The sequence below is a fragment of the Zingiber officinale genome, chromosome 7A (assembly GCF_018446385.1).
Source record: "Zingiber officinale cultivar Zhangliang chromosome 7A, Zo_v1.1, whole genome shotgun sequence".
In the NCBI taxonomy this organism is placed as follows: domain Eukaryota; kingdom Viridiplantae; phylum Streptophyta; class Magnoliopsida; order Zingiberales; family Zingiberaceae; genus Zingiber; species Zingiber officinale.
In genome coordinates, this window is record NC_055998.1 from 41,876,887 (window position 1) to 41,948,975 (window position 72,089).

Here is a 72,089-nt window from a genome sequence, read left to right on the forward strand (position 1 = left end):
TAGTCTTTTCTCACAACTAGTGAGCGTTTTAAGTGTGTAAAAGGCTTCTCCGCCTTCAGCAAAGGAGATCTTCTATTGCACATTTCTTACTGCCCTGGATTAACTACCCTCTTGGTTGTAACCAGGTTAAATTTCTATCTCCTTTTATTTCTGCTCTTAATTTTATTATAGTTGCTTTACTTTTGGGTTGAAAGATCCGAGGAGGGTAGTTTTAATTTTTCAGAAGCAATTCACCCCCCTCTTGCCGGCCTCCGCTGGACCTACAATTGGTATCAGAGCCAGATTGCATCAGAAGGACTAGCCGCCGACTGAAGCACAATGATCAAGACGATGGCCGGAGCAAATATTCATCCTCCAAAGTTCGAAGGAGATTTCTCCACATGGAAGCGAAAAATAGAGGTATTTTTTAAAACTGAATTTGATATACTTTTAATTATGAAATATGGATATACAGCGCTGAAAGATAAAGAAGAAAACAGGTGGAGCAAGAAGGAGCACGCCGATTTTGTCGCCAACGGAAAGGTTGAGTTCCACCTGCTCAGCATTCTGCCACCTCAGGAGGTAAATCGGATCGGTAGCTACGACTCCGCGAAAGATCTTTGGGAAAAATTCCTGGAGCTTCACGAAGGTACCTCCGAAGCGATGCTAGCAAGGCGCGACATCCTCCGGAACCAGTTGACGAACTTCCGGATGACCAAGGTGAGAAGGTAGCGCAACTCCAAGCAAGGATCAAAGAGCTGATCACACAACTAACCAATCTTGGAGAAGAGGTAACGAACCGGGACTCTATCTGGTACACGCTCAACGCCTTCCCCAGAACTCCAGAGTGTGCCTCCTTAGTAGATGCGTACTACATCTCTAAGGACTTAGAGGTAAGTACTTTAGAACAATTATTTTCTACTTTTGAACTTCACGAATCTCGAGTTTCAGAGCCCAATGGAGTAGAGAAGACCAGTCAGAACATTGCCTTAAAGGGAAAAATGAATAGTTCTGACTCCGAAGCCTCGGTCGACGAATTAGAAGCGGCACTACTGGTAAGACGCTTCAATAAATTTTTTAAATCTAACAAATTTAGATCGCAGAGGCATGAGAGAAAAAGAAGAACGACTCGTTGCTACAACTGCAACGAAGAAGTGCACATCAAGGATGACTGCCCAAAATTGAAAAGCAAGCAAAAGGAGAAGACAAAGACCAAGTACAAGAAACTAGAATCCTCCAAACACAAGAACCTAAAGGCCACTTGGTCAGATTCATCCTCCGAATCAGATGTCAAAGAATTCTCGGGGTTAGCTCTAATAGCTAACCATCAGCTGGAAGAAGAGTCAAGCTCATAGAAGAGTATCGATGAAGGGGGAGGAACATCAGAAGAGGAAAGCTGCAGTGAAGGGGGAGCCTCACCGAGTCAGGTAAGTCAGGTACGCAATCTAACCCTGACTCAGTCTTTTCGCTTTATTAAATCTCTTTCTAAAGATTTATTCGAATTAGAAAAAAGAAAATAAAGAATTGAAAATGTAATTAGTAAGAGCATGTCCACTTGAGATGTACGATAGTATAAAATCAGAAAATAATAAATTAAAATTAGAAATTGAAAAATTGAAATCTGATGCATGTTTAAATAAATTTCCAAAATAAAAAATTAGAACTTATGAAAAATTAAATTTGTACATTAGAAACCATCTGGGTCAACTTAGAAGAGTGCCCAAGAATTATATACCCCCTAAGTATCTGATTAATTCAGTAGGAAGGAACCCCTATTGGGTTCCGAAATATGTACTAAATTAATTTAATTAAAGCACTCAGAAGCAAAATTAAATGTTAAATTTCTTTATGAAGCTTTGTCTAAGAAAGTGGTTGTTGCTCCAATAACCAAGAAGGCCTAGTGCCTCGCCACGACCTGGAAGCTGAAATATTGAAATAAAATATTTAATTAACTTTCTGAAAAAGCATTAAACTAAAATTAAATAATGCTTTGAAAGTTTTTCCAAAAAATTAATTCTTGACTTAGAAATTATTTCTGAAAAATTCTAAAAATTAATTTAACTTAGAATTTTTCAAAAAATTCTAAAAATACAGTTAACTTAGGATTTTTTTTCTTTCAACTTAAAAATCTGATAAATATTTTTTAGTGTTATACTCTTACCCCTTTTTTGCTGTGATCAAAGAGGGAGAGATTAGTACAAGTTGATTTATATAAGTTTAGGGGGAGTTAGGAAAATTAAAATTTTTTAAATATTTTTCTACACTGTGTTGCAATTTTATTTATTGCAAATTATGCTTAACATGTTAGTTTAGTAATTTTCTATAAAATTACTTTTTGTGTCTATTTTTAACCTAACTTGAACTTGGGGTTGATGCACATCAAAAAGGGGGAGATTGTTGGACCCTGCGGTAGTTTTGATGTGATCAACCAAGTTGGTTAGGTCCTGCTTAGTGTTTGATCCTTGTGTTTGAGTGTGCAGGAGCTTAGGAGCGCAGGAAGTCGAGCTGAAAACGCAACTAGCGAGAAGGACGGCACGGGAAGGGAGCCGAAGGGGTCGGTGCGTCCGTAGGACGAGAGAGCTGCGGAAGAGTACACCGGTGGGCGAGAAGAACGTGCGCGACATTCGAGGGATGTTAAACTGGGGAGGAAAGCTGCTCGAGGAAGGACGGAAATTGGGTTCGGGTGAGCCCTATTTCGGTTGGCGAAATCACCCAAAAGAACAGAGCATCGAAAGCCGAAGCAAAAGATGCAAAAAGTTGGAAATGCAGCTTAAGGCGCCTCAGCCATTGCTGGAGGCGCCTCCACCTTGGAGGTGCCTCAAACAGCACTGGAGGCGCCTCCATATTGGAGGCGCCTCCAGTCTTGTTGGAGGCGCCACCAACTGGTCAAATTGACCGTTTTAAGCTGCGGATAAAGTTTTATCCGCTCACCCCTTAGAGGCACCTTGGACCTCTGTTGGAGGCGCCCTGGACCTCCGAGATAGAATTTTCAAGGGTTATAAAAGGACCCCTGGAGATAGGAATTCAGAATAACTCAAGCAATCAATTCTGTAGTCTTTTCTAACAACTAGTGAGCATTTTAAGTGTGTAAAAGGCTTCTCCGCCTTCAGCAAAGGAGATCTTCTATTGCGCTTTTCTTACTGTCCTGGATTTACAACCCTCTTGGTTGTAACCAGGTTAAATTTCTATCTCCTTTTATTTCTGCTCTTAATTTTATTATAGTTGCTTTACTTTTGAGTTGAAAGATCCGAGGAGGGTAGTTTTAATTTCTATCTCCTTTTTCAGAAGCAATTCGATTAGAGGATGACATGGTTTATGCCTCAATTTAATCAATATAGATATCAAGAATAGAAGGACATTATCATATATTGTGAAGAGTCACAATTTGTAATCACAAGGTGATATTGGATCTCAACATTCTTGTAACTTGGGTAGTAATGATGTGTTCCTAGATACCACTCATTACTTATGCTTCTAAATGGGTTTAGGAGCATTGCCAATGTTACAAGAACCAATAGGGTCACACATAATGTCACGCCCCAGAGGAGTCCCTGTCCGAAGAAATTTCGGCAGCACCTCCCCTGTACGGGTGACAATCTGAAGCATTTTTACAAAGCCCTCAGGGCCACAATTACCTCGGCCAACACGGCCAGAACAATAACAGTAAAAAAATATAACACAAAGTCATCCACGTAGTTTATATCATCAACTCACTCGGCTGGAACAAAAATCCAAAACACAGCAGAAAAATGATAGAAAACCAAAATACATGACATGCTAGCCGGCTATGCTTACACCACACCACAAAACACCACTCCGGAAACAAAACTGAAACACAAGCTAGATACACAAATACCAAAGTACAAATGAACAACAGCGAAGACAGATCTTCTGAGGTGACATGGGGACCAGCAGGCAGGATACTCCAAGCGACATCATAAACAACCTGGTACCTGAAAACGATAGTGTCCATGGGGGTGAGTTCAACAACTCTACGAATACCAATAGACATGCCTAGTAAGATATATCTAACAGCAATAAACATGGAATATAGCTTCCTGATCATATATAGGAAATATGAAAAACTGAAATGTAAATAAGGAAGCTGTACTCACTAGGAACTCCTATCCAGACAAAAGGGTCGTTAAACCAGATACACACTGTGCCTCCTGTATGCATGTCACACAAATGCATCCACCAAAATGTAGCATATAAGTGCAGCAAACATAAGCAAATAAATGCAATAAATGCATATGGTGCCAATGACATGGTCACCCCTGATGCCAGTCAGTCATCTCACACACAAATGGTAAGACTGAGTGGGTAGGGCTGTGACAACCGTGCACTCTAACGTCACTGCTCCTGATGAGTGACCGAATGGACGGGATGCTGTCGGAGTACACACATACTCCTACCCCAAATCATAAATGGGGGAGCGCAATGCTCTCATCTCCCGGTACACCATGACGGGGAGGGATCCCTGACGTGCTACCACGCTGCTTCACACTACCCATGAGCGGACCAACGGAGCACCGAACAAAGCAAAACTGACGTGCTACCACGCTGCGTCACGCTACCCATAAGCGGACTAACGGAGCACCGAACAGTGATGAAACTGGCAATATGCTCTACAATAATGGAGTAGCCTATCATGCAGCATGCAATCATGCGAATGGTGCATGACACTAAGCATGACAATATCCTGAACCAAATCCACATATATATATATAAATGTATATCTTAATACAAGTAAGTCAAATCCATAGATCTAGGGTATACAGGTCCCCTATGGTATAACAACCTAGGTCCAGAACATATCCACCTCCATAAAATATGTACCAGCAATATACATGGACCAAAGAAAAAAGTCTAGGTACACAGATCAGATATGATAGAAAAACATAGGTATTAGATAATCTAGATACACATGCCAGAAAATAAAATCCAGAACCTAGTTCTAACCTCAGTAAGGTATAGTATGTCACTTACTCTAGGAACTAAGGTACTCATGACAATAATCATGAAACGTAAACATGGATATATAACAAACACCCAACAGAACATGCTATGGGTAAAAAACAGTGACATACCAAAGACAAACATGATTATTGCTTGTAGCTATAAAATACTATGGATATCCAATTGACAATATCATAAAAGATAAGTCAAGAGGTACCCGCCTCCAATATAGATCGAGCTAATCAACCTCTATGTCGAATTGTTCGTCCCGAATCCGAATCCTGTAATAAATCGTATGGTTTGGCTAAGTTTTACTATAAAGAAAATAGCTAAACCAAAATCCCTCCCCCCGTTTTTTTTTTACAATGAACCCTAATTATTCCAAATCTCCGTTTTAAGTGATACGACAGCAGGGATAAATTCTTCCTCTATTCAAATCCAAATAATTATTCCTTCCATATTGGCATACTACAATTATCCAACAAACATGAACCAACAATTATATACCAATCATACTAAATCATGTAAATCCAAATCCCTACACCATACCTCAATCTCACAGCCTATATTAATGGTGGAACCAGGGGAGCTGGATGGGAGTGGTTGCAATGTTAGAGTTGTTCGCTGCTGGAAGGTGGCTGTCGGCTGCAATCTAGGGTAAACAGCTAGACAAGAACACCACAGCAAACCTCCCTCTGAATTCCTCTCCAATCTTGACCTAACTCATCAGCAAAGAAAAGAATCAAGAAGTGAAGATCACAGATCAAATCAGGGAATAGGGACTACTAGTCAAAACTAACCTAATTCAAGAAACTAAATCCTCACACCACAAACAGAAAAAAAAATGGAATCGAGATCCTGACTTACCCCTGGATCCTGATCAGTGAGGTGGAAGAAAAGAAATTTGGCACCCAGAAACTAGGGCATGAGGATCTGCCGGGTCGACGGTGATAGTGGTCGGTGGCAAGGGGAAATCGGGATGTCAGCACTAGGGCAGAGAACCTGGTAAGGAGAAGAAGAGGGCGATGTGCGGCTGATCAAATCTAGGGCTCGTCTTGGAGGTTGCTTCCGGCCGAGAGGGGCGACGGCGCGTCCCGATCTCAGTGGTGGAGACAGGGAAAAAGAAAGGAAGAGGGGGAGAGGAGATGCTCAGCCGCCGGCTCTCTGTTTCCTGGAGTCGTCGGCGTCGGAAGAGAAGAGGGAGGCAGCGAAGGTTTGCGGCGCTAGTTAGGGCACGACAAGGGGAAATTCGGCGGAGAAGGGAAACTCGGGCTTCTGTGTCGCGGGGAAAAAAGTCGGGCTAAGAAAGAAAATAAAGAGAAAAAGAAAAAGGAAAAGTAATAAAACTTTTCCTCGCTTAAATGGGGTAGCCTAAACAGGCTTTCCCGGGGCCCCGTTTTTATCCACGTAACCTGAGCCATACGATCTCCGAAAAATTCCCGAAAAATCTCTAAAAATTTCGGAAAATTCCCTTATCATTATTCGCTATTTTTCGATATTTTACATTCTCCCCCACTAATAAAAATTTGGTCCCCAAATTTCGTTATCTACCATCAGCAAATACTAACAACACGTAAAGAGTATAAATGTTGAACGGTAAATTAAATCACATATCTCATATGAAAAGATGAGGGTATCGAGCTCAGATCGTATCCTCGAGCTCCCAAGTAGCCTCCTCGTTCGAATGATGTTGTCATTTGACTTTAACCAGCCGGTTAGTCTTGTTCCGCAGCTGACGCTCTTTTCAGTCCAGAACCGTACCGGAACCTCCTCATGAGTGACGTCAAGTTGAACGGGAACTGAGATATCTGTCAGTACATGTGTCGGGTCGGGTATGTATCTTCTCAACATAGATACATGGAATACATCGTGAACACCTGCCAAAGCTGGTGGCAACGCCAAACGATAAGCTACCGTTCCAATTCTCTCCAAGATCTGGAAAGATCCAATGTATCGTGAAGCTAACTTACCTCTGAGGTCAAATCTCTTCACCCCTTTCGTGGGTGAAACTAGGGGTCTGCGTCTTCGATCAACATAACACTTCTGGCGATCCTGCGCCTCTAACATTCTCCGTCTAATAGTATGGACCAACTTTGCCTCCTGCTGAGCTCTATGAGGTCCCAACAACTGGGTCTCCCCAACCTCATCCCAGAGGGTGGGTGTCCGACAAGACCTACCATACAATGCTTCAAACGATGCCATCAGGATAGCTGAAAGAAAGCTGTTGTTGTAGGCGAACTCTACCAATGGCAGATGGTCCTCCCAACTGCCTCTGAAATCCAATACACACGATCTCAGCAAATCCTCTAGAGTCTGAATGGTCCACTCTGACTGTCCATCTGTCTGCGGATGGAAACTGTACTAAATCAGAGCTGAGTGCCCAAGGCCTGTCGCAGACTCTGCCAGAAACGAGACGTGAACCAAGGGTCTCTATCCGAAATAATACTCAATGGGCCACCACGCTTCCGCTGCGCAACTCTGATGATTTCTCGGCAATACTGCTCTGCCAATCGATCTAGGAAAAAAATCTTCCGGTTCATTAAGAAATACGCGGATTTGGTTAATCGATCAACGATTACCCAAATCGCGTCATGGCCTCGTCGTGTCCTAGGCAAATCCACTTTAAAGTCCATGGTAATGTGTTCCCATCTCCACTCAGGAATAGGAATCTGCTGAAATAATCTGGCAGGTATCTGTTGCTCAGCCTTCGCCTGCTGTTAAATAAGACATCTAGCTACAAAATCCGCGATGTCTTCCTTCATGTCGTTCCACCAATAGAAACACCTCAAATCTTGGTACATACAGGTACCGCCTGGGTGGACAGCAAATCATGAGCGATGAGCCTCCGGAAGTAACTCCTATAAGACCGGATGAGACTGAAGTACACATAATCTGCCTCGGAAGTGTATAACACCCTCCTCGTCTCGTGTAAACTCGGTCTGCTGCCCGGAAGCCATCTGGCTGCAAATAAACTGCAAATACTGATCAGCAGCCTAGGGCTCTCGGATCCTCGTCCTGATTGACGACTGAGCAACCATGGTAACCAGAGTACCCTGCTTTGTTTGTCCTTATCCCTCAAGGCCAAACTCGGAGAAACCTTGAATCAAGTCTGTGACCACAACTCGGTGGCAAGCTAAAGTCTCTCTGGACTTCCTGCTAAGTGCATCAGCAACCACATTATCTCTCCCTGGGTGATAGCTAATGGTACAATCAAAATCTTTCAGGAACTCCATCCATCTCCTCTGTCGGAGATTAGGTTCCTTCTAAGTAAAACAGATATTTGAGACTCTTATGGTTAGTGAGAATCTCAAATGTAACGCCATATAAATAATGTCACCAAATCTTCATGGCAAAAAATAATGACGACTAGCTCCAGATCATGTACAGGGTAGTTCTTCTCATGCTCCTTCAACCGACGAGAAGCATAGGAGACTACTCTATCGTGCTGCATCAAAACAGCGCTCAAACCCTGAATAGATGCGTCGGTGTAGAGGACATATCCGTCCTCTCCTGAAGGTAAAACCAAAACTGAAGCCGACACTAATCTCTGCTTCAGCTCCTGGAAGCTGGTCTCATAGTCCTTGGACCAGTGAGCTTCACGCCTTTCCTGGTCAGGCGTGTCAGTGACATAGCTATCCGAGAGAAACCCTCAACGTATCTCCGGAAATATCGAGCCAAACAAAGGAAGTTGCGAGTCTCCTCTATAGACTTCGTCTACTCCCAATGGTAACAATCTCTATCTCCTGTGGAACCACGGTATACTCCTACTGGTGACCGTGTGTCTCATACATCTCACAGAAGACAACCAAAATACGCACTACTGATCTTCATATATAGATGTTCTCATCGAAACATCTCTAGAACTATGCAAAATGATGTGCGTGACTCACCGCGGATCCGAAATAGATCACAACATCGTCAACAAAGACAATGGGCACCGATCCAAACATCCTGGGAAATACTAAAATCATCAAGTCTCTGAAAACATCTAAGGCTTCCCAAGCCCTAATGGTAAAATCAAGACACAAAATGTCCGTATCACAGACATTCCTAACCATAAGATCTCTGATAATAAGTCAGAAATCTAATCACCAACAACATAAATCACCAAGGAATAGATCCTCTAGTGTGATAGCAACGCTCCATCACACGAAATACCACATATGTGGGAGCAACGCTCTACCACAAGAAATCCTCAATATGTAGGAGCAACGCTCCACCACAAATAATCCAAAATATGTATATGCAATAAATATGAGAGCAATGCTCCGCTACAAGCAATCGACAATATGTGGGAGCTATGCTCCACCACAAACAACCCAAAATATATGGGAGCAACGCTCCACCATAAACCAACAATAATATGTGGGAGCTACGCTCCACCATAAACGATCCATCAGTACTCAGGACACCTAACTATCTAGCTAGAGACTGCATAAGGTCACTCTATCACAGATCACTGTGGGCAGCCAAGGGTATAACACCCTAATAAGCAAATCAAATCCATCGTCAACTGTATCATCATCCTAGTGGGTCGGCCACCCACTAATAGGAGAATTAATTTGACAGGGTAATACAACCAATAACATAATGTAGACACTCCCATTCTACATTCAGCATAGGTAGAATCATCATGATGCTACAAATCATACACCTGACACATGTGCACACACAACATATGTATAATCGACATAATCCTCCAACAAGTACACAACAAACATACTCACAACATAGGTATAAACCATCGTGATACCTCCAACAATGCATACCAAACCGTGTGCAAAAATCAATGTAGCTATAATCGACAATACACCTCCAATAATACTCACAACACATACCAAATGAGTATAATCACTAAATACTGTTGGATCGAGACGCGCTAGAGGGGGGAGGGGGGTGAATAGCGCTCGTGGCTATTTCATTTTTCAAATCAGAAAACTATCGGAGTTTAAAATACGCAGCGGAATAAAGAACAAACACATAGAGAGACACGAGAGATTTTACTTCGTTCGGAGCCTAAGGTGACTCCTACTCGAAGGCTCGCGATCCTTGATCACTTTCCGTGGGCAACAACTATAAGCTCGTTAAAAGATTACAATTATGAGTACAAAAGGCTATAAGTATTATACCGACAACAAGAAATGCTAAATCTGAAGCTTCGGGTCGTCGGGCACTTGTAGCAGCACTTCAGAGCATCTTTTGGAGCAGCACGTTGATGGGAGATCACTTGGTATTCGTTGTTCTGAAGTGTTGGTTGAAACCCCCTTATAAAGAGTGTTCAAGGCGCCTTGAAGGTTGTTCAAGGCGCCTCCATGCTGTCGAGTCCTCCGCGTGGATCAAGCTTGAACTGGTCGAAGTTCATCTGCTTAAGGTGCCTTAAACCTCACTCAAGGAGCCTTCCAAGGCGCCTTCTGCCTTCTTCAAGGCGCCTCCAAAGGTGCTTCGTAGCCAGCTCAGCTTGTGCACCCGAGGCGCCTCCAAGCTCCATGGAGGCGCCTCGGACACTGTTCATCCGAGGCTTTAGTTTGCTCCTTTGCACCTGCAAGATACGTTAGTCCCAAACACTATCCTGCAATACAAAGTTAGCACAATAAATATGATAAATGAAGTATAGACAGTCTCCTGATTGTCCGAGTCTGACTTCGGGTTTCCAACCGGAAATCCTAGGTCGACCCGACGCCTACTGTTCCCTCTACGGGGAACGCGTCCTCACCTACTCCACTCAGGAGATTTACCTGTTGCCAGTGCGATCCTCCAGATCGACTGGACTTTTGCTCAGCACTCGATACTTCCGGACTTTCTGCTGGACATCCGCTTCCCGGCTAGTCCAGACTTTCACCTGGTTCGCGACACCAGGACTTTCCACCTAGGGTTACCACCCCCTAGGACTTTTGCCTGAAGTCATCGACCTGCCAAGACTTTCCGCATAGGGTTACCACCCCCTATGACCTAGGGTTACCACCCCTAGGGTTTTTCCCTTTGCCTAACCGCAGCTAGGGCTTTCCTGACATCCTCAAGTAGACTTGTTAGAAAAGAAAACACCTTAACTTTGAATCCTTTGCCATTATCAAAACACAAGTTCGATCGTCGGATGCTTCCCGCACCAACAATCTCCCCCCTTTTTGATTATGGCAACTCAAATTGAAAGTTAAGTAAACAAATGAATAGAAAAACATTTTAACACAGGCAAATCTGCTAAGTATAGATGAACAAAAATTGACCAGAGCAAATTCGCTAAAGTGACCTATATGCTCCCCCTTAACTTTTGCTCCCCCTTAGCTATTAATTTGAATTTTACAATTTGCTTCTTACAAAATGACCAAATTTTATAAAGTGACCTATATGCTCCCCCTTAACTTTTGCTCCTCTTTAACTATTAATTTGAATTTTACAGTTTGCTACTCTCCCCCTTTGCCATATATCAAAAATGGGCAATAATAGACATTTGATTGACTAGATTTTAAATGTGCAACATTATAAAACTGTTGGGGAGTGTATGTCTTTGAGTTAAGGTTTGAAAAATTGTACAGGATTTTACTAAGGTCAACAGGTTAGCTAAGTTCAACAGGGTTAATGTCAAGTTTTAGGATAAGGTTATTCATTCAAGCTCAGTTGGTCCTTAAGTCCAAGCAAGAGTCATGTTCACTAGATTGATTTACTAGGTATCAGAGCCCTAAAGAGCAAAATATTCTTAACTAGAAAATTGAGTAACCTTTGCCAACTGTCTAACCTTTAGTTACTTGCTGATTGTCTACAGGACAACAACTTTCACTTGGTTAGTCAAGTTAAGTTACTTTGGTCCAGATAGATTTGATCGCCAAAGGGTAGGGTCCTACTCGGGTAACACAAGAACGTACACTCAGACTCCTTAAGCTCTAGGCTGGTGCGAAGTAGGGAGGGTGTCAGCTGAAGATCAGTACCACCAACTCTGGTGGAATAAGTTCTATCATCATCCTTTTCAAGGTTGTGATAGAACTGGGCACGCAGATTTTGGTTGACTGTAGTGGTACAGTCAACCAATTTATCTAGATGATAGTGATTTATCATCTCGATAGTGGGTTGACAGAATTGGGACAAAAATTCTCGACCAATATACCTAGGTTTAATTGACTCAAAAGTATACCTAGAGAAATCTATCCTATGCTGTTCCGAGGGGAATCTCGGGTCCGTGGAAGGGGCCCTAGCTTGTGTGGTATCCACAATACGACGCTTCCTATTTTTGACATTATACAAGAAAAATTGCAAAGCTAGCAAAGAATGTAGAAAATAAACGATTGAAGAGGGTTTAGATTATACCTAGGAGGCATAGTTAGGAGTGAAGGGGAAGGAGACGGGTAGAAGGCGCCTTGGTTGAGAGGAATCGCAAAAATCGGCTTGCTGCAAAAACACGAACAGAAACAAAAAGAAATGCTTCTGTTCGTGACAAGAAGAAGGGTTTAAGGCGCCTTAAGGTCTCTTTAGGGCGCCTTTGGAGGCGCCTTAAGGGATCCTTAAGGCTCCTTAAGTGGGCGGCGGGAAATTTCCCGTCGCTGCTTGAGGGTGCCTCCTCTTAGATGGAGGCGCCTTCAGATGCTACCTCTTAGATGCAGGCGCCTTCAGATGCTACGTGTCCAATGTTTTTTTTTTTTTTTTTAAATCAACATATTTCTTACATGATATAGATTAGTTTTGATAAGGATAATTAAAAATTAAATAGTCTTAAAGTTGGAAAGAAATTTTAAATATGGTTTTAGAGTTAAATAATTTTGAAATAGTTTTTTTGAAATTTAAGTTTTAAAATAATTTTGAATTTTAAGTTTTAAAATAATTTTGAAATTTAAGTTTTTAAAATAATTTTGAGATTTAAGTTTTTAAAATAATTTTGAAATTTAAGTTTTTAAAATAATTTTGAAATTTAAGTTTTTAAAATAATTTTGAAATTTAAGTTTTTTAAAATAATTTTTGAAATTTAAATTTTTGAATAATTTTGAAATTCAAGTTTTTAAAATAATTTTGAAATTTAACTTTTTAAAATAATTTTGAAATTTAAGTTTTTGAAATAATTTTGAAATTTAAGTTTTAAAATAATTTTGAAATTTAAGTTTTAAAATAATTTTGAAATTTAAGTTTTAAAATAATTTTTAAATTTAAGTTTTAAAATAATTTTTAAATTTGAGTTTTTAAAATAATTTTGAAATTTGAGTTTTAAAATAATTTTTAAATTTGAGTTTTAAAATAATTTTGAAATTTGAGTTTTAAAATAATTTTTACATTTTAGTTTTTAAAATAATTTTTAAATTTGAGTTTTAAAATAATTTTGAAATTCGAGTTTTAAAATAATTTTGAAATTCGAGTTTTAAAATAATTTTTAAATTTGAGTTTTTAAAATAATTTTTAAATTTGAGTTTTTTTTAAATAATTTTGAAATTTGAGTTTTTTTTTTAAAATAATTTTGAAATAAAGGTAATTAATTTAATTTTAATTTCTTAGTTATCTCACCTGATCTAGATTGTCAATCAGGGAATCCTATAGTTGTTGTGAGATGAATTATTGTTGAATTTAAGAGTTTGGTTTAACTTTGTGTTAGATTCAGGTTTAGTTTTGGGTTCAACAAGTAAGCATTCTTTGGATAAACTTCTGGGCTATGGTGAGTCACACGGAGCTCATTAAAGTAACCATGCCTTCGAGGTTTTCCAAATAGTCCTACCCATTGAACTTAATACTAATCCTTGGTCTAACTAGTTAGGATCCATTTAAGGGTAGCTTTGGTCAGTTCGACTTGGCCAAATGTACCAGGTCGAAGCCATATCTTCCTAGACATGCGATGCCCAAGTTTCCCTAACATACTATCATCCAAAAACTTCACCGGTACTGTGGTTAAAGTTAAACTCAGCCCTTTTTAAACTATCCTTAATTAACCTACCGGGTAATCTACTCTTGTTTTACCCATTTCGGGTAAATTAGGTTCAGTTACCCTGTCGGGTAGTTCAGTTGGAGGTGCCAGCTAGTTTGGATCCACCATCTATTTTTGAATTTTGGATTTGGAATTTTAATTTCGAATTTAATTTTGATTTTGAATTTTGATTTTGAATTTGAATTTTTAATTTTTAATTTAATTTCAAAATTTTTAATTTTTTTTTTAATTTTGATTTTGAATTTTTAATTTAATTTCGAATTTTTTAATTTGAATTTAAAATTTAAAATTTAATTTTGAATTTTTTAATTTTGATTTTGAATTTAAAATTTAATTTTGAATTTTTTAATTTTGATTTTGAATTTAAAATTTAATTTCAAATTTTTTAATTTTGATTTTGAATTTAATTTCAAAATTTTAATATCGTTTTCCTTTTATCTTTCCCAGGATCATAGCCTCGATCTGGTCCATCGAGGTAGTGTATTTGATCCTTCGGAACCCAGTATTGGCCAAGTCCAACTTGATTGATTAATTTAGACTTGGGGACCGATGCTTGGACTAATTTACTACCTTGTTTGTTTATTAAGGATAAATAAGATCTATATTTCTTTTTACTTTTATATCCCAGTCCAGTTCTGTTGTAGACGGCTCTTTGTGTTCCAAGAATTAGGTCCAAATTCTTGGATCCCAGAGAAAACCGTTCTAACATATTTTTTAAGTCTTTTACCTGATTTTTCAAGCTAGAGTTTTCTTTCTCAAGTTTTTGAACTTGAGTTGAATTTCCAGTTTGAACTTGATCAGGTAAGGAATTAGTGTTTGACACTTCTTTAAGGACAACTACCTCCTTTAGAAGTGATTTAATCCTAAGGTTTGATTTAGCTAGTTTGCGAAGTAAGTAATTAACTAAATTGTTAAGCCTTCGAATACTTACATTGGATTCTGGCTCTTCTGAAATGGATGCAGATCCGTGGCTTTGCTCGGACTCGGCTTTTGACTCGCTCTCGATGATCTGGTCCCGGGCCATCAGTGCGAGTAGACTTGTTTGATCAATTTCATCGTCATCGTCCACTGAAGAAGATTTGTCCCAAGTTGCTTTCAGGGCCTTCTTTCTTCTTTGCTTTTTGGCCTCCTTTTGGTTGGGACAGTTGGCTTTGATATGCCCCTTCTGGTTGCACCCGTAACAAGTGACTTCGAATTTTACCTTTGAGTTCGGTTGGGCCTCCCTGGACTGAACTGCCTTCTTCAGATCTTTCTTGTTGAAGCCCTTCTTCTTCTTGTAGAGCTTCTTCACAAGGTTCACGAGTTCGCTGGTCAATTCATCCTCTGAATCTTCTGAGTCGGATTCGTCTTCTGATTCCAATTCAATTTTTCGCAGTACTCTTGATTCCCGTGTTCGACTCGTACCTGCAACCAAAGCAATACCCTTCTCGGATGGCTGTGCATTAGTTTGTTCATGAAGTTCAAATTCAGAAAATAACTCGTCTAACTTTAAAGAAGATAAGTCTTTAGAGACCTTGTAGGCATCTACCATTGATGCCCACAATGTACTCCTTGGAAACGAATTTAATGCGTACCTTATGACATCCCTGTTTTTGACTTTCTGTCCAATTGCATGAAGAGAGTTAAGAATGTCCTGGATGCGTGCGTGCAGCTGGCTCGCCGTCTCACCTTCCTGCATTTTTAAATTATATAATTTATTAAATAATAAATCACGCTTACTTACCTTGGTTTCTGAGGTGCCCTCGTGAAGTTCGATCAGTTTCTCCCAGAGTTCCTTTGCGGTTGAAAAGGGACCGACTCTGTTGAGTTCCTCCTTGGTAAGACCGCACTGGATGGTGCAGGTAGCTTTGGCGTCGGCTTCCACCTTTTTGATGAAGGCTAGTTCCCAGTTCTCACAGGATGTAGGCTTACCGTCTGTATCAGTTGGTAGTTGAAGTCCTGTCTTGACTATCATCCAGGTGTCGAACTGGATCTTCAGATATATCTCCATTCTCCCCTTCCAATATCCGAAGTCTTCTCCGGAAAATAGTGGGGGACGAACAGTGCTATATCCTTCTTGTTGAGTCATTTTAGACCTAGATAAGCAAAAACAAAAAGATCTATTCCAAGACTGTGTCTTGGATTAGTAGTGCGGGAAGAAAAAAATAACGAGCTCAAGTGGTATTGACCAACTTTGAGCAATACTGATAAAAAAAAATTAGAACTTTAGCTAATTAGCTAATTTCTAATTGACTCCGAAACAAAATACCACAAAAAAAAACGTTTTGAATGGTGGTTGCACCACTTCAAAACAACCCCGCTCTGATACAAATTGTTGGATTGAGACGCGCTAGAGGGGGGGTGGATAGCGCTCGTGGATATTTCGTTTTTCAAATCGGAAAACTATTGGAGTTTAAAATACGCAGCGGAATAAAGAACAAACACACAGAGAGACACGAGAGATTTTACTTCGTTCGGAGCCTAAGGCGACTCCTACTCGAAGGCCCGCGATCCTTGATCGCTTTCCGTGGGAAACAACTATAAGCTCGTTAAAAGATTACAATTATGAGTACAAAAGGCTATAAGTATTATACCGACAACAAGAAAAGCTAAATCTGAAGCTTCGGGTCATCGGGCACTTGTAGCAGCACTTCGGAGCGTCTTTTGGAGCAGCACGTTGATGGGATATCACTTGGTATTCGTTGTTCTGATGTGCTGGTCGAAACCCCCTTATAAAGGGTGTTCAAGGCATCGTGAAGGCTGTTCAAGGCGCCTCCATGCTGCCGAGTCCTCCGCGTGGATCAAGCTTGAACTGGTCGAAGTTCATCTGCTTAAGGCGCCTTCTGCCTTCTTCAAGGCGCCTCCAATGGTGCTTCGCAGCCAGCTCAGCTTGTGCACCCGAGGCGCCTCCAAGCTCCATGGAGGCCCCTCGGACACTGTTCATCCGAGGCTTTAGTTGCTCTTTTGCACCTGCAAGATACGTTAGTCCCAAACACTATCCTGCAACACAAAGTTAGCACAATACATATGATAAATGAAGTATATACAGTCTCCGGACTGTCCGAGTCTGACTTCGGGTTTCCAACCGGAAACCCTAGGTCAACCCGACGCCTACTGTTCCCTCTACGGGGAACGCGTCCTCACCTACTCCACTCAGGAGATTTACCTGTTGCCAGTGCGATCCTCCAGATCGACTGGACTTTTGCTCAGCACTCGATACTTCCGGACTTTCTACTGGACATCCGCTTCCCGGCTAGTCCAGACTTTTACCTAGTTCGCGACACTAGGACTTTCCACCTAGGGTTACCACCCCCTAGGACTTTTGCCTGAAGTCATCGACCTGCCAAGACTTTCCGCATAGGGTTACCACCCCCTATGACCTAGGGTTACCACTCCTAGGGTTTTTCCCTTTGCCTAACCGCAGCTAGGGCTTTCCTGACATCCTCAAGTAGACTTGTTAGAAAACAAAACACCTTAACTTTGAATCCTTTTCCATTATCAAAACACAAGTTCGATCGTCGGATGCTTCCCGCACCAACAAATACTTCCAATAAATCCTAATAGACACAAGTGTACCCATAAATCATATATATTCCATAAGATACCTTGAATCTTACATCGAACACATCTGCACATATCATAACTTAGATTAAATCGACAAAATACCTCCAATAAATCAATTAGACACATACGTCTAACCACTCGGGTATAATCTACTAAAAACCCACAACCATCATAACTGGAAATGTATACCCACAATAATCATCATCTGGACAAATATACACCCACTACATGTAATTTAACCGTCTATCATAGAACTCCTATATCACATAATAATCAAGTGTATAAACTACACAGGTATGTAAAATCAGCATATTTAATCAAGTCTACCACACCAACCCTATGCTACCTACCCTCATGGTTTAGGGGTATAACTAAATAAAATCAAACATAAAGATCATACAGGAATACGCAATCATAGACAATCCAACTAGGTACATACAGTCTAAAACTAAAGTAGCCATGGAATAGGATACATCGAACCCCTATAGACTGACCAAGCCAACAATGGTATATGGCTAATTCAGTCTTTTCCACGTCAGTACGAGTCATATACTCAAATGTGCTCTAGATACCTAACTAAGCACAAATAATCCAAATATTCGAACCTCTAAAAATAGAGTATGACAGTCCCCTACTGATCGGACCAACATAACTAAATCGGTCATCTACTAACTAATCAAGAATACACTAATCCGTCACAAGCAACTAAGGTATATCAATCTATGACTACCCAAGTCGACAAACGTAAATCAGTCTTCTACTGACCGACCTAACAAGAGTAAATCAATGTTTACTGATGAAATTAACTAAAAATAAATGATATACTACTGGCTAAGTCAACATAAAGATATAGATACTATCCACTACCCAGCTAATAATAGCAGAGGCTGGTATGTGCCTCAATCTGCTAACCAACTAGTAATAACAGAAACTAAAAACTACTGGTGTATGATATGAAAAATCACAAGAAATTGTAACCATTAATCTCTATTAAGGTCGATCATCATCAATAGCTAACCCATCATATGTAATATGTCTACAACATCAGACAGATACCAGATACAAAGTGCTATTACATGTCATAAACTGTAATAGTCAACGGTACATATACTAACCCAAATGTAGGATAACAGTATACCAACATACCTCCTATAGCTTGGGGATGTCCTATTGCTACCAGGTCCCAAAACCCGAAAAGTCACATCGAGAAGACCAAAACACGAAATTCGAAACACAGGGAAAATAAGACTCGTAAGCCGATCTCTGATACCAAATAAATTGGTATCAGGTAAATCTCGAAAATTCAGAACACATAGCAAGTATCGTAACCTGCTCTGATACCACTAAATTGTCACGCCCCAGAGGAGTCCCTGTTCGAAGAAATTTCGGCAGCACCTCCCCTGTATGGGTGACAATCTGAAGCATTTATACAAAGCCCTCAGGGCCACATATACCTCGGCCAACACGGCCGAAACAATAACAGTAATAAAAATATAACACAAAGTCATCCACGTAGTTTATGTCATCAGCCCACTCGGCTGGAACAAAAATCCAAAACACAGCAGAAAAATGATAGAAAACCAAAATACATGACATGCTAGCCGGCTAGGCTTACCACACCACAAAACACCACTCCGGAAACAAAACTGAAACACAAGCTAGATACACAAATACCAAAGTACAAATGAACAACAACGAAGACAGATCTTCTGAGGTGACATGGGGACCAGCAGGCAGGATACTCCAAGCGACATCATAAACAACCTGGTACCTGAAAAAGATAGTGTCCACGGGGGTGAGTTCAACAACTCAGCGAATACCAATAGACATGCCTAGTAAGATATATCTAATAGCAATAAACATGGAATACAGCTTCCTAATCATATATAGGAAATATGCAAAACTGAAAGGTAACTGAGGAAGCTGTACTCAATAGGAACTCCTATCCAAACAAAAGGGTCGTCAAACCAGATACACACTATGCCTCCTATATGCATGTCACACAAATGCATCCACCAAAATGCAGCATATAAGTGCAGCAAATACAAGCAAATAAATGCAATAAATGCATATGGTGCTAATGACATGGTCACCCCTGACGCCAGTCAGTCATCTCACACACAAATGGTGAGACTGGGTGGGTAGGGCTGTGACAACCGTGCACTCTGACGTCACTGCTCCTGATGAGTGACCGAATGGACGGGATGTTGTCGGAGTACACACATACTCCTACCCTAAATCATAAATGGGGGAGCGCAATGCTCTTATCTCCCGGTACACCATGACGGGGATGATCCCTGACGTGCTACCACGCTGCGTCACACTACCCATGAGCGGACCAACGGAGCACCGAACAGAGCAAAACTGACGTGCTACCACGCTGCGTCACGCTACCCATGAGCGGACCAACGGAGCACCGAACAGGGATGAAACTGGCGATATGCTCTACAATAATGGAGCAGCCTATCATGCAGCATGCAATCATACGAATGGTGCATGACACTAAGCATGACAATATCCTGAACCAAATCCATATATATATATAAAAATGTATACCTTAGTACAAGTAAGTCAAATCTACAGATCTAGGGTATACAGGTCCCCTATGGTATAACAACCTAGGTCCAGAACATATCCACCTCCATAAAATATGTACCAACAATATACATGGACCAAAGCAAAAAGTCTAGGTACACAAATCAGATATGATAGAAAAACATAGGTATTAGATAATCTAGATACACATGCCAGAATATAAAATCCAGAACCTAATCCTAACCTCAGTAAGGTATGGTATGTCACTTACTCTAGGAACTAAGGTACTCATGGCAATAATCGTGAAACGTAAACATGGATACATAACAAACACCCAACAGAACATGCTATGGGTAACAAACAGTGACATACCAAAGGCAAACATGATTATTGCTTGTAACTATAAAATACTATGCATATCCAATTGACAATATCATAAAAGATAAGTCAAGCGGTACCCGCCTCTAATATAGATCGAGCTAATCAACCTCTATGTCGAAGTGTTCGTCCCGAATCCGAATCCTGTAATAAATCGTACGGTTTAGCTAAGTTTTACTGTAAAGAAAATAGCTAAACCAAAATCCCCCCCTTTTTTTTTTACCATGAACCCTAATTATTCCAAATCTCCGTTTTAAGTGATACTAAAGCAGGGATAAATTCTTCCTCTATTTAAATCCAAATAATTATTCCTTCCATATTGGCATACTACAATTATCCAACAAACATGAACCAACAATTATATACCAATAATAGTAACTCATGTAAATCAAAATCCCTACACCATACCTCAATCTCACAGCCCCTATTAATGCTGGAACAAGGGGAGCTGGATGGGAGTGGTTGCAATGTTAGAGTTGTTTGCTGCTGGAAGTTGGCTGTTGGCTGCTTGAATCTAGGGTAAACAGCTAGACAAGAACACCACAACAAACCTCCCTCTGAATTCCTCTCCAATCTTGACCTAACTCAACAGCAAAGAAAAGAATCAACAAGTGAAGATCACAGATCAAATCAGGGAATAGGGACTACCAGTCAAAACTAACCTAATTTAAGAAACTAAATCCTCACACCACAAACAGAAAAAAAATGGAATCGAGATCTTGACTTACCCCTGGATCTCGATCAGTGAAGTGGAAGAAAAGAAATTTGGCACCCAGAAACTAGGGCATGAGGATCTGCCGGGTCGACTGTGATAGTGGCCGGTGGCAAGGGGAAATCAGGATGTCTGCACTAGGGCAGAGAACCCGATCAGGAGAAGAAGAGGGTGATGTGCGGCTGATCAAATCTCGGGCTCGGCTTGGATGTGGCTTCCGACCGAGCGGGGAGACGGCACATCCCGATCTCAGTGGTGGAGACAGGGAAAAAGAAAGGAAGAGGGGGAGAGGAGATGCTCAGCCGCCGGCTCTCTGTTTCCTGGTGTCGTCGGCGTCGGCAGAGAAGAGGGAGGCAGCGAAGGTTTGCGGCGCTAGTTAGGGCACGACAAGGGGAAATTCGGCGGAGAAGGGAAACTCGGGCTTCTGTGTCGCGGGGAAAAAAAATCGGGAGAAGAAAGAAAATAAAGTGAAAAAGAAAAAGAAAAAGAAATAAAACTTTTCCACGATTAAATGGGGTAGCCTAAACAGGCTTTCCCGGGGCCCCGTTTTTATCCCCATAACCTGAGCCATACGATCTCCGAAAAAATTCCCAAAAAATCTCCAAAAATTTCGGAAAATTCCCTTATCATTATTCGCCATTTTTTGATATTTTACACATAAAGGGAAATTAGATGGAGAATGGGTTCATATGATGAACCAAGAGGATTAGGTTCATATGATGAACCAAATTAGATTAAGAGTAATCCAAATTTGACTAATTGAGTTGGACTCAATTTGATTCATGTGTCCAATGAGTCTAATTTAGATTATAACTCATTAAATCAATTTAGTTTAATGAATAGAGATTCATTAAATCAAATTGTCTTGAATCAATGGTTAGATTTGATCAACCATGGGAGAATTTATGTTAAGTTTGACATGACTTGAGAGGGAAGATGAAGAGTCAAGTTTGACTTGACCTTGACTTTACCAAATGCCATGTCATTGTGACTTGGCATAGGGTCGGCCAATGATGATGTGCCACATCATCAAGGTTGGCTTATGTGTGTGCCACCTCATGAGGGAGACCAATATCCATGACTCTTGGTATCCCATGGAGGTTTATAACCTCTCCATGAAGTGGCCGGCCACTTGATTGCAAGTGAATGCAATTGTGTGCTCATTCACACCTTCTTCTTCCTCATCTCTTCCTCTCTACTCTCCCTCTAACTCCATTGCCGTGAGACACAAAGATTGCTAGCACACTCTAGTGTCTTTTCTCTATCTCGTTGTTCGTGTGGATACATATAGAGGAGTGTTCACTTGACACTCTCGAGATCCGGCAACCTTGGACGAGTGGGATAAGCGAAGGGCTTTGCATCAAAGGTATAAAATCTCTACCATGTAGATCTAGAGTAGATCTAGGATAGAAATAAGTACATGAATTTATTTTAATCTTCGCACAGATCTAGTGGCAAGACTTCGGGGTTTCTGCAACGTAGAAAGCGGTTTTTGCGACCCGAAAGTCCCAACAGTGGTATCCGAGCCACGTGCGAAGCATGTACTTGTTTCATTTTGTATTTTTATGAAAAATTATAGATCTGTAAGTTTATGTGATTTTATTATTTTTATGGATTTTGTGGGTATTTTTCTTGTAAAGGCGAAGCAACAAGTGTTTGGGCACTTGTAGGCTTCGACTACCGAGAAACACTTTCCGAAACGGCAAGGTCTCGTCCAAAATGTTTTGGGAAAGCAACTTAAGGCACTGTTAAATCGTCGTGGGACACTCGTGAGACTTATTTCATGAGAAGGGGTATTGCCCCTAACCCCGCAAGGGGCATTGTCCCACGATCGCGCCCAAAAACTGCTATACGGGACCGCCGGGAAGTTGTAACTCATAAAATTGTAAAAAATAGTAATAAAATTATAGAAATTTATGGAAATTACATAATTTTGAATTATGTATAATTTTGTGATGGGCATGGGCCAAAGAACCCAATTTGATTGGAAATATGTGTTGTAATTTATAATATGGCATCCACGCCATTTTTGTGTGATTGTGTGTGTTGTATTTGATACGCGACCTACGCGTCGTGCCTTTCTAATTTAATTCTTGTTGTAAATAGATTTTAAACTCGAATGTAACTCGAGTTTCAAATTTTTAATGTACAAAAATGAAGCGGTGGAAGGTCCACTCGAGACGAAGTTACGAGGAGGGTGCAAACAACACATGGCGGTCAAAGGGAGGAGCTTGAAGAAGTTGTTGCCCCTAGGTTGACTGTCCGATCTTCTCATTGGCTTGAGATGATCGTAGTAGGGTCATGACCTAATCAAAATTTAATTAATTGCTTGTGTGTATGTGATGCATGCTAGAGTAGAGTAATTAATTAGTGCCTTAACGATTAGATTAGATCTTAATCGCGTATATGATACATTTTAATGATTAGATTAGATCTTAATCGCGTATATGATACATCTTAATGATTAGATTAGATCTTAATCGTGTATATGATACACATTAATGATTGGATTAGATCTTAATCGCGTCAACTTGAAATGCCTACCACGTTTTGATACCCATCACTACCTCGATCACATGTTGTTGTTGAATCTGCCAAAGTAGAGCAACACATATAATCTTGGTAGGGCGCTAAGGAGCAATCTTGGTCCCACCTATCAAAGCTTGGGTGAGTACAAATTGAATTAGATTGAGTAAAACTAGTTAACTCAATTAGATCGGGTTTAACTATAGGCATTTTTTCAATGGTTGGAAGATAGGTCAAAATCACATTTATATTTACTCTTGAGCGATTTAGCCAAAGCTAACTCAAGTTTTAATATACATGCGGATCTTGATCCTATAAACAAGAGTTGCATAGAGATGTAATTGGTAATTAGTTACCTACCGATCATACTAAGTCTTAGGCGATTTAGCCAAAGCTAACTCAAGGCGTAGTATAACATGGATCTTGTCCCGCAAGAATTATAGCTAGTTGGTTATAATCTAGTGAGTGTGGTTTGACCACATCCATGACTCGATTCCACAAAAGTTCTATAATTCAATGGGAGCATCATTTAATTAAAGGCCTAATTAAATGATTAGTAGAATATGATATTTATTTTCTACATTTTTCTGTTGTAGATTGTCATGTCGACAAACACGAACATCTTCTCTCTGCGTTCTGTCCTTGATAAGGACAAGCTCAATGGAGCTAATTTCCTGGATAGGTACAGGAATCTGAGAATAGTTCTCACTCAAGAAAGAAAACTGTACGTCCTGGAGCAGTCCACTCCCGAGGCACCTCCTGCCACTGCCACGTGAGCTGACAGAGATGCTTATAAGAAGCATCAAGATGACGCATTAGATGTGTCATGTCTCATGCTCGCAACCATGGACTCTGAGCTTCAGAAGCAACACGAGTTAATGGGTGCTTATGATATGGTTGAACATCTTCGTCAACTATATCAAGGAGAAGCAAGGCATGAGAGATTTGAGATCTCTAAGGCACTATTTTAGTGCAAGATGCAAGACGGTATTCCCGTAGGCCCATATGTACTCAAGATGATTCGGTACATAGAGAACCTACAGAGGTTGGGATTCCCACTTGGCTAAGAGCTGGCCACTGACTTGATCTTGCAATCCTTGCCAGAAAGTTACAGTCAATTTGTCATGAATTACAACATGAACGAAATTGACAAGCCACTGCCTGAGCTTCTGAGTATGTTGAGAATTGCTGAGCTCAACCTTAAAAAGGTTAAGACCAACTCCATTTTGATGGTACAAAGGCACAAAGGCAAGGGCAAGCCTAAAGGTAAGGGAAAGTCCCAAGCCAAGGGCAAAGGCAAGGCATTGAAACCCAAAGGAGGGGTTTCCAAGTATTCTACCTGCTTCCACTGCGGTCAGACCGGGCACTGGAAGAGGAACTACAAAGTTTAACTGGAAGATCTTAAGAAGAAGAGAAGTGAGACTTCCACTTTAGGTATATATGTTATCGAAGTCAATCTCTCTATTTCTTCATCGTGGGTATTAGATTCCGGATGGGCTTCTCACATTTGTACTAATGTATAGGCGTTGAGAAATAGCAAGGCATTGACGAAGGGCGAGATAGACCTACGAGTAGGAAATGGAGCACGGGTTGCTGCTGTTGCGGTAGGGACTTACTATATATCTCTACCCTCTGGGCTTGTACTAGAATTAGATGATTGTTGTTATGTGCCTGCTCTTACTAAGAACATTATATCAGTTTTTTGTTTAGACAAGAAAGTCTTTTCATTTATAATAAAGAATAAATGTTGTTCAGTTTATTTAAATGATAGGTTCTATTGTAGTGCACCTCTGATTAACGGACTCTATATTCTAGACTTAGAGAACCCCATCTATAATATAAATACCAAAAGGTTCAAATCAAATGAAATGAACCAAACCTATCTCTGGCACTGTCGCTTAGGTCATATAAATGACAAACGCTTATCCCTGCTCCATAAAGATGGTTTGCTGGACTCATTTGATTTTGAATCATATGAGACATGCGAGTCATGTCTACTGGGCAAGATGACCAAGACTCCCTTTAGTGGACACAACGAGAGAGTGAATGACTTGCTAGGACTTATACATAGTGATGTATGTGGCCCCTTCAATGTTACTGTCAGAGGTAGTTATAGGTACTTCATTACATTTACTGATGATTTCAGTAGGTATGGTTATGTGTATCTGATGACACATAAGTCAGAATCCTTTGAAAAGTTCAAAGAATTCAAGAATAAAGTACAAAACCAGCTTGGCAGAGTATTAAGATACTTTGATCAGATCGAGGTGGTGAATACCTTAGCCATAAGTTTCGTGACTATCTAGCTGAGTGTGGGATTCTATCCCAACTCACTCCTCTTGGAACACCACAGTGGAATGGTGTATCCGAAAGAAGGAATCGTACCCTATTAGATATGGTACGGTCTATGATGAGTCATACAGATCTTCCTATGTCTCTTTGGGGCTATTCTTTAGACACAACAACCTTCATACTTAACCATGTTCCATCCAAGGCTGTGATAAAAACACCATATAGGATATGACTAGGAGAGATGCCCAGGTATCTTTTATGAGGATTTGGGGTTGTGAGGCTTACGTTCGATGTCAAGTCTCGGACAAATTGGGACCCAAATCTGATAAATGTTATTTTATTGGATATCCCAAGGAAACGAAGGGATATTACTTCTACATTCCCAATCAACATAAAGTAGTTGTGGCTAAGACTGGGGTATTTTTAGAAAGGAACTTTATTTCTAGAAAAACTAATGGGAGTACGTTCAATCTTGAAGAAGTTCAAGATATGGACCATAGCACTGAAGCCTTGATGGAAGTTGAACTGGAACCACAAAGTGTTGTGGATGATGAGATTGTTCCACAAGGAGTTGAGGAATAACAACCAGTTCAAGTAGACATACATCTTCGCAGGTCTGATAGGGTACGTCGTCAGCCTGAGAGATACTCATTTCTCTTGTCTGACCATGATAACGTTATGCTCGTTGAGAATGAGCCTACCTCCTATCAGGAAGTTGTGATGAAACCAGATTTTGAGAAGTGGCTAGAGGCCATGAGATCCGAGATGCAATCCATGTACACCAACCAAGTATGGACTTTGGTTGATCCACCTAAAGGTATCAAACCCATTGGGTAAAAGTGGGTCTTTAAGAGAAAGACTGACATGGATGGACTTATTTATAAAGTTCATTTAGTAGCTAAAGGTTTCAAGCAAATTCATGGTATTGACTATGATGAAACCTTTTCTCCAGTAGCGATGTTTAAGTCCGTTCGGATCATGCTTGCTATTGCAGCATACCATGATTATGAGATCTAGCAGATGGATGTTAAAATCGTGTTTCTGAATGGAAACTTATTCAAGGATGTGTACATGACACAACCTGAGGGTTTTGTAGATCCACAGCATACAGGCAGAGTATGCAAGCTGTATAAGTCCATTTATGGGCTAAAGCAAGCTTCTCGGAGCTGGAATCTTTGATTTGATGATGTGATCAAATAGTTTGGTTTCATCAAGAATGAAGATGAATCCTGTGTCTACAAGAAGGTTGTTGGGAACACAGTTGTATTCCTTGTATTGTATGTGGATGACATACTACTCATTGGGAATGACATCCTTTTGCTGCTGTCTATCAAGACTTGGCTGGGGAATTGTTTTTCAATGAAAGGCATAGGTGAAGCAGCCTGTATTCTAGGCATAAAGATCTATGGAGATAGATCTAAGAGATTGCTTGGCCTAAGTTAGAGTATATATGTTGACAAGGTATTACTACGGTTAGCCATGCATAATTCTAAGAAAGGATTTCTGCCGATGTCACATGGTGTGAGTCTTTCGAAAACTCAAAGTCCCTCTTCTAGAGAGGAGAGAGACCGCATGGATAAGATCCCTTATGCTTCAGCCATTGAATCTATCATGTACGCCATGTTATGTACTCGTCCTGATGTTTCATATGCTTTGAGCATGACGAGCAGATACCAGTCAGATCCAGGTGAGTGTCACTAGATAACGGTCAAGAATATTCTTAAGTACTTGAGAAGGACTAAAGAATATTTCTTGATATATGGAGGTAATGATGAGCTAGCTGTAAAGGGTTACAGTGATGATAGATTCCAAACTGACAAGGATGACTATAGATCGCAGTCTGGGTTCGTGTTTTGCTTGAATGGTGGTTCTATGAGCTAGAAGAGTTTGAAGCAGGACACAGTTGCTGATTCTACAATAGAGGCCGAGTATATTGCTACATCAAAAGCAGCAAAGGAGGCAGTTTGGATCCACAAGTTCATTACTGAGCTTGGGGTGATTCCTAGCATTGCATATCCTATTGAGCTCTATTGTGACAACAATAGAGCAATTGCGCAGGCTAAGGAAACTCGCTCACACCAGCGGACCAAACACATACTACGGCGCTTCCATCTCATTCGAGAGATCATCGATAGAGGAGATGTGAAGATTTGCAGAGTACCCACAGAAGCTAACGTCGCTGATCCCTTGACCAAGGCTTTGGCACAGAGAAATCATGATGGTCACACAAGGTCATTGGGCCTTAGAGCCTACACTGATTTGCACTAGTGCTAGTGGGAGATTGTTAGTTAGAGCCCAAGAGCCAATCATATGATGATTGTTGTATGGACTCGATGTATCATATTCCTATATATATATATATATATATATAAAGGCATTTCTTTATGGTTATTATGCTTACTTGTATTGGTGCGAGATAACTAAGTATAATAGCGTCCCTGAGTAGAAGGTTCATATCTATATCAATCGATTGGTTGAATCGATAGTGAGATGATATAGAGAATACTATTATTAATCATTCCTAGTCAAGTATTAAGATTCAGGGACAATGTTAATGCGACGAGACTTGCATGTAGGTCAACTCGATGACTTGATCTCACAAGTCATGTATATAGAGATATCAAGTTGACACATGGGTATGCATTGGAGAATGTATACTGAATGACCCACCATGAGAAAGTATCATGGATCGTTATATGAGTGTCATATACTTTCTCATGTGACTATTATTATGATTATCAGTCCTTGGACCTGAAGTCACCATGGTTCCCTTCATAAGGAGTTACATACTTTGGCTTCGTCAAACGTCACTCGTAACTGGGTGGACTATAAAGGCGATTACTGGGTATGTAACAAATTATGCAAAGGGATGTGAGTGATGTAGATGGGATCTATCCCTCCTATATGACGGGAGTGACATCATTATTCTTGATAGAGTGAGATCACTAAGTGCATGGCTATGCCCAAATGAGTCAATATGAGATATTGAGCTCATTTGATTAGAGTGAGTCTACTTGGAGTTCAAGATATAGATTGATTAGAGGAAGACACAGTCTATGTAGGTGTAGCGGAGGCCAGCAAGAGGGGGTGAATTGCTTCTGAAATTTTAAAACTACCCTCCTCGGATCTTTCAACTTAAAAATAAAGCAACTATAATAAAATTAAGAGCAGAAATAAAAGGAGACAGAAATTTAACCTGGTTACAACCAAGACAGTTATTAATCCAAGACAATGAAAAGTGCAGTAAGAGAACTCCTTCTCTGAAGGCGGAGAAGCCTTTTACACACTTAGAAAGCTCAACAGGTGCTAGGAAATCTAATACTAAGTTGAAAATAATAATTCCTAGCTCCAGGGGCCTTTATATAGCTCCTGGAAAGTCTATCCCGAGGGTCCAAGGCGCCTCTAATAAGGTTTAAGGTGCCTCCAGCTCGGTCAGCGGATAAAATTTTATCCGCAGCGTAAACGGTCAAAACTGACCTGTTGAAGGTGCCTTCATCAAGCTTGAAGGAGCCTTCATGTTGAGGCCGCCTTCATGCTTCATGAAGGCGCCTTCAAGTTGGTTTTCCAGCTTGTGCTTCTTTTCCAGCTCCATTGCGTTGGCTTCCGATGCTCTGATAGTTTGGGTGATTTGGCCAACCAAAATGGGACTCACCCGAACCCAATTTCTGACCTTCCTCGAGTAGCCTTCCTCCCCGTCTTAACGCCCCTCGAACGCCGTGCACGTTCTTCTCGCCCACCGGTGTACTCTTTCGCATCTCTCTCGTCCTTCGGACGCACCGAGCCTGTCGGCTCCCTTCCTGTGCCGTCCTTCTCGCTAGCTGTGTCTTCCGCTCGACTTCCAGCGCTCCTAAGCTCCTACACACTCATACACAGGGATCAAACACAAAGCAGGACCTAACCAACTTGGTTGATCACATCAAAACACCCACGGGGTCCAACAATCTCTCCCTTTTTGATGTTCATCAACCCAAGTTCAAGTTAGGGTAAAAATAGACAAAAAGTAATTTTAAAGAAAAACTACTAAACTAACATGTTAAACATAAATTTGCAATTAATAAAATTTTAACTCGATTTAGAAAAAATATTTTAAAATTTTTAATTTTCCATTTTCCTAACTCCCCTAAACTTGTACCTTTTTCTCTCCCCCTTTGATCACAGCAAAAATGGGGTAACAATAATATTTAGCAAATTCATAAGTAAAAAAAAATTTCTGAGTAACAAAAAATTTCTAAGTAAACTGTAGAAATTTAAAAAAAAAATTCTAAGTGAACTGACTTTTTGAAAAAATTATAAGTAAGAATGAATTTTTAGAATTTTCCAAGAAAATGTTTAAAACCAACTTTCAAAGCATTATTCTATTCTAACTTTAATGCTAAAATCAGAAAGTTAATTAAACCTTTCATTTCTATATTTGGCTTCCAGTTAGGGGCGAGACACTAGGCCTTCTTGGTTATTGGAGCAACAACTACTTTCTAGTCAAAGCCGCATAAGGAAATTTTCTATTTAATTTTCTTCTCTGAAAAGCGCTAAGTCTAATTAACATTTCAATTTAAATCAAAATTCTCTATGATTTTTAAATTTCCATTTTAGCTTCTCATAATTTCTCAAATCACAGTTTTTATAATTGTAGCGAAAAATATTGAGCATGCAAAAAATTATATATTTTCTATTGTTAGTTTATCGAAATCTCTTAATTGACAAATTGTGTCTTTTAACTCAATATTCTTTAATAGTTTTTCAGTTTTTAATTCAAAATATTCTTTCGACAAAATAAATCGTAATTCACGAAAATCTTTCGGCAATATTTCAATTGAATCAATTAATTTGCCAAGAGGTGGAGACCATACCTGACTTACCTTGTCGTCGGTTGATTCTCCCCCTATTGAATTGTTTTCTTCTGCAGATTCTCCCCCTTCATCGATGCTCATTTGTGATGAGCATTCTAGGTCTTCAAGTTCGAGTTCGGTTGCTTGTTCTGTCTCGGCACTTACCTCGGTTTCAAACTCTTCTAACGTCGGATCAGTGTCCATCGAGGGGTCGGATTCAACTTCAATTGATTCTTCGTGGAGTTTTAAGAACTTTTCCCAAAGTTCTTTTGCACTTCGGTAGTCGCCAATTCTGTCGAGATCTTCATCTGGTAGTATGCTTAGGAGGTGAAATTCAACTCGAGCGTTTGTCATAGACTTGTCACATTGCTTATTGTTCCAGAGGTGTATCTCGAGTTCTTCTCCATTCGTTGTCTTTGGTGCTTCATATCCAAATTTCATTATTGATAAAATATTAAAATCTGTGTTAAGATATACCTCCATTTGTTGTTTCCACGTCACGAAGTCTTCGTCGAACTTCGGGGGATCAATGCTTATTTCGGCCATCGTCATGATCTTCGTGCTTCAATCGGCGGTTAGTCCTTCTGAGACGGTCAGGCTCTGATACCAATTGTAGGTGCAGAGGAGGCCGGCAATGTTGGTGCGGGAAGCATCCGACGATCGAACCTGAGTTTTGATAATGGCAAAGAATTCAAAGTTAAGCAGTTTGTTATCTAATGTGGTTAAATAAGGTTTTAGAAAGTCCTAACTGCGGTTAGGCAGGGGAAAATCCTAAGGGAGGATAACCTTAGGTCCTAGGGGGTGGTAACCCTAGGTGAAGGAAAATCCTAAGGGGGGGTAACCTTAGGTCCTAGGGAGCGGTAACCCTAGGTGGAGGAAAACCCTAAGGGGCGGCAACCTTAGGTCCTAGGGGGCGGTAACCGTAGGTGGAGGAAAACCCTAAGCGGCGGCAACCTTAGGTCCTAGGGGGCGGTAACCCTAGGTGGAGGAAAACCCTAAGGGGCGGCAACCTTAGGTCCTAGGGGGTGGTAACCCTAGGTGGAGAAAAACCCTAGGGGGCAGTAACCCTAGGTCCTAGGGGGCGGTAACCCTAGGTCCTAGGGGGCGGTAACCCTAGGCAGAAAGTCCAGTCGGTCTGGAGGACCGGACTGGTATCAGGTAAATCTCCTGAGTGGAGTAGGTGAGGACGCGCTCCCCATAGAGGGAACAGTAGGCGTCGGGTCGACCTAGGGTTTCCGGTTGGAAACCCGAAGTCAGACTCGGACAGTCCGGAGACTGTCAATACTTCACTTATCATATTTATTGTATTATGTGCTAACTTTGTGCTGCAGAGTAGTGTTTGGGACTAACGTATCTTGCAGGTGCAAAGGAGCAACCTAAAGCCTTGGATGAACAGTGTCCGAGGCGCCTTCATGGAGCTTGGAGGCGCCTCGGGTGCAAGGCTGGAGCTGGCTGCGAGATGCAGTTCAAGGCGCCTTGATGAACAGTGGAAGGCGCCTTGAACAGATGAAGGCGCCCTGTGAACAGTGGAAGGCGCCTTGAATCTGTGATAAGATTCGACCAGTTCGCTCCTTATCTCCACGGCTAACTCGGCCTATTCAAGGCGCCTTGAACACTATTTATAAAGGGGGTTCGACCAGTAGCTTGAATCAACGAATTCCAAGTCTTCCTTCTGCATTTAGCTGCTAACGAACTTATCTCGAAGTGCTGCAACTTGACGCCGACGACCCGAACCTTCAATTTAGAATTTCCTATTGTCGATATAATTTATTTATTGAATTTCTTGTAAATCATCTTTTGTAAATTTACGATCTTATAGTTGTTGTCCACCGGAAGCGATCAAGGATCGCGGGCCTTCGAATAGGAGTCGCCTTAGGCTCCGAACGAAGTAAATCCTCCTTTTTCTTCTGTGTGTGTTTCTCTATTTCATTTCCACTGCATTAATTTCTGAACGACGTTTTAATTACTCCGATAACTTTACGATTCCGAAAACAGAACGATTTAGCCACGAGCGCTATTCACCCCCCCCTCTAGCGCGGTCTCGATCCAACAATTGGTATCAGAGCGGGGTCGCTTCGAATAGGTGAAACCACCATTCGAGCATTTCTTTTGTGGCTTTTTAGTCTATTTAGGCTAAAAATAAAACCTTACGTCTTTCGTTTTTTCCCTCCAAAATTGTTTTCAAAAAATTCATTTTCATCTTTTCACAATTGATTGGGATTAACGAAATATAGAATTTGGCAAAATTTGATATAATATTTTTTAAATAGTTTGTAATAATATTTTATTATTTTTTCTCGATACTCGTAAATTTCTACTTCTATCCTACTACCACACTACTAATCTAGGATTAAGTCCTGGGAAAAGTTTTTGCTCACTTTTTTCATGTAAGATTCAATGGCTCGCCAAGAAGGCTATAGCACCACTCGTCCACCGCTCTTCTCCGGCAAAGACTTCGGCTACTGGAAAGACCGAATGGAGTCGTACCTACGAACCGAATTCGATGTCTGGATGATCACCAAGACCGGGCTCGAAATACCAACTAACAAAGCCAGCATGCCACTACAGTACGAGAACTGGGACGCGAACCTTATCAAAAAGGTAGAAGCAGACGCAAAAGCAACGTATACACTTCAGTGTGGCTTAACGAATAAGGAGATGAATCGCGCCGGCCCATTCTCAAGCGCCAAGGAGCTATGGGAGAATCTGATTCAGTTACACGAAGGTAGCCAAGCGAGTATTACTTTGGTTGCAGGTATAAGCAATACAGAGGAAGCTAGAAAGAAACAAATGATGAAGGCAACATGGTTCGAGTCTTCAGACGAATCCGAGACTGACGAAGAAGAATCGTCAAGCTTCCTCGCACTACCTGTACTAGAATCTGTGGCAGAAACTGAGTCCGAATACGAGACAGATACCGAGAGTGAATCCGGATCCGAGTCCGAGAAAAGCCACGGATCCGTATCCGTTTCTGAGGGACCCAAACCCACTGTAAGTTCTTTAATTTCTAGTATTAGCTTAGATGATTCAAAAAATTTAATTCCTTACTTATTAAAGAAGTTGGCTAAATCCAACGTCCGGGTTAAGTCGCTCCAAAAGGAGGTAACAACCCTTAAGGAAGCGACTGACTTGAGTGCTTTAACTGAGCCAGTTCAAATTGGAAGTTCGACTCAAGTCCAACAACTTGAGGAAGAAAATTCCAATTTGAAAACTCAAATTAAAGAACTCAAGGACACGTTGGAACGGTTCACCTTGGGTTCCAACAATTTAGATCTAATTCTTGGAAAATAACGAGCCAGTTACAACAAATCCGGACTTGGATTTAAGACCAAAACAAAATATAAATTGTGAGATCTCAGAAAATTTAAATAAATAGGGTTATTTCATAAATAGCCTTATAAAATTTTTCCAAAATTTTTAGAAATTTTCTGGGAACTTTTCGGAGCTCGTACGGAGAGTTTTGAGGGGATCGATCGGCGGGTTCGGATTAAGCCTGTTTGGGATACCCGTTTAAGTGAGGAAATGTTTATTATATAAATTCATTTTTCTTTTTCTTTATTTCCTTCTTCCCCAAAACCGCCGATCCACCTTCTCTTCCCCGACCCTTCTTCTCGATCTCTTCTCCTCTCCACCGAATCTCTCTCGCGTTGTCGCCGATCTCCGCGAGCTCACCGCCGACGGAGGTTTTCCTCTCTGGAGTCTCACCAACGTCAGGATCCCTGGCTACCGGGCGGCTCGATCCTCTCCTCCCTCCTCCTCTCATGTCTCTGCCCTAGATCATCGACGCACCAGTTCTTGGCGATCGGCGATTCTTTCCCATCGCTTGGTGTTGCCGGCGAGGAGTGGATCTTGGAGCTTCGAAGGGGTTAAAGCTAAGTCGGGTCTTTGGTGTCCTTCGACTCTCTGATTTGTGCCTTAGTGCGAATCTTCTTTTCCGATTCTTGCTCTCTTCCTCATTGATGGTTGGCGATCTCGGGTTAGGTCGTAGATCCCTTTCTCCTTGTTGATTGAGAGGCAGAGGAATTCCGGGAACATAGAATCGAATCGGGCGACACCTCCTGGAGACAATCGGTTGAGGTAAGATTAGGGTGTTGTTTGATCTATGGTTTCCATGGTGTGATCTATTATTTGCTCTGTGATCTTCAATCGTAATCTGATCAATGAATTCCAGTTTAATTCATTGCTTCGTCCGATTTATTCCAGTGAGGACCTGCTCTGTGGATTTCAAATTGAATGCTGTGAGTTCTTGATTCCAGCAATTTCTTGGTCTCGGCAGCAACAATCCTCTTGTCCCAATAGCCACAGTAGCTGTGGAATTGAGGTATGGTTTTGATCTTGCTGTAGGTTAGTTAATTTAGGTTTATGATATGAATTAGAGTAATTGATCCATGTGGTAGATCATATTTAGATTTATTGTTATGATAGGTGTTTATGTGTATGTTTGATTGGAGGTTGTAATTAGATTTAGATGGTGATTAGTATGATGGTTAGTGTATCGTTAGTTGATACATGGTGTGTAGACTTAATCTAATGGAATGGTTAGGGTTAGGGTAATTAACCCTAGTCAGCCATTAGGGATTGGGTAACTAATCCTAATTAACCATTAGATTTAATTATGTAGGTTTAGATTGTGTGATTAGGGTTTTGCCCTAATTTAGTTTTAGGGATTTTATTTAGCTATTCATTTGGATTTAGCTAAATAAAATATATATATTGTTTGTTGACACAGGACTCTGATTCGAGACGGGCGTCTCGACCTGGGATTGCTTGATTGTACCTTCTATTTGAGGCGGGTACCCTTTGACTTATCTTTTGATAGTGTCTTATGATATGTGCAGTTTATATATACTTACTAGTGTTGGTAGTTAGTATTTTCCTGAGTTAGTTTAGTTGATACCTGATACATGCTTCTACTGTTATCTAGTATACATTAGGCTGGTATACCTTTACTTCTTACCATGTGTATATATGCTCGTGGATATGGATATCTACAGTGCTCTACTCTACTGATTAGTTGCTGTACATGTGTGATACATGCTCTTGGATTCATGATACTTATATCATTGTTATATGTGATGTCTTTGGATTTATGCTGTTTTATATCATGGTTATATATATGCGTTTACCTTTTGGGCACACACATATATGGAGGAGGCTATGTTCAGGTATGACATACTGTAGCCGCATGCACCATATTGCATGATTGCATGCTGGGCGATTGACGACTCCATTATTGTTGAGCTCGTCGGCCGGCTACATGGACCCGCACACAACGTGTTCACTGCATGGGTAGTGGCACAACACTCAGGGTGTGTAGGGTAGATTGCCCGGTAGTGCTCCGCTAGGACGCTCATGGGTAGCGTGACAGGAGCGTGGTAGCACACCGGGGTCCCTCCCCGTCATTGCGTACCGGGAGATGAGAGCGTTACGCTCCCTCACTATGTTTGAGGCAGGAGGATAGGTGTACTCCGACAGCATCCCGTCCACTCGGTCACTCATCAGGGGTAGTGACGGCAGAGTGCACGGTTGTCACAGCCCTACCCACTCGGTCTCACCATTGTGTGTGAGACGGCTGAGCATGGCAGTAGGGGTGACCAGGACATGTCATTTGCATCATATGCACAGATTGCATTATTTATGATTGATATTTGGTGATTGCATATGATTGACATGCATACAGGTTATATGATTTTGCTCTGACTATTTTTATCTGTGTATGCTCACAGTCATTCGCCCGAGCCTCGCAGGTGAGTACAGTTTATTTCAGTTATGCACTTCTTATATTCTTGCAGTAGATTGTATTTCATGCTTATTGTTGGTTACTGCAGTTTATTTAGTCTTGCATACCTGTTATACTTAGGAGACTATACTATATAGATTGTACTATCAGGAAACTGTACTATAGATCCTATGGTTTAGGAGACTGTACCTTAGGACATTACTGGTAGTTATATATTGCTGTACATGTCTATTGGATTACCTGCTGAGTTCTTGAACTCATCCCGTTGTTACTACTTTTCAGGTTGAGACCGTCGGAAGATATTTCAGTCGCTAGCCCCATTATCGCGAGGATTTTCTTTGTCGGATTATATTTTGCTTTTGCATCTTATATACTTGTATTGTGGGTTTGTATTGTGGACATTGAACATTCGGGTTTACTACTATTGTTTTCCGCTGCAGATATTTTCATTACTTCGTGGATTTGGTTTTTCTTCGATGTAGTGGAGTAGGATGTTTACATATATTTTTGAGATTTTATATCGTCTTTTCTTATTAAACTGCGTGGATTGATTATATGTTGACTTATGTGGAATGTTGATATAAACTGCGTGGCTTGTTTTTACTATTTATTGTATTATTCCGGCCGTGTGTGGCCGAGGTATGGAGATATATGTATACTGTGCTTCATATTGTCCGCCGTACAGGGGAGATGCTGCCGAAATTTCTTCGGACAGGGACTACCTGGGGCGTGACATAAATCATATCTGTCTTTATTAAATAGAAATAATAGAAAGGTAGTCCAAGCATGGGTACCTAAGTCCAACTTGGTCAATCAAGTTGGACTTGGTCAATATTGGGTTCCCAAGGATCAAGTCTACTACCTCGATAGACCATATCGAGACTATGATCTAGGGGGAGTTAAAAGAAAAACAATCTTAATAAAACAAAATCAAAATCAAATTAAAAATTCGAAATTAAATTATAATTTCAAAATTCAAAAATCAAAATTAAATTAAAAATTCGAAATTATAAATTCAAAATTCAAAAAACAAAATCAAATTAAAAATTTGAAATTAAATTATAATTTCAAAATTCAAATATCAAAATCAAATTAAAAATTCGAAATTAAAATCAAAATTCAAAATCAAGTTAAAAATTCGAAATTAAAATATTAATTCAAAATTCAAAATCAAATAAAAAATTTGAAATTAAAATATTCGAACTTAAAAGATAGATGGAGGATCTAGAATAGCTGGCACCCCCAACTGAACTACCCGACAGGGTAACTGAACTTAATCTACCCGAAATGGGTAAAACAAGAGTAGACTACCCGGCAGGGTAATTAAGGTTAGATTAAAACGGACTAGGTTTAACTTGACCCACAGTACTTGTGAAGTTTTTGGATGATAGTACATTAGGGAAGCTTGGGCATCGCATGTCTAGGAAGATATGGCTTCGACCTGGTGCATTTGGCCAAGTGGAACTGACCGAAGCTATCCTTAAATGGATTCTAACTAGTTAGACCAAAGTTTAGTATTAAGCTCAATGGGTAGGACTATTTGGAAAACTTTGAATGCATGGTTACTTTAATGAGTTCCTTGTGACTCACCATAGCCCAGAAGTTTATTCAAAGAATGCTTACTTGTTGAACTCAAAGCTAAACCTGATTTTAACACAAAGTTAAACCTTACCCTAAAATTCAACCATAATTCATCTCACAACAATTATAGGGTTCCATGATTGAAAATTTAGATCGGGTGAGATGACTAAGAAATTAAAATTAATTTAAAACATAATTTCAAAATTATTTAAAAATCTTTTCAAAACATAATTTCAAAATTATTTAAAAATCTTTTCAAAATTCATTTCAAAAATTATTTAAAAATCTTTTCAAAACATAATTTCAAAATTATTTAAAAATATTTTCAAAAATATTTTCAAAATTATTTAAAAATATTTTCATAATTAATTTCAAAATAATTTAAAAATCTTTTCATAATTCATTTCAAAATTATTTAAAAATCTTTTCAAAATTCATTTCAAAATTATTTAAAAATATTTTCAAAATTCATTTAAAAAATATTTAAAAATCTTTTCAAAATTCATTTCAAAATTATTTTAAAATCTTTTCAAAATCATTTCAAAATCTTTGAAAAATCATTTCAAAATTATTTTAAAATTAATTTCAAAATCTTTGAAAAATCATTTTTTTCAAAATCTTTGAAAAATCATTTCAAAATCATTTTTTCAAAATCTTTGAAAAATCATTTCAAAATCATTTCAACATCATTTTTTCAAAATCATTTTAAACTTAATTTCAAAATCTTTGAAAAATCATTTAAAAATCATTTTAAACTTAATTTCAAAATCTTTGAAAAATCATTTAAAAATCATTTTAAACTTAATTTCGAAATCTTTGAAAAATCATTTTAAACTTAATTTCAAAATCTTTGAAAAATCATTTTAAACTTAATTTCAAAATCTTTGAAAAATCATTTTAAACTTAATTTCAAAATCTTTGAAAAATCATTTTAAACATAACTTCAAAATCTTTGAAAAATCATTTTAAACTTATTTTCAAAATCTTTGAAAAATCATTTTAAACTTAACTTTAAAATCTTTGAAAAATCATTTTAAACTTAATCTCAAAATCTTTTGAAAATTCATTCCAAAATCATTTAAACTTTTTTCAAAATATTAGTCAATTAATTTCAGAATATTATTCAATTAATTTCAAAATATTAAAAGGGTTTAAAATCTTTTCTTCTCAAATCATATTATGACTGCAAATGTTAACTCCAAATAATTTTCACTATTGTCTCCAAGCTTAATATTTACTAATTTGAAATTCAAACTTATATTTTCAATAATTTTATTGACAAAGTTTATTTTATCTGACACTCACTCATAAGCCAAACATGCCTGAAAACCTAGAATGGGTGAGATAAAAAATTAAACAAAATATAAAAGACCCATTATATTTTTGGACTCTAGGACTCTAGGGATTCATGTTTGCATTAGTTAAGGGGGAGTGAACGGAGTCAAACTAATTATCAAGTTACTATTGAAGAGCTTTTCAAATTTAATTAAATATCTTTTTGGAGATTGTAAGATTAAGCATGCTTGTAATTTTGGGCTCTGATACCTGATCAAATCAAATTAGGACTCTGATACCTAATCAAATCAAATTTAATATTTATTTAACTTGACTCATACTTGGACTTAAAGATAAACTGAATTTAACTTAACTAAACATTTAGCTACTCCCTCTTTGTTAACAAAAGACTTTAAACTAAATATCTTTCAAACTTGAGAATGTTTTTAAGCTAAAATACTTAAAACTTTAGCTACATTTTCAAACTTTTACATCTTTTCAAAATCACCCAAGAAGACTCCTTCAAAATTCAAGTTTGCAAAAGGCTTAGCTAAGTGATTTCTATAACAATGAAAATTAAAAGCTAAGTCAATGTTTCAAAAGAAAAATTCTTATTTTTTTTATTTTTATTTCACTTAGCAAAAAGTTAAATAATGAAAATTAATTATAACAAAGCTAAGTGTTATAAAAGCTCTTTCAAATTTTTCTAAGTATTACTAGTGTTTAAAAATTTCATTTTCTTTGAAAAAAGGGTGATAAATTTTCAAAACTTATCTACTTTTATCCCTCTTTAAAAAGTTACGAATCAAACTCACTTGCTTTTCTGAAAAGTTTAGACTTGTATAAAACTGGCTTATTTTTTTTGATAAATGGCAAAGGGGGAGAGTAGGAAATTCAAAGTAAAAATCAAAATCTAATTCAAAAGTAAAAGGAAGCCCTGTATTAAGGGGGAGCTTCACAAAGTTTAAGTGTTAGCTTAAGTTATGCTTTTATATGAATTTATGTACTTAAGCTTGCTCACTTAAACCTTTTTGATATATTCATGCATTTGTGTTACTTAACTTTGAATTTGGGTTGCCATAAACAAAAAGGGGGAGATTGTTAGTGCGGGAAGCATCCGACGATCGAACCTGAGTTTTGATAATGGCAAAGGATTCAAAGTTAAGCTGTTTGTTATCTAACGTGGTTAAATAAGGTTTTAGGAAAGTCCTAACTGCGGTTAGGCAGGGGAAAATCCTAAGGGAGGATAACCTTAGGTCCTAGGGGGTGGTAACCCTAGGTGAAGGAAAATCCTAAGGGCGGGTAACCTTAGGTCCTAGGGGGCGGTAACCCTAGGGGGCGGTAACCCTAGGTGAAGGAAAACCCTAAGGGGCGGCAACCTTAGGTCCTAGGGGCGGTAACCCTAGGTGGAGGAAAACCCTAAGGGGCGGCAACCTTAGGTCCTAGTGGGTGGTAACCCTAGGTGGAGAAAAACCCTAGGGGGCGGTAACCCTAGGTCCTAGGGGGTGGTAACCCTAGGCGGAAAGTCCAGTCTGTCTAGAGGACTGGACTGACATCAGGTAAATCTCCTGAGTGGAGTAGGTGAGGACGCGTTCCCCATAGAGGGAATAGTAGGCGTCGGGTCGACCTAGGGTTTTCGGTTGGAAATCCGAAGTCAGACTCGGACAGTCCGGAGACTGTCAATACTTCACTTATCATATTTATTGTATTATGTGCTAACTTTGTGCTGCAGGGTAGTGTTTGGGACTAACGTATCTTGCAGGTGCAAAGGAGCAACCTAAAGCCTTGGATGAACAGTGTCCGAGGCGCCTTCATGGAGCTTGGAGGTGCCTCGGGTGCAAGGCTGGAGCTGGCTGCGAGATGCAGTTCAAGACGCCTTGATGAACAGTGGAAGGCGCCTTGAACAGATGAAGGTGCCCTGTGAACAGTGGAAGGCGCCTTGAATCTGTGATAAGATTCGACCAGTTCGCTCCTTATCTCCACGGCTGACTCGGCCTATTCAAGGCGCCTTGGGTAGCATTCAAGGCACCTTGAACACTATTTATAAAGGGGGTTCGACCAGTAGCTTGAATCAACGAATTCCAAGTCTTTCTTCTGCATTTAGCTGCTAACGAACTCATCTCGAAGTGCTGCAACTTGACGCCGACGACCCGAACCTTCAATTTAGAATTTCCTATTGTTGGTATAATTTATTTATTGCATTTCTTGTAAATCATCTTTTGTAAATTTATGATCTTATAGTTGTTGTCCACCGGAAGCGATCAAGGATCGCGGGCCTTTGAGTAGGAGTCACCTTAGGCTCCGAACGAAGTAAATCCTCCGTGTTCTTCTGTGTGTGTTTCTCTATTTCATTTCCACTGCATTAATTTCTGAACAACGTTTTAATTACTCCGATAACTTTATGATTCTGAAAACAGAACGATTTTGCCACGACCGCTATTCACCCCCCCCTCTTGCGCGGTCTCGATCCAACATGCAAGAGGGGAGGGGGTTAATTGATTCTGAAATTTTAAAACTACCCTCCTCGGATCTTTCAACTCAAAAATAAAGCAACTATAATAAAATTAAGAGCAGAAATAAAAGGAGGCAGAAATTTAACCAGGTTACAATCAAGACGGTTGTTAATCCAAGGCAATGAAAAGCGTAGTATAAAAACTCCTTCTCTGAAGGCGGAGAAGCCTTTTACACACTTAGAAAGATCAACAGTTGTTAGAAAATCTAATACTGAGTAGAAATTAATAATTCCTCACTCCAGGGGCCTTTATATAGCTCCTAGATGTTGGTTTGGGGAGCATCCGACGATCGAACCTGAGTTTTGATAATGGAAAAGGATTCAAAGTTAAGGTTCATGGTGATCTAACGTGTTGAATAAGTGTTTCAGGAAAGTCCTAACTGCGGTTAGGCAAGGGAAAATCCTAAGGGGGGGTAACCTTAGGTCCTAGAGGGTGGTAACCCTAGGTGAAGGAAAATCCTAAGGGGGGGTAACCTTAGGTCCTAGGGGGTGGTAACCCTAGGTGAAGGAAAATCCTAAGGGGGGGTAACCTTAGGTCCTAGGGGGCGGTAACCCTAGGTGGAGGAAAACCCTAAGGGGCGGCAACCTTAGGTCCTAGGGGGCGGTAACCCTAGGTGGAGGAAAACCCTAAGGGGCGGCAACCTTAGGTCCTAGGGGGTGGTAACCCTAGGTGGAGAAAAACCCTAGGGTCGGTAACCCTAGGTCCTAGGGGGTGGTAACCCTAGGCGGAAAGTCCAGTCAGTCTGGAGGACCAGACTGGCATCAGGTAATATCTCCTGAGGGGAGTAGGTGAGGACGCGTTCCCCGTAGAGGGAACAGTAGGCGTCGGGTCGACCTAGAATTTCCGGTTGGAAATCCGAAGTCAGACTCGGACAGTCCGAAGACTGTCAATTCTTCTTTACGATGTTTTGTCTTATTCTAACACTGTCTTGCAGGGGATTTTGCTCGGACTAACCTTTGTTTGCAGGTGAGGAACCTGCTGGAAAAAGGCTGTCCGGGCGCCCGGGATGGATTCGGGCGCCCGGGACCAAAGTTTATCCCCTGCGCGAAGTTCACACGTGGAGCATCCTGGTTGGTTGGCCACGTCACACTCCAGGCGCCCGGAAGGGATCCAGGTGCCCAGAACCTCATATAAAAGAAGGGTCGAGGTGCAGCACAAAGAACAACGACAATCTAAGTAATCTCCCTGCGACAAGCTGCTAACGACTCGATCCAGAAAGTGTTGCAACGACACCCCGACAACCCGGAGCTTCGATTTAGTCTTTTGTTGTCGGTATAATCTGTTTACTGCTTTAAATTATAGTTAATCTGTAATAGTTTTATCGTGCTTATAGTTGTTGCCCACGGAAAGCGATCAAGGATCGCGGGCCTTCGAGTAGGAGTCGCTTTAGGCTCCGAACGAAGTAAATCTTCCTATCTCTCTGTGTTTGTTATTTCTTTATTCCGCTGCGCGTTTACTCGTTTGTTTTACGAATCGAAAGAAATAGCCACGAACGCTATTCACCCCCCCCTCTAGCGTGGTCTCGATCCAACAATTGGTATCAGAGCGGGGTCGCTTCGAATAGGTGAAACCACCATTCAAGCATTTCTTTTGTGGCTTTTTCGTCTATTTAGGCAAAAATAAAACCTTACGCCTTTCGTTTTCTCCCTCCAAAATTATTTTTGAAAACTTCATTTTCATCTCATCACGGTTTATTAGTATTGAAAAATTATTGAATTTGGCAAAATTTGAAATAATAATTTTTTTAATATTTTAATTATATTTTACTATTTTCTCTCAAAATTCCTGAATTGCTATTTGTTCTCTCCCGCACTACTAATCCAAGACCAAGTCTTGGAACAAGTTTTATTGTGTTTATTTTACGAGATTCCTTCTAATGGCCTACGAAGATGGATACAACTCCACATGTCTACCACTGCTTTCTGACGAGAACTTCAGATGCTGGAAAGACCAGGTGGAGCATCAAATGAAGACCGAAGCAGAAATATGGACCATAGTCCATATTGGATTCACTCTCCCCACCAAAGAAGGTGTACTCATCACCTGTGACAAGTGGGATGCACAAACAATAAGGACATTCGAGGCAAATACAAAAGCAACTTACATTCTCCTATGCGGACTAACAAATTCAGATCTTGATCGAGTTGGAAAGTTCAACAATGCTAAGGAGCTTTGGGAGAAAGTGCTCAAGCTGTATGAGATCCCTTCAAAGTTAGAAGATCGAACAGAACCTGAGTCAGAATTTGAAATTGAAACGTTAGAGTCAGCCTCCGAACCTGACTCAGAAGAATCAGAGCAAATCGATATCATAGCATTGATGGCCAAAGACAAGATATCTGAATCTGAGTCTGAATTCGAGACGGCAACAGTCAAGGGGGAGGATCCTATCACAGATCTAAAAGGTAAAATTATAAATTCAAATTGTAAATCTCTCATAATCTGTTTTAAGTGTAGGGAAAGAGGGCACTATAGAAACGAATGCCCCACTCGTAAAACTCAACTGGCACAATCAGAGGAGAAGGAGAAAATGATCAGGAGAGGGAAGAAATACATTAAATGCTTCAAATGCAAACTAATGGATCACTGCAAAAGACAATGCCCAGAAAGAAGACCCAAGAATCCAGAGGGAGAAATCAAGGTTAGTACCTTTACTTTATATGAAAATCCAGTTTTTGCAACACATGATTGCACTAGTTTAACTAATCTTGCTTGCTCGAGTATAGATTTCTCTTCAAAATTAGATATGCATGCTAATAATGTAATGAATAAAATTAATTCAAATAAAAATAAGAGATTAACTCTTAGAAAATTAGAACTACAAAACAATATTTTAAAAGATAGAATTGATAAATTAGAGAAGATTGTTAATAATTTAGTCAACTCACGAAATCTAGACTTGGGTTATAAGTCTAAAGTAAAACTTAAACAGTACAAACCAAGCTATAATCAAGTACCTTTTATTTACTAAACTTAAATAAAACGTAAATCAATAACATAGGAGGAGGCTCCAGAATAGCTGGCACCTCCGAAATTAATCCACCCGATAAGGGTAAACAAGAGTAGATTACCCGGCAGGGTAATTAAGGTTAGAACGGGATAAGTTTAACTTAACCAACGGTACTGGTGAAGTTTATGGATGATAGTACGTTAGGGAAGCTTGGGCATCGCATGTCTAGGAAGATATGGCTTCGACCTGGTGCATTTGGCCAAGTGGAACTGACCGAAGCTACCCTTAAATGGATCCTAACCAGTTAGACCAAAGTTTAGTATTAAGTTCAATGGGTAGGACTATTTGGAAAACCTCGAAGGCATGGTTACTTTAATGAGTTCCTTGTGACTCACCAAAGCCCAGAAGTTTATCCAAACAATGCTTACTTGTTGAACCCAAAGCTAAACCTGAATCTAACACAAAGTTAAACCAAACCCTTAAATTGAACAATAATTCATCTCACAACAATTATAGGAGTACCTGTTTGAAAATTTAGATCGGGTGAGATGACTAAGGAATTTGAAATTGAAAATTAAATTCGTAATCAATTTCAATTTCAAAATTATTCAAAAATTATTTTCAAAATCTATTTCAAAATCAATTTCAAAATTTAAACTCAATTTCAAAAATATTTCAAAATTATTTTAAACTCAATTTCAAAAATCTTTTGAAAATTATTTTAAACTTAATTTCAAAAATATTTCAAAATTATTTTAAACATAATTTCAAAAATCTTTTAAAATTATTTTAAACTCAATTTCAAAAATATTTCAAAATTATTTTAAACTTAATTTCAAAAATCTTTTAAAATTATTTTAAACTCAATTTCAAAAATATTTCAAAATTATTTTAAACATAATTTCAAAAGTCTTTTAAAATTATTTTAAACTCAATTTTAAAAATATTTCAAAATTATTTTAAACTTAATTTCAAAAATCTTTTAAAATTATTTTAAGCTCAATTTCAAAAATATTTCAAAATTATTTTAAACATAATTTCAAAAATCTTTTAAAATTATTTTAAACTCAATTTCAAAAATATTTCAAAATTATTTTAAACATAATTTCAAAAATCTTTTAAAATTATTTTAAACTCAATTTCAAAAATATTTCAAAATTATTTTAAACTTAATTTCAAAAATCTTTTAAAATTATTTTAAACTCAATTTCAAAATTATTTTTAAACTTAATTTCAAAAATATTTCAAAATTATTTTAAACTCAATTTCAAAATCTTTTCAAAATCATTTCAAAATCTTTAAAACTTAATTATTTGAAGAATCTTGTAAAAATCTTTTAAAACTTAAAAGTCATTTGAAAAATCATTAGAAAAATGATTGTTTCAAAATCATTTGTAATATTCTCTAAAAAATTTCAAAACCCTTTTCAGAAGTTATTAAATTTTTAAAATAATAGTCACTTATTTGGAATTCTAACTGGTATTTTCAATGTTATAAATTAAAGTAAACTCCATCTCACACTCACTCATATGCTAAACATGCTTATTAATCTAGAATGACTGAGATGGAAAATTATGACAATAATTTTTTAACCTCTCATGCTTGAACTCCTGAACTCAAAAAGTTATTCAAGCATTAATTAAGGGGGAGTGATTTTGAGTCGGTTTCAAAATTAGTTTTTCTTTAAAAATTTTGACTTGACCTCAAAATTAAAAACTATTTTTGGCATATCTTCGAAAATTCAAGCTATTTTTTTTGCTTTAAAATTAAAATTATTTATGACCTTCAAATTATAATGTTTTCAAAGCTAAGTACTTAATTAAGTTTTCTCTAACTAAACTTAGTTAAATTATTTTCTAAACTTAGCTAATTGGCAAGATGTTCTCTAGAGGCAATATTAAAATTTAAGCATGCTTGTACTTAAGGGCTCTAATACCTGATCAAAACCAAATCTTGACTCATGCTTGGACCTTAGGGCTCTGATACCTTACTAAAACAAAATTTGTAAACTATTAAACACTAAGGTTATCGCTTCTCCTTTGCCTTAAACAACTTTTCAAAATTTTTCAAATTTAAGACTTTCAAGTCTCTTCTATTTAAAATTTTTTATTCTGTAAGAAAATTCTGCTAAGTTTTGTCTTGAAAAGTTAAGTTTTTTTCAAAACTAGCTTATTTTTGATATATGGAAAAGGGGGAGAGTAGAGAAATTCAAAGAGAACAAAAATCCAAAGGGGAGGTTATATTAAGGGGGAGTTTGTAATGCCATTTTTTTCCTTTCCTTGTACTTATACCTTACTGCATATTATTACTTAACTTTGAATTTCGATTGCCATAATCAAAAAGGGGGAGATTGTTGGTGCGGGGAGCATCCGACGATCGAACCTGAGTTTTGATAATGGCAAAGGATTCAAAGTTAAGGTTCATGGTGATCTAACGTGTTGATTAAGTGTTTCAGGAAAGTCCTAACTGCGGTTAGGCAAGGGAAAATCCTAAGGGGGGGGGGGGGTAACCTTAGGTCCTAGGGGGTGGGTGGTAACCCTAGGTGAAGGAAAATCCTAAGGGGGGGTAACCTTAGGTCCTAGGGGGTGGTTACCCTAGGTGAAGGAAAATCCTAAGGGGGGGTAACCTTAGGTCCTAGGGGGCGGTAACCCTAGGTGGAGGAAAACCCTAAGGGGCGGCAACCTTAGGTCCTAGGGGGCGGTAACCCTAGGTGGAGGAAAACCCTAAGGGGCGGCAACCTTACGTCCTAGGGGGTGGTAACCCTAGGTGGAGAAAAACCCTAGGGGGCGGTAACCCTAGGTCCTAGGGGGTGGTATCCCTAGGCGGAAAGTCCAGTCGGTCTGGAGGATCATACTGGCATCAGGTAATCTCTCCTGAGGGGAGTAGGTGAGGACGCATTCCCCGTAGAGGGAACTGTAGGCGTCGGGTCGACCTAGGATTTTCGGTTGGAAATCCGAAGTCAGACTCGGACAGTCCGAAGACTGTCAATTCTTCTTTATGATGTTTTGTCTTATTCTAACACTATCTTGCTGGGGATTTTGCTCGGACTAACCTTTATTTGCAGGTGAGGAACCTGCTGGAAAAAGGCTGTCCGGGCGCCCGGGATGGATCCGGGCGCCCGGAGGTCCGGGCGCCCGGAACAGGTCCGTACGCCCGGGACCAAAGTTTATCCCCTGCGCGAAGTTGACACGTGGAGCATCCTGGTTGGTTGGCCACGTCAAACTCCAGGCGCCTGGAAGGGATCCAGGTGCCCAGAACCTCATATAAAAGAAGGGTCGAGGTGCAGCACAAAGAACAACGACAATCTAAGTAATCTCCCTGCGACAATGTAACACCCCTAGAAAGCCTAGATAAAGTAAGGGCAATGAGAGTACGAAGGTAGTGAAAAGAAGGTGTAAATATTCTAAGTTGAATATTAAGATGGGAAGGATTTAGATGATTAAAACTTTATGAAAGAAAAATAAAGTTGAGAGTATAAATCATCTATGCATGATTTAAAATGTATGGAATTAATATGGACAAAAGGAAGAAATATGAGATAATATATATATGTATGAAATATTTATGCATAATGCATAATATAGTAATATACGAATTATTATGTACAAAAGAAAATAAAATGTTAGAAGAGAGATTGAACCTTGGATCTCTTGTAAGGAACATGTATAGGATACCAAAGGGGATGGGAGAATTATTGATAAGGAGAGAAAGGACTAAGTAGTTAAGAATAAGAAAGGATTCTTTTTACTTAAAAGAAAAGGAAGTAAAAAGAAGTAAAAATATGCATAACCAAGTTTTGATCCTTGGTTCTCTTGTGGATGCATGCATGTGTTAACCAAGTGGGATAGAAGAGGATATTGTAAGAGGAGAGATAGAAAATTTTATTAAAGGAGAGAAAAGAGAGAAATTAAGGGAAAGAAAAGAGAGAACTCAAAAGGCATCTCTCTAGAATATTCTTGTCATTTAAGGGGAGAAATGAATAGGGAGGATGAATCAAGTCAAGTTCCCTCCCCTCCTTTTAGTATAAATAGGCATGGAGGGGGGCTTCAACTTCATCCTCAACCCACTCATCCTCCTCTCCTCCCTTTGTGCCGAGACCTCCCTCTCCCTCTCTTTTCTTCTTGTTGCCGAGCAACACAAGAGGAAGGAAGCACCTTCTTCCTCCTCACTCTCTCCCTCTTTTCTTTCTTGTTGTTGCCGAGCAACACAAGAGGAAGAGAAGCCTCTTCTTCCTCCTCCTCTCCACCAAAAGACCTAGCCACTCCTCTCCTCCATTGGTGCCGAGCAAAGCAAGCAAGGAAGAAAGGTCCAAGCAAGTTCTCAACTCTAGGAAACTTAAGCGAAGAAGGTAAGCTTCCCCTCACCTGTGGTACAAGGCTTTTATGTGATTTTCGGAATTATAAGGATTAGAAAACCTAGGAAAGAATTTAAGAAAATTCGGCTAAAGAAAAGGTTTTCAAATCTAGGATGATTTAAACAAGACCTCATTTCATGATAAGATTTTCTATGCTATGTAGAAGGATTCCTTTCCATGATTTTATATTGATATGATGTATGATCAGAGGAGTATCTAACCTTAGGATTTCAACCAAAAATATTTTAAAGAGGTGAGTAAGATTATTGTCTAACCGAACTAGTGCAAGGTTCCTTCTATGAAATGCTATACATAATGTTATGTAATATGCCATGATATGTGATAGCATAGGAAATGCTAAACATAATGAGGAGAAAATGAAATTATGTTATATGCCATGATATGTGATAGCATAGGAAATGCTATACATAATGTTATGTAATATGCCATGATATGTGATAGCATAGGAAATGCTAAACATAATGAGGAGAAAATGAAATTATGTTATATGCCATGATATGTGATAGCATAGGAAATGCTATATATAATGTTATGTAATATGCCATGATATGTGATAGCATAGGAAATGCTAAACATAATGAGGAGAAAATGAAATTATGTTATATGCCATGATATGTGATAGCATAGGAAATGCTATACATAATGTTATGTAATATGCCATGATATGCGATAGCATAGGAAATGCTAAACATAATGAGGAGAAAATGAAATTATGTTATATGCCATGATATGTGATAGCATAGGAAATGCTATACATAATGTTATGTAATATGCCATGATATGTGATAGCATAGGAAATGCTAAACATAATGAGGAGAAAATGAAATTATGTTATATGCCATGATATGTGATAGCATAGGAAATGCTATACATAATGTTATGTAATATGCCATGATATGTGATAGCATAAGGAAATGCTATACAAAATGAAGAAATGAAATTATGTTATGTAATATGCCATGATATGTGATAGCATAGGAAATGCTATACATAATGAAAAGAAATGCATGAAAGATTGTTAAGGACATGATATGATAGTTATGCATGATAAGTTATTTTGTATGGGTTTGTACCATGGGTGGGCTCCGTAAACGCCCCGGGGTCGATGGAGTAAGACTCGGGCCTCGTCAGTAATGGGCCTCTGAATGCCCTAGGTCGATGGAGTAAGACTCGGGCCTAGTATGTATGCATGATAGGGTTCAAGACTTGCTACCTTGGACCTACCTATGAAGCGCGCGTATTATGTATGTGGTACAAACCGGGATCCCCTCTAATGATGATATGAATTTCAAGTATTTATAAGTATAAGTTTTCAAATTCATGATGCATTGCCTACATATGTGCTTGAATTATCTGATGATTAGATATTATGTCACGTGATATTATGATATGACTATGAATATGATACCCTTGTATGTCGTATGCTTATGATACCTCGCATGATATTGATATGCAATGATATGAATTCGGTTTTAGTGAGTAGGAAAGGAACTTACTGAGCCATGAGTGCTCATAGCTTACTTTCCTTGTACCGCAGATAAAGAAGCTGGATGAGCTAGAGGAGCAACAGGAGGAGCAGATAGTGATGTGTGTGGTGGTGGCTCGGCAAAGAACGATCCGGACAAATTAATATGATTAGTTATAGAATCAACATATGCACATTTGAACAAATCAGAATATGTGATATTATGCTTAATAAATTAAATTCTTTAAAGTTTTTATTCTTCCGCTGTTATAACTAAAGCATGTACGTAAGTAGTATAAGAACGTAGCGCCGCCTTTGGTTGGGTAAGAAGGGCGGGCGTTACACAAGTTTTGCCAGCTCACTACACACACATCAAGCTCCTTCCTGTCGCTCCAAGTAAGTACAGTTGCATAATTTATTTGTATGCAAAATAGTATGATACTCTAAGATACATGAATGGTAGCCTAGGAAGGATACCTTAAGCTATACCCTAGAGAATGGTGCATGATGATAAGTAGGATGCATGAATGGTAGCCTAGATACAAGAACCTTGGGCTATAACATAAGAGGAATAATGAATCGGAGCAGAAATTGTTATTCTAAGTTCGGGGACGAACTTTCAATAAGTAGGGGAGTTTGTAACACCCCTAGAAAGCCTAGATAAAGTAAGGGCAATGAGAGTACGAAGGTAGTGAAAAGAAGGTGTAAATATTCGAAGTTGAATATTAAGATGGGAAGGATTTAGATGATTAAAACTTTATGAAAGAAAAATAAAGTTGAGAGTATAAATCATCTATGCATGATTTAAAATGTATGGAATTAATATGGACAAAAGGAAGAAATATGAGATAATATATATATGTATGAAATATTTATGCATAATGCATAATATAGTAATATACGAATTATTATGTACAAAAGAAAATAAAATGTTAGAAGAGAGATTGAACCTTGGATCTCTTGTAAGGAACATGTATAGGATACCAAAGGGGATGGGAGAATTATTGATAAGGAGAGAAAGGACTAAGTAGTTAAGAATAAGAAAGGATTCTTTTTACTTAAAAGAAAAGGAAGTAAAAAGAAGTAAAAATATGCATAACCAAGTTTTGATCCTTGGTTCTCTTGTGGATGCATGCATGTGTTAACCAAGTGGGATAGAAGAGGATATTGTAAGAGGAGAGATAGAAAATTTTATTAAAGGAGAGAAAAGAGAAAAATTAAGGGAAAGAAAAGAGAGAACTCAAAAGGCATCTCTCTAGAATATTCTTGTCATTTAAGGGGAGAAATGAATAGGGAGGATGAATCAAGTCAAGTTTCCTCCCCTCATCTTAGTATAAATAGGCATGGAGGGGGGACTTCAACTTCATCCTCAACCCACTCATCCTCCTCTCCTCCCTTTGTGCCGAGACCCACTCTCCCCTCTCTTTTCTTCTTGTTGCCGAGCAACACAAGAGGAAGAACACCTTCTTCCTCCTCACTCTCCCCCTCTTTTCTTTCTTGTTGTTGCCGAGCAACACAAGAGGAAGAGAAGCCTCTTCTTCCTCCTCCTCTCCACCAAAAGACCTAGCCACTCCTCTCCTCCATTGGTGCCGAGCAAAGCAAGCAAGGAAGAAAGGTCCAAGCAAGTTCTCAACTCTAGGAAACTTAAGCGAAGAAGGTAAGCTTCCCCTCACCTGTGGTACAAGGCTTTTATGTGATTTTCGGATTTATAAGGATTAGAAAACCTAGGAAAGAATTTAAGAAAATTCGGCTAAAGAAAAGGTTTTCAAATCTAGGATGATTTAAACAAGACCTCATTTCATGATAAGATTTTCTATGCTATGTAGAAGGATTCCTTTCCATGATTTTATATTGATATGATGTATGATCAGAGGAGTATCTAACCTTAGGATTTCAACCAAAAATATTTTAAAGAGGTGAGTAAGATTATTGTCTAACCGAACTAGTGCAAGGTTCCTTCTATGAAATGCTATACATAATGTTATGTAATATGCCATGATATGTGATAGCATAGGAAATGCTAAACATAATGAGGAGAAAATGAAATTATGTTATATGCCATGATATGTGATAGCATAGGAAATGCTATACATAATGTTATGTAATATGCCATGATATGTGATAGCATAGGAAATGCTAAACATAATGAGGAGAAAATGAAATTATGTTATATGCCATGATATGTGATAGCATAGGAAATGCTATATATAATGTTATGTAATATGCCATGATATGTGATAGCATAGGAAATGCTAAACATAATGAGGAGAAAATGAAATTATGTTATATGCCATGATATGTGATAGCATAGGAAATGCTATACATAATGTTATGTAATATTCCATGATATGTGATAGCATAGGAAATGCTAAACATAATGAGGAGAAAATGAAATTATGTTATATGCCATGATATGTGATAGCATAGGAAATGCTATATATAATGTTATGTAATATGCCATGATATGTGATAGCATAGGAAATGCTAAACATAATGAGGAGAAAATGAAATTATGTTATATGCCATGATATGTGATAGCATAGGAAATGCTATACATAATGTTATGTAATATGCCATGATATGTGATAGCATAAGGAAATGCTATACAAAATGAAGAAATGAAATTATGTTATGTAATATGCCATGATATGTGATAGCATAGGAAATGCTATACATAATGAAAAGAAATGCATGAAAGATTGTTAAGGACATGATATGATAGTTATGCATGATAAGTTATTTTTGTATGGGTTTGTACCATGGGTGGGCTCCGTAAACGCCCCGGGGTCGATGGAGTAAGACTCGGGCCTCGTCAGTAATGGGCCTCTGAATGCCCTAGGTCGATGGAGTAAGACTCGGGCCTAGTATGTATGCATGATAGGTTTCAAGACTTGCTACCTTGGACCTACCTATGAAGCGCGCGTATTATGTATGTGGTACAAACCGGGATCCCCTCTAATGATGATATGAATTTCAAGTATTTATAAGTATAAGTTTTCAAATTCATGATGCATTGCCTACATATGTGCTTGAATTATCTGATGATTAGATATTATGTCACGTGATATTATGATATGACTATGAATATGATACCCTTGTATGTCGTATGCTTATGATACCTCGCATGATATTGATATGCAATGATATGAATTCGGTTTTAGTGAGTAGGAAAGGAACTTACTGAGCCATGAGTGCTCATAGCTTACTTTCCTTGTACCGCAGATAAAGAAGCTGGATGAGCTAGAGGAGCAACAGGAGGAGCAGATAGTGATGTGTGTGGTGGTGGCTCGGCAAAGAACGATCCGGACAAATTAATATGATTAGTTATAGAATCAACATATGCACATTTGAACAAATCAGAATATGTGATATTATGCTTAATAAATTAAATTCTTTAAAGTTTTTATTCTTCCGCTGTTATAACTAAAGCATGTACGTAAGTAGTATAAGAACGTAGCGCCGCCTTTGGTTGGGTAAGAAGGGTGGGGCGTTACAGACAAGCTGCTAACGACTCAATCCAGAAAGTGCTGCAACGACACCCCGACAACCCGGAGCTTCGATTTAGTCTTTTGTTGTCGGTATAATCTGTTTACTGCTTTAAATTATAGTTAATCTGTAATAGTTTTATCGTGCTTATAGTTGTTGCCCACGGAAAGCGATCAAGGATCGCGGGCCTTCGAGTAGGAGTCGCTTTAGGCTCCGAACGAATTAAATCTTCCTGTCTCTCTGTGTTTGTTATTTCTTTATTCCGCTGCGCGTTTACTCGTTTGTTTTACGAATCGAAAGAAATAGCCACGAACGCTATTCACCCCCCTCTAGCGTGGTCTCGATCCAACACTAGAAAGTCTATCCCGAGGGTCCATGGCGCCTCCAACAAGGTTCAAGGCGCCTCTAGCTCGGTCAGTGGATAAAATTTTATCCGCAGCGCAAACTATCAAAACTGACCTATTGAAGGCGCCTTCATCAAGCTCGAAGGTGCCTTCATGTTGAGGGCTCCTTCATGCTTCATGAAGGCGCCTTCAAGCTGGTTTTCCAGCTCCATTGCGTTGGCTTCCGATGCTCCGATAGTTTGGGTGATTCAACCAACCGAAATGGGGCTCACCCGAACCCAATTTCCGGCCTTCCTCGAGCAGCCTTCCTCCTCGACTTAACGTCCCTCGAACGTCATGCACGTTCTTCTCTCCAACCGGTGTACTCTTCCGCAGCTCTCTCATCCTTCGGACGCACCGAGCCCGTCGGCTCAATTCCCGTGTTGTCCTTCTCGCTAGCTGCGTCTTCACCTCGACTTCCTGCGCTCCTAAGCTCCTACACACTCAAACACAGGGATCAAACACAAAGAAGGACCTAACCAACTTGGTTGATCACATCAAAATACCCACGGGGTCCAACAGTCTATGCCTCAATTTAATCAATCTAGATGTCAAGGATAGAAGGACATTATCATATATTGTGAAGGGTCAAAATTAGTAGTCAGAAGGTGATGTTGGATCTCAACATTCTTGTAACTTGGGTAGTAATAATGTGTTGCTAGATACCGCCCATTACTTATGCTTCTAAATGGGTTTAGGAGCATTGCCAACATTACAAGAACCTATAGGGTCACATACAAAGGGCAATTAGATGGAGAATGAGTTCATATGATGAACCAAGAGGATTAGGTTCATATGATGAACCAAATTGGATTAAGAGTAATCCAAATTAGACTAATTGAGTTGGACTCAATTTGATTCATGTGTCCAATGAGTCTAATTTAGATTATGACTCATTAAAACAATTTAGTTTAATGAATAGAGATACATTAAATCAAATTGGCTTGAATCAATGGTTAGATTTGATCAACCATGGGAGAATTTAAGTTAAGTTTGACTTGACTTGAGAGGGAAGATGAAGAGTTAAGTTTGACTTGACCTTGACTTGACCAAATGTCATGTCATTGTGACTTGGCATAGGGCCGACCAATGATGATGTGCCACATCATCAAGGTTGGCTTATGTGTGTGCCACCTCATGAGGGAGACCAAGAGCCATGACTCTTGGTATCCCATGGAGGTTTATAACCTGTCCATGAAGTGGTCGGCCACTTGATTGCAAGTGAATGCAATTGTGTGCTCATTAACTCCTTCCTCATCTCTTCCTCTCTACTCTCCCTCTTCCTCCATTGCCATGAGCCACAAAGAGTGATGGCACACTCTAGTATCTTTTCTCCATCTCCTTGTTCATGTTGATACATATAGAGGAGTGTTCACTTGACACTCTCAAGATCCTGCAACCTTGGATGAGCGGGATAAGCGAAAGGCTTCGCATCAAAGGTATAAAATCTCTACCATGTAGATCTAGAGTAGATCTAGGATAGAAACAAGTATATGAATTTATTTTAATCTTCGCACGGATCCGGTGGCAAGACTTCAGGGTTTTCATAATGCAAAAAGCGATCTTTACGGCCTGAAAGTCCCAATAGAGTGAGCCAGGCCGTGTCCTATACACGGCCATGTCCTGGGGGAATTCAAGATTTGGGCGTTCCTCAACCTTCTTGGAGGGATTTCTAGCGATTCTAAGGGCGGATCTTCAACGTTTCGACTCTGGTGAGCGAGGATTGGATCCGAAGACGGTTCTTCATCGTAGATAAGCTTTTCTTCCCTTCCTTTCTTAGATTTGGGGGATCAAGATGTTTATCTTTTCTTCTTCTTTTGGGTTGTTTCCTTGTTCTATGGATTAGATCTCTTGTTATAAGATGGAGGGAGTATTTGTAATGGAGATTTGATGTAAACTCTTATGGATTTGCCAACATTTCTATTTCTATTATTTTGTCCTGTTGGTATCTATTCTTTCTTGTGTGGATTGTTGTGATTAGGGCTTTATTACCATACTTGATTGAATGTTTGAATATCTTGTGGATCTTGTAGAGGTAATTCCTCATTCATGTCGATTATGATTTGTTCGAAGTATTCTGTTGATTATACTTTTAGCATAGGTGTATATATATCATGTGAGTGTTGTTTGAGGTGTATTGTCGATTATACCTATGTTGGTATATGCACACGGGTTCGGTATGCATTGTTGGAGGTATCACGATGATTTTTACCTGTGTTATGAGTATGTTTGGTGTGTACTAAATGGATGATCATGTTGATCATACCCTAATTGCGTGTGCACGTGTGTCAGGGCATTATTGGTAGCATCATATGATTCTACCTATGTTGAATGTAGAATGTGAGTGTCTACATTATGTTATTGGTTGTATTATCCTGTCAACCCATATTCTTATCAGTGGGTGACTCACTACGATGTTGATAGATTTGACGATGAGTTTGATTTGATTGTTGGATTATTATACCTTTGGCTGCCACAGTGATATGTGGTTGAGTGATCTTGTGCAGCCTCTAGTTTGATAGTTAGGTGCCTTGGACACTTATGGATCGTTTGTGGTGGAGCGGAGCTCCCACATATTTAGGGATTGTTCTGTGGTGGAGTGTTGCTCCCACATATTGCGGATTGCTTGTAGCGGAGCATTGCTCCCATGTTTATTGTAGATACATATTTTAGATTATCCCACATATTACGGATTGTTTGTGGTAGAGCGTTGCTCCCACATATGTGGTATTTCGTGTGATGGAGCGTTGCTCTCACACTGGAGGATTTATTCTTTGGTGATTTATATCGTTGGTGATCAGATCTGTTTATTATCAAGGATCTTATGGATTGGGAATGTCTGTGATACGGACATTTTGTGTATTGGTTTTACCATTAGGGCTTGCGGAGCCTAGATGTTTTCATGGACTAGATGATTTGGGTATCCCTAGGATAATTGGATCAGAATTCGTTATCGTTATTGACGACGTGGTGCTTTATTCCTGATCTGAGGGGTATCACCACTACAACAAAAACCCTCATAGACATCGGTTTTCCACCGGTGTCTATTTCATTTTCGACCGATGTCTATGAAGCCGATGTTAAAAGTCTGCCATTTTAGACATCGGGTTAAAACCGGTGTAGTATCACTTAACGACACCGATTTTACAGCGGTGGAAAACCGATGTAATATTAGTTAATAACACCGGTTTTATAGCGGTGGAAAACCGATGTAATATGTATATTTTTTCACAAATTTGATTTCCGAAACCATGAAAAACCGACAATAACAAAAGAAATACACAAATATTCATAAATTATACAAATATTCTTCATTCAATAATATCCATAAAATACACAAATATTAACAAATTATATAAATAATCTTCTTAGAACAATATCCATAAAATACCCAAACATTCTTTTTACATCAAAAGCTAGCTAATAGATATACTATCCCTAACCATTAATGGGTACCCCATGGAGCAGTAGGCCTCACTTCCTGTCCAGATCCAACATTCAATCCTTTCCCTAGGTCCCATAGCATAGTTCAGTGGTCGGCTCTGAAGTCCTTAGTGGTAGAAGTCCGACCCCATTCTCCTTTTCTCGTTCGCTCCTCCCTTTTCCCAGTCATCCCTCTTCCCTGTCATCTGTGCAATTAGTTTGTAAATTCAAATAACCAGAACACGAGAAAAATATACATATTCAATGACATTCAATAAAATATATAATATAGTTAAACAAAGTGAAGACCTTGACAAAATTAAGACTCCAATGGTTTAGTCATGCATATTGCATAGAGTTCAATTGAGGAGTAAGAACTAAGAACCATATAGCTGACCAAATAGTTAGCAAAAATATGGGTTCATTGATGTTGATAATATATTTCTCTGTCCTATTTACTAATAACCACCTGATATGGGTTCATTAAAAATTTTTGTCATATTTTGTCAAAATTAGAATCAACTAGCTATAGACTGAAACTGAGCCTAAGCAGAATCAGAATCATAAACTTGCTGAACAATCTTGGGCATCCTACAATAGATTATCCAAAAGTTGCAGAACAAAGTTGTAAAAAGTAGTAAAAGATTTGCAACTCTTATTCGATGCATAACAACAATTTTGATTTTGACACACGAGGCATTAACACCTGTTTTAACTTGACGCTATCTACTTGATAAAGTCAAGCAAAGACATTTACCTTCACTTCGATCCTTGAATCCTCGAATAATACATGCAAGACTCCAAGGCCTTCCACCAGAGCATGCTTTTGCTCCACCTTTTAATATGCCATTGTGTTGCTTCACTCTGAGAATATGTCATCTTTTGTCAAACAATGGGAAGGGTTTCACTTACATATGCACGAATCTATATATTCATCAACAACATCTTCCTGCCAGACGAATCTAATGAAGGTAAAGGCACACAAATAATACAAAAAAGATTCTTCTGAGTGTGTGTTGATAAAATATGGCTACGCACCTTAAAAGTCCTCATATTTAACAGAGAAACTTTTCCACCTGATGCAGACGTTGCATAAGAGTCATTCTTAGATAAAGCAATACAAGCAGTTGCTTCTTCTGGATTGTTATCACTCCTTTCATTGGTCATAAGAATACCATTTGGTGGCTGACGGAGCTGAGGAGCAACAGATGCAGTTGACTGAACAAGCAAAGCAAACAATCAGCACTAGGCTTATAGCAAATAGATAATTTCTTACAACTGTTTCTTTCTGACCTTGCCCGATGGATTTCGTTCATCGCACGGCCACTGCCAGAGTTTATGCACTGCATTGGAACCAAGTGCTAGTAAACTGCATCCAGAAGAAAAACTGCATTGGAACCAAGTGCTTTGATTTTACCATCAGTTGAAGTTGAGAAGAAAAACTTCACAGATAGAAATAATGAAACACTAGAAATATATAATTCTGTTTCTGTCCAGTATACTGTTTCTGTCCAGTTGAAGCATCCCACACCTATTCATCATGCAACGGAACCTGTTAAGAACATACAATTCTTCTTGTACAATCTTCTGACTGATCAACCACATGGTTTTACTCACTTTAATTGCCTTGTCATTGCCGCAAGTGATGATCGAGAGAGTCTTCTTGGGATAGGAAAAGGCAATGTCATTAACACTGCCTATATGAGCATCAATCTGCAGAACAAGATGCTATCATCATCATCATATATATGGTTGCCAAACACCATAACTATTAACTGACCTCCAAATGTTGTCGTAATTCTTCATTTAAATTAAAAGCATAGATCTGCACTAGATGCTTTGAAAATGCAACACCTATTAGTATCACAGAAGAATAACAAGAATTTTAGTTTGATGAACTTGATCAAAATAATCCAACTTTGTTTTTTTGCTTCGGCATACCAAGAATAGAACCTTCAAGACTCCACAAGCATCTGTTGACAGATTAGAATAAAAAATACTTTGTTCACTACAGCAAAGAACAAAAAATGATAAAATCTAAATTAATAAAACACATAAATAAAGTCCATTTGCTGCATGCTTACATTGAGAACTTGTTGCCTTTGCCTTGTCATCTCATTCCCACCCACGAGAAAGTAAGCAGTGTGCCTGAAAGCCAGCCTAAATAATAAAGATAATAATAGTATTCATATCATCAACAAAGGAAGACACAGTGTGGGTTGATATGTGCCTGAAAAAATTCATCATTTTGACTTTTGAATTAGGATCGATGCTCATGGTGCTATCGAGTGCTTGTTGCATGTGGTGCAACCACCTCTCAGCAGCTTGGTGTGTAACAGGGAATGGTGCATGTCGTCCGATCAGAGCTGGATGACCTGCAATAATGATTGATTCAAACGAAACCGTGTTGCAACAATTCAGCCAAAGGTTTCCCTTCATTACAGAAGCAAACTTAGAACTGGAATCTATAGAGAGAGATGGATGTATCAATTTCTTGTATATTTTTCAGATTTTTTCTTCTGTATCAGCTGAGTCCAGATACTAAATTGTTCTTATGATTTCCTTACCAAATGAATAAAACATGCCTTTTGTTGCATCAAACTCCATAATACTGGTCTAAATATAGCAGCATATCCACAAACTAAAATTAATTATTCATAATAAATTCAAATGCACGAACTCAGGTGTTTCAGTTATGTGACTATTTTTGATATAATCACATAACCGAAACACCAGAGATATGATCGGTATAACAATATCTCAGTATGCATCAAAGTAGGACACCAACCATTCTTGTACTTCCTAACCACCATTCTCCTAAAGGCTCAATGAACAAATCCTGAACACAAGGTGATTACAAAAGAGAATAGAATATTTAAGAGGTCATATGAAATTACAATGATACGAATATCATCACAATAATCAATTTGTGTAAGATTCTGATCATATAAAACAAATATAAAATGATAAATTTGGCAGATGCTAAATGATTTTGCTACTTTAAAAGGTGAAACAAATAGTGCAAGTTTCAGAAGAAGCTATCAGACATCAAAAGAACAAGTTCCCTTCACCTTTCCTCTGGGAATATAGAATAGGGCCTCCCATCCTCTGAACGAAGAACTCGTACTGGTTCTAAATCGCGTCCTCCTTCTTCGAATTCGAAAAGATAGATCAGAAACCCACTCTTCCTCATCAGCGAAAACCCTACCAACCATCTGTGTTAACAAAATCAGAGATGGTCATAATCAATCGAGCATCTACAACGAACGGAGAGGGCCGCGGAGGAAGAGGTAGGTAGATCGGCTCACCTGTTGTAGAAATTGGTTGAGAGATCGATGAAGGGCTGGATTCCGCCTAGGGTTTCGAAGAGGTTGGTCTCGTCGATGGCGAGGCGTCGCTCACTGCCACTTCGCTCGAGGACGAAGGTAGCGTATTATCTATAGCCTTGATAATTGTGGCACCGACCCATTTTGACTTAACCCACCTGCTAAATTATTGAAGATGAGGAAGAACTTCAGTAGCGACAATGGATAAAGAAAAAAAATTTCGGAATGTAAAGAAGGACTCCAACGATGACAGTGAATGTTGGACCGGAGATGGATGAAGGAAAAACTATCGAAATGCGAAGAAGGCCTCCTCTTCTCAACCAAATGGAGGAGTTGGAGGAGATGCGGTGTGGTTGGACGGAGAAGCAAGTTCGTCGTGTCTTGATCCTGATCGGGAGAGGATCTAGGAAGGGGGGAAGAGGGAGATGTGGTTGAGAGAGATGGTCGGAGGTTTAGGTTTAGGCTGAGAGAGATGTCTCGGTTTAGGTTATCGCGAGAGAGATGGTCGCGCGGAGGAAGGGACGGGATAAAGATTTAGGTTTGGAGGGAATTCACAGTGTGTAGATTTTGGCTTGTGGGGAAAATTAAAATATTTTATTTGGGTTCATTAACATCGGATTTTAAAAATCGATGTTAAAATCGGTGTCTATTAACGAAAAAAGGGCGCTCATAGACATCGCCTAAAAAACCGATGTCTATGAGCTAAAATCTGCGCTCATAGACACCGGTTTTTAGAAAAACCGGTGTAAAATACTCAAAGACATCGGTTTTAGCCTAAAACCGTTGTTGTTCCACTGATGTCTATGAGCGATTTTGTTGTAGTGCACGCACATCATTTTTGCATAGTTCTAGAGATGTTTCGATGGAAACGTCTAGAGGTGAAGATCAGTAGTGCGCATTTTGATTGTCTTCTATGAGATTTTGAGACACACGGTCACCAGTAGGAGTATACCGTGGTTCCACAGGAGATCGAGGTTGTTGCTGTTGGAAGTAGACGGAGTCTATAGAAGAGGCTCGCAACTTTCTTTGTTTGGCTCGATATTTCCGGAGATACGTTGAGGGTTTCTCTCGGATAGCTATGTCACTGACACGCCTGACCTAGAAAGGCATGAAATTCACTTGTACTGAGGATGATAAGACCAGCTTCTAGGAGCTGAAGCGGAGACTAGTGTCGGCTCTGATTTTTGAATTTTTACCTTCTGGAGAGGACGGATATGTCCTCTGCATCGACGCATCTATTCAGGGTTTGAGCGCTGTTTTGATGAAGCACGATATGGTAGTCGTCATTATGTTTGCCATGAAGATTTGGCGACATTATTTATATAGCGTTACATTTGAGATTCTCACTGACCATAAGAGTCTCAAATATCTGTTTTACTTAGAAGGAACTTAATCTCCGACAGAGGAGATGGATGGAGTTCCTGAAGGATTTTGATTGTACCATTAGCTATCACCCAGGGAGAGCTAATGTGGTTGTCGATGCACTTAGCAGGAAGTCCAGAGGGACTTTAGCTTGCCGCCGAGTTGTGGTCACAGACTTGATTCAAGGTTTCTCCGAGTTGGGCCTTGAGGGGTAAGGACAGACAGAGCAGGGTACTCTGGTTACCATGGTTGCTCAGTCATTGATCAGGATGAGGATACGAGAGCCCTAGGCTGCTGATCAGTATTTGTAATTTATTTGCAGCCAGATAGATTCCGGGCAGCAGACCGAGTTCACCCGAGACGAGGAGGATATTATATACTCCCGAGGCAGATTGTGCGTACCTCAGTCTCATCCGGTCTTACAAGAGTTACTTCAGGAGATTCATCACTCTCGATTTGCAATCCACCCAGGCGGTACCCGTATGTACCGAGATTTGAGACGTTCTTATTGGTGGAACGGTATGAAGAAAGACTGGTTTGTCAGCAGGTGAAGTATGAGCACCAGATACCTGCCGAATTACTTCAGCGGATTCCTATTTCTGAGTGGAAATGAGAACATATTACTATGGACTTTGTGGTGGGTTTGCCGAGGACACGACGAGGCCATGACGCGATTTGGGTAATCGTTGACCAATTAACCAAATCCGCGCATTTCTTAGCGATCCAAAAGACTGATTTCCTGGATCGATTGACAGATGTGTATTGCCGGGAGATTATCAGATTACATGGTGTTCCGTTGAGTATCATTTCGGATAGAGATCCACGGTTTACGTCACGTTTCTAGCAGAGTCTGCAGCAGGCCTTGGGTACACAGCTCTGATTCAGTACAGCTTTCCATCCGCAGACAGATGGACAGTCAGAGCGGACCATTCAGACTCTAGAGGATTTGCTGAGATTGTGTCTATTGGATTTCAGAGGCAGTTGGGAGGACCATCTGCCATTGGTAGAGTTCGCCTACAACGACAGTTTTCTTTCGGCTATCCGGATGACACCGTTTGAAGCGTCGTATGGTAGGTCTTGTCGGACACCCACCCTTTGGGAAGAGGTTGGGGAGGCCCAGTTGTTGGGACCTCATAGAGCTCAGCATGAGGCAGAGTTGGTCCGTATTATCAGACGGAGGATGTTAGAGGCGCAGGATCGCCAGAAGTGTTATGCTGATCAAAGATGCAGACCCCTAGCGTTCTCTATTGGCGACCATGTATTTCTGCGAGTTTCACCCGCGAAAGAAGTGAAGAGATTTTGCTTCAGAGGTAAGCTAGCTCCGTGATACATTGGACCTTTCCAGATTTTAGAAAGGATTGGAGCGGTAGCTTACCTATTGGCACCACCACCGGACCTGGCAGGAGTTCATGACGTATTCCATGTGTCTATGCTGAGGAGATACGTACCCGGACCGACACATGTACTGACAGATATCCCAGTTCCAGTTCAGCCTGACGTCACTTATGAGGAGATTCTGGTACGGATTCTAGACCAGAAAGAGCGTCAGTTGCGGAACAAAACTATCCGGCTGGTTAAAGTCGGATGGCAGCATCATACATACGAGGAGGCTACTTAGGAGTTCGAGGATACTATTCGACCTCGATACCCCATATGTTCACATGAGGTATGTGATTAAATTTACCGTTCAGCATTTATACTCTTTGCTTGTTGTTAGTATTTGCTGATGGTAGATAAGGAAATTTGGGGACCAAATTTTTATTAGTGGGGGAGAATGTAAAATACCGAAAATAGGCGAATATTGATAAGAGAATTTTTTAGAATTTTTGAAAATTTTCTGGGAATTTTTCGGAGATCGTATGGACGAGTTTCACGGGGATAAAACTGGGTCCCGGGAAAGCATGTTTAAGGTACCCCATTTAAGTGAGGAAAAGTTATTTTTCTTTTCCTTTTTATTTGCTTTTTCTTTTACTCTTATTTCTTTCCTCCCCCGCCGAATCTGTGCGTGCCCTAATCCCTTGACGCCGTCTCCTCCTAACCGGCGCCACACTTCTCCTCCTCCTCCTTCTTTCCTCTCTTCCTCCGCTGGTTCTCCCATTCCTCTTCCTTTTCTGGCCGACGTCGTTTGAGCCCTAGCCATCTTCTCGGTCGCAGCTTCTCCACTCGACGGCGTTGCCAACCGCAGTGCCGCCTGCCTCCTCCACGCTGTGCTCTAGCCGGAAACCGGCTGCCACCCTCCATCTCGAGTTAGTCGAGTAGAGGCCACTGTGACGCCGCGAGCCACCGCCGGCCGAGTCGCTCCTCTGCCCTAGCCTCAGCCGATGCCCTACTCCGACGCCAAGAACCACCACCAAGCCTTCTTTCCTTTGAGTTGCCACCGGCCACCGCAGCCGACGCTGACTTCATTGTGTTGCCAGCCCGTGCCCTAGTTGTGGGTTTACAGCCATTGCCGCACCTCTGCAACTCACGGTCGACGACCATCAGGTTCTGCCGAGCCCTTTTTCTCTATGACCTACCAGTGGTCTTTGAGGTAGGTGCGCTGCCTTGTGTTTCAGATGATACATTGGTTTTACTTGTTGTAATCTTCTTCCGGTGATGGACTAGGAGGGGAAGTGTTTGATAAATCTTTTGTTGTATTTCCTAATCAGTTCTTGCTCTTCTTCCTTGCTGTTGACCAAGGTCCCTGTTGAGGTAAGTTTAGGTTATTGTTGTTGCATTTGTGACCTACATTTTGATTTAATTGAGTAGTAGGGAAAGATTTCAGCAGGAATGGTATACTGTGGGGGAGTTCATGGTTTCGGTAGCAACCCATCTAGCATCCTCTTGTTCCAACGGCAAAAGCACGGTTGTATATTGAGGTGGTTGCCAACAGAAGCTTTAGGGCAGTGAGGTGGATTTCCAGCGGCCCACCTTGTTTATGGCTGTGAGTTTGAGGTATGTTGTAGGGATTTGATACGTGTTGTGGATAATGGATTGATTTAGGTATGATTTGATTATATGATCATGTGTAGGTTTGAATTGGAGGTTGTAAATGGTTGTTGAGTATAAATTAGGTATGTGTTGAATTGGAGATGATATAGATTACTAAATGGTTAGTATATCACTAGTCGATGCATGATTAGTGTGATTAGATTTAATTGCTTAGAATCTAGTCTTGTAGATTTTATTTAGCTATTTAAAATCTTATGAATTGTAGCTAAATAAAATATATTTATATTGGTGACACAGGACTTTGACGTGAGACGAGTATCTTGACGTCGTGTTCGGATTAGATTGGATTTTTCGATTGGAGGCGAGTACCTTGACTTATCTTTTAGATAATGTCTTGTTGATATGCTTAGTAGGTTATAACCTTTAGTAATAATTATGTTCATCATTGTTTCGGTACGTCACTACTGGATACCTATTACATGCTTGTTTGCTCACCTGTTATGCATTTTATGCTAGTGCCCACATGATTATATATATGCTCAGATAGGTAGTGACATACCATGATTGTTATGTTCAGGAACTAGGTTTTTGATATCCTATCTGACCTGTGTACTTGAGATCTTGGTATTTGACCATCGACATTACGGTACTCATTTTATATATATGAACATGGTTATGTGATTAGTTTATTTCTATGCTTAGTGTCATGCATCATGATTGCATGCTGCGCGATTGTTAGCTCCACTATGGTTGAGCGCATCGCCAGTTACATATACTACACACACCACCACTCATGGATTAGTGGTATATCAGGCAGGTGTGTGGCGGTTCTGCTGTTTGGCTCCGTTTGTCAGGTGACTCAGCGTGGTAGCCGGCAGACAGTTCCGCTCTGTTTGGCTCCACTGGCATTTAGTGTAGCAGCGTAGTAGCCGGCAGACGGTGGACTCTGTTTGGCTCCGTTGGTCAGGTGACTCAGCGTGGTAGCCGGCAGAGATACCTCCCCGTTATCGTATACCGGGAGATGAGAGCATTGAGCTCCCCCATTTATGATTTGGGGTCAGAGGACAGGAGTACTCCGACAGCATCCCGTTCACTCACTCACTCATCAGGTGTAGTGATGGTAGAGTGCACGGTTGTCATAGCCCTACCCACTCGGCCTCACTATTGTGTGTGAGGTGACTGACTGGCGTCAGGGGTGACCAGGACGCATCATTGGCATCATACGCATTTACTGCTTGTGTTTGCTGCACTTATATGCTGCATTTGGATGGATGCATATGTTTGACATGCATACAGGATTTATGACACTTCCGATCTGACGACCTGATTATTTTGATAGGTGGCCCTGGTGAGTACAGTACTCTTCAGCCTTTTCTATTATGCATTACCTTCTTTTGTTCAGGAGACTGTACTCTATAGTTATTACTAGTTGTTATAGTTTACTATACATGTCAACTAGGTATCTGTTGAGTTGTTGAACTCACCCCCGTGGACACTATCTTTTTCAGGTACTAGGTTATTTATGAAGACGCTTGGAGTATCCTGGCTGCCGGTCCCTACGTCACATCAGAAGACTTGTCTCTGCCTTTGTTTATTGTTATTTTTGGTATATGTATTTGTGTACTTAGCATTGTATTCCGGTTTTGTGTTCGGAGTGTTGTTTTAGTTGTGCAGTGTAAGCCTAGCCGGCTAGCAGTGTTTTATTTGGTTTTGTATGGGCTTGTATTTTATGTTTATCCACTGTATTGGTTTTGTTTCAGCCGTGTAGGTTGATGATATATATATAACTGCGTGGTTGTGTGTATATTCCAGCCGCCTGTGGCTGATGTATATTATGCCTGTAGAAATGCTTCAGATTGTCACCCGTACAGGGGAGGTGCTGCCGAAATTTCTTCGGACAGGAACTCCTCTGGGGCGTGACAGTTGTGATTTGGGCTTTATTACCATACTTGATTGAATGTTTGAATATCTTGTGGATCTTTTAGAGGTAATTCCTCATTCAATTTTATGAGAGACGTTCGTGACAGGAACATGCCTGTGTAAGGACGTTTGAGGGGTAATCTTGAAGGGGAAATTAGGTATTTCAAGAGGGTAGGATAGATTGTATGCATTAATTCTTATATCTTGATGAGGTTGAGAAGTAGTGGATTTCTATGTTGATTTTCCAAGGGACGTACGTGATAGGCAAGCCTGTGTAAGGACAACATAGGGTTCATTCCTAATTGATCGCATTTAGATATATTTTAGTCCTAGGTCGTTTGTCTATTGCAAGAAGGAACTGGTAACCTTCTACAAATGATGGACAATTGAGAAATAAGATTTGGTAGATCATTACATTGAATAACATTACAAAGAAACCAAAACTTCTAGAACATACCTTTGTCATTGCCCTTATTCTTGTTTCTTATTCTTTTATTTCTTCGCTTACCTTTCATAGTTACAATTAGATTTTGTAAATCAATTGATTGGTTGTTTAGCTAACTCGCTTTGAGACATCTCTAGTGCTTATTCTAGTCCCTATAGATTCGATATATTTTATTATTACTTACGACATATCCGTACACTTGTGGAGGTCAACAACTGTGTCCTAGTAATCTAGATTGATAATGTCCCCAAGAGGAGCTCATAAGGATTGCCATGTTAAACCCTACAGGTGAACTTAGCCTGACATGACGATAAGGTTGAGTGGTACTACTCTTGGACTAAGATATTAATTAAAGAGAGTTGTCAGTAACTCGTTTAATTAGTGGACATTCGACATCTTAAACACAGGGAGACTAACACACTCATAATAAGAAGGAGCCCAAAATATAATTTGGGATTGGTGTGGTAGTTCAATAATAATTCTTTAGTGGTAGGAATTATTTTTGATGAAATTAAGTTGGGTTTTCGGGGCAAACACGGGAAGCTTAATTTCATCGAGAGACCAAAACCAATTCCTCCTCTTGGCCCCTATCGTAGCCTCTTATTTATAAAGTATTATACCCACCTATACCCACATTAATTCCCATCCTAAGGTGGCTGACCAAGTAAGGTTGGAACCCAGGCTTGGGCCGGCCAGGCAAATAGGATGAGCCAAATTGTGTGGTCGACCTTAGCTTGAACTCAAGCTTGGTGTGGCCGGCCACATCAAATTAAAAGGATTTTAATTTTTTAAAAAATTTTCTTATGTGGATTCCATGGTTTTAAAAGAGTGTTTAAAATTTAAATCCTTCCTTTTATAGCTTTCTATAAAAGATTAAGAAAAGATTTGATATCTTTCCTTATTTGTAGATTGAAAGGAAGATTTTAATTTTGAGAAAACTTTCCTTTTTTGTAACCATGCTCATGATTTAAAAGAGAGTTTTAAAATTATAAATTTTTCCTTTTATAAGTCTCTACAAAAGTTAAGAAAAGATTAGTTATCTTTCCTTATTTGTAGATTGAGAGGAAGATTTCAATTTGAAAGATAACTTTCCTTTTTGGAAATCATCCACATGTTTTAATAGAAAATTTTTAATTTATAAAATTCCTTTTATAACCAACCATGAAGGGAAAATTAATAGAGAAATTTTTATTTAAAAATTTTTGAAAACAAATAAGGAAGTTTTAATTCTTGTGTTATTAAAACTTTCCTTGCTTGGAGCTCTAAGGTGGCCAACCATGATATTTAAGAAAAAGGAAATTGGTTTTAATCAATTAAATTTTCCTTTTCATGGCAAAGAAAATAAGGAAGGTTTTATTTAATTTTTCCTTATTTACCAAGACCAAGGAATATAAAAGAGGGGGTTGGGGTGCCTTCATGAGACACAAATCTATTCTATTGTCCTCCCTCTCTTCCTTGGTTGTGGCCGGCCCTAGACCTTTCTCTTCTCCTCTTCTCATCTTCTTTAGTGGTCGGTTTCATCCCTCTCTTGGAGCTTTTGTTGGTGGCCGATTCTAGCTAGGAGAAGAAAGAGAGAAAGGAGGTTTTGTTTCTAGCATCCCTTGGATCTTGGTGGTGGTGGCCGAAACTCTTCATCCCAAAGAAAAGTGCTTGGCTGAAACTTGCAAGAAGGAAGAAGAAGGGCTTGGGTGGTTCTCATCTCGGTAGATCGTTGCCCACACAACGTCCGAGATAAGAAGAGGAATATGGCAGAATATCAAGAGGTCGTTGCATACAAAGAAAGGTATAACTAATAATTCTTTTCCGCATCATACTAGTTTTTCTTTGTATGAATTCCAAACTCAAGAGGCTAAAGATTCTAGATTTTTGGATTAGATATTCGAAGTTGTGTTTCTTTTGTTTTGTTTTTTGAATTTGTGATTCAATTGTTCCTTTTGGTTAAACCTAGAGTTATATAAGGAAATTAAATATTAGATTTCTTTAAAAGGCTTTGTCTAGGCGGTGGTGGATGATCCCATACCCAAGAAGGACTAGTACCTAGCCATACAGTCCTGGAAGCCAATATTTGAAATTAATATTTAATTGAATTTATAACATAGGTGAATTTGGATCAATAATGTTAAACATCATTTGTGATCCAAGTATAAACCATTAAGAACAGATAAGTTAAATTTGGAATCAATAATGTTAAGTTCTGTTTGCGATTTCGAATTTAATTTCTAAAAAACAAAATAGGATGTTAGGAAAGGTTCAAGACTTGTACAAAATTTTTGTACAGTGGAACCGGTACGATCTTCCTATGACCAACCAACAATTGGTATCAGAGCTAGGGTTTACCTCTGTGTGTTTGGTTTTCAGTTTAATTATGCACATGTCATACATAATTTAGGCAGGATAATAGTAGGATATGCTAACTCTATGGTTGCAGGCTCCAACTATTATGGCTTATGGTTATTGTGTGTGATTGGACCCTTGGACATATCAAATATATTTTATTGTGTGTGCATGATTGTATTTAACTAATACAGCAGGAGCTGTATTAGCCCTAGGATTTTACATTTATGTTCGATCTAGACTTGTTGTACATTCCTTTGTGGAATATAGGATTGATCTATGTAAAATTTTATTTTTTCTATCGCGGATCGTATCCTTGCGAGGCGTTGTGCTATTGGAGGACCAGAGACGCAGCGGAAAAGGAAGCTCGATGGACCTGATGGCATGAACCCTAGGGCTGGCAGCACACGAAGGACAGGGATGGAAAAGGCCATAATAGTTAGAAAATTAATTTTCATATTTATTGCTTTTATTTACTGTGATGTTTGTGTGTGCATGTGATGTATGCTAGCATAGTCAAAAATCCTCACCTTTAAAAACTAATTGGGAGAGGGATTAGTAAAATTTCACGGTCTCCATTACTGGTTTGTAAATGATGCAACAAGCCTGCGTGTTGGCTCTGAGTGCCTCCCTCCACAATGGATGGGTTCGTTGCGGATCACTAGATCAAACTTCCTTTATGGATGGTTATAGGAAATTATTTAGGAGCGTGTGATCTTCTCCAACTGAAGGGGCATAATCCTATTTAATGGACTAAGTATCAAGTAATGGTATACACTTAGACACATTCAATAGCATCTTCCCCAACGGAGTCACTACTATTGTTTTGTGTGACCAAAGGAAAACCAACTATTATTTTGTCATAAAGCTAGGTGAAACCCCCTCTTACAAATGCTTGAATTTTTTTACGGCCACACTAACGTGACATACAAAATTCACGGTGTATGAGGTAATTTTATTTGTCATAAAGTTATGTTGACAAAATAAAATGAGTAAAACCTCCTCTTACAAATAATTGAATTTGTATACGTCCACACTAACGTGGCATACAATATTCATGGTGCTTGAGGTAATATAAGGTTGATAAGATAATTAATGGGTAAGACCCTCCTCCTACAAATGTTTGAATTTGTATATGTTCACACTAACGTGGCATACAAAATTCACGGTATTTGAGGTGTTGGTGAATTTAAATGATATTATTTTGAGGAATCAATATTATTTTAAATTTAAAGTTTTGATCAAATATTTGATCAAAGAAAGACCAACTATTAATTTTATTTGTTAGATAATAAAATTAATGGATAAAATCTCCTCTTTAAGTTTGAATTTGTATACGTCCACACTAACGTGACATACAAAATTCACGGGGATTTTGAGGTGTTGGTCTTGACCAAATATTTTGTGATTCTTAGGATTTTAAATATTTGTCAATCCCCTAGGTGTTATACTATAGAATAGACTTAGTAGTCCCAATAATCATTGGAAACAAAACTTAGACACTAAGGTGGACTATCCTCTTAGAACTGAGAACAATAAAGGTGTATTTTATTAGTTGTTGAAACATGTTTAGTGATGTTATCTATCAGTACCTGGTGTGTAGATACAAGAACCACTAATCATGTCTGCAATTCGTTGCAGGGGTTCCAGGAAATCCGACAACTATATGAAGGAGAAATCACAGTCTACATGGGCACTACTACAAATATAGCAGTTGTTGCAATGGGAGATGTTTATTCTTTGATAGGAATAAAACATGGATTTTGAGAAATTGTCTTTACGTACCAAGTTTAGAAAGAACTAGATTTCAGTTTCTAAACTATTCAAAAGAACTTGATATTCTGTCTCTTTTGATAACAAAGTTGTTATTAAGAAAAAGAGGAAAGTTATCTATTCTGGTACATTGGTTGGTAATTTATATAAATCCAATAAATTGCATG

General features: G+C 39.3%; 1 long non-coding RNA gene and 1 pseudogene across 1 annotated transcript; one reads left to right on the top strand and one right to left on the bottom strand.

Annotated features, from left to right (window-relative positions):
• Nucleotides 1–34,471: 34,471 nt before the first annotated feature.
• On the top strand, nt 34,472–35,433 carry LOC122000084. The gene is made up of 3 exons (XR_006116932.1): nt 34,472–34,720; nt 34,847–34,964; nt 35,373–35,433. It is a non-coding gene; the product is annotated as an uncharacterized LOC122000084 (long non-coding RNA).
• A 24,353-nt stretch (nt 35,434–59,786) lies between these two features.
• Nucleotides 59,787–67,682, bottom strand: LOC121999361 (annotated as a pseudogene).
• Nucleotides 67,683–72,089: the final 4,407 nt, after the last annotated feature.